This window comes from Chanodichthys erythropterus, chromosome 10, assembly GCF_024489055.1.
Source record: "Chanodichthys erythropterus isolate Z2021 chromosome 10, ASM2448905v1, whole genome shotgun sequence".
Taxonomy (NCBI): Eukaryota; Metazoa; Chordata; class Actinopteri; order Cypriniformes; family Xenocyprididae; genus Chanodichthys; species Chanodichthys erythropterus.
In genome coordinates this window covers 15,900,448-15,972,536 of record NC_090230.1, presented here as the reverse complement: position 1 = coordinate 15,972,536, position 72,089 = coordinate 15,900,448, and the positions used below count along the sequence as shown (strand labels likewise).

Below are 72,089 nucleotides of genomic sequence, written 5' to 3'. Positions count from 1 at the left end.
TATTTAGAGAGGGACCATATGTATTCTGAGCAGAGTTGATTTAACTCTGGGGATTTTTGCTGTGTACAAGTACGTATAAGTTGTTACTAAAGCAACCCATGCCGTTAGGTTGGTAATGTCTGGACACACACATCTTATTTGATTACTTGCAATTAATAGTGCAGACAGTCCGCCTGAAAAGATAAATCTGATTTGAGGGGAAAAAAACTGATCTGCCTACAGTCTGAACATACTCTAATTCTACTTTGGGTTGAGAAAAGCGAATTTAGTTTTTAGAGTCACAGGTCTAAACAGCTCTTAAATGATCACATGTCATAAATGTACCCCAAAATATGATGTAACAAACACAAAATGGCAACTATCTAATGCCCTAAGTTTACCTTCACTTTTAAAGATGAGACCAGAAAAGACAAAATAATATTTCTCAGTTTTCCTTAATTGGAGGAATCTATATTTTTGTGAAAAAGTAAAAATAAACACACATAATGACTTAAAATGAATGAGATCATGTGGAAGTTGATGAAGGACTGATAGAATCATCTCACCTAATAAAAGCAATAGAGGTTGTTTATTTTCTCTTTTCCTCTGCTCAGCAAGGATGCGGTCGATTTCCTTATTTTTGGCTATGCTGTCCATTTTGCTACAACCACAGTAGTAATAATCTCCCATTTCTCCAGCAGAAATACAATAACTACAAAAAAACAATAACATTAAGCATTTTTTAAGCATTGTATTGTATTAAAGTCCCCCTGTAGTCAATAATTTTATCCCTGAAAACTCATCTTTGATCACCAAAATGACATATGAAAAAAAAAAAAATGCCTTAAAGGGTTAGTTCATCCAAAAATAACATTTCTGTCATTAATTGCTCATCATGTCATCCCAAACCTGTAAGACATTCGTTCATCTTCGGAACACAAATTAAGAAATTTTTGATGAAATCCGAGAGCTGTCTGACTCCTCCATAGACAGCAATTTAATTACCACTTTCAAGGCCCAGAAATGTAGAAAAGACATTGTTAAAATAGTTGACGTGACTGCAGTGGTTTAACCTTAATTTTATGAAGCAACGAGAATACTTTTTGTGCACAAAAACAAAACAAAAATAACGACTTTATTCAACAAATTCATCTCTTCTGTGTTATTCTCCTATGCTGTTTATGTCCAGCGCTTCCAGGTTCTACGTCAGAACGCCGACTCATTATTAGGGACTTTAAGCAACAGCTGTTGATGGAACAGCAACGATGACCGGAAGTAAACTGTCAGCTGCCGTAGCTAAAGAATGCAAAAATCGCTAAGCAACAACAAAGAAGATGGCGTGGATCTTTTAATCTTTTGACATAGTAAGCAATACGTTACATGTAAATAAAAGCAAGAGAATGGTTGCTTTTGGCATTAAATGACATACATATACAACCAAAATACCACATAACCATAGAACATAACATTTACTTATCTAGTCTGTCACGTATTATTGACTACGGCAAATCGGCTACTCTCCCGTAGTAGACGGTTACAGTAGAACGTCAAGAAGTAGCAGTTAAATTTGCGCATGCGCAACAGAATGCCGTTGCTATTGTATCAGCAGCTGCTGCTTAAAGTCCCTATTGGCCGGCTCCTGCATCAGCATCACATGCAAGCATTGTGCTGCTCATGTGAACAGCGTTGGCCAAAACTGAGCTGGCGTTCTGACGTAGAACCATGCAGAGCAGTTTGAGCCAAGTGATTACAAAACACTTCGAGCAGGAGTTAAAATGTAGACCCGCTCCACTCATAGGCTTATCCACACCAGCATTTAGTCTAAGTGTTGCGAGGTGACATGCAAATCATCTGAAACTTTTTCGTTGTTGAAAAAAAAAATACTATCTGGACTTTTTTGTGTGGAAATTATTTTAATTACTTGTTTAAATGATTGATAATTAGACATTCTGTCTGCCAGAGCTGCACAATTATTCGTGTTTTAATTGTGATAGCGATTATGGCTTCTATCGATTAATTTAAATAATCCTTGCAATATTTGCCACACTGATTATTTGTCCTGAAAAAAAAAAAAAATCTTTTTTCTCATTTCCATTATCTTGCATTGGTAACAAGCCTCCACTATCTTTGCTGGTTGCCAGATGTCACAAAGATAAATCCCCCAAACGGGGCTTTTCTCGATGAGATAAAAAAAGTTTTTTGGCTTTTAGTATGAATATGTTAGTCTTACTGTTATTTATAAGCTATGTACTCCAAAACAATGACAACATTTGCATTTAGAAGGTATAAGCATTCAAAACTTGCAGTCTCTCACTTTTGCCAATATGCTGCACTTCAGCTTCTCATCAGATTTTCTGACCAATCAAATGCTTTCTAGAATCTACATTGTGAATATAGTGCAGTATATTGGGGATAGGGAATGATTCAGACAGTGTAAATATGCTTTCCATTGGGCCAAATGAAGTGTGGTTTCACAAAGAGTTGTCAAAAGTACCGACTTCAGTACCTATCGGTACTGAATTTTTAAAAAAAGTGATGCTTTGAGCAATGTTGAGTGGATTCGTAAACACCTCTGATTGGCTATTGTGTTGACACGCTCATCAGATATGTCTGTGATTGGCTACAGTGATCAACGCAATGATCAAATTGCGTAGATGAACAGAGACGGTCACGGGGCCTTGTTGTGTAGTGTGGGCTGACCCATAAAAGTGCTTCATAAAACGCATGTCCTTAGAAAGCTTGGGCCCTGCCGCATACAACACAACAAGACTCTCAGAGGAAAGACGGCAATAAGATACGTGGAGGAAGAGAGCCTTGCGTGACCAAAAAACACTGTTAACCTTCCACTTCTAGCTCGGTAGACTCTCCACTGCTCCGTCTGAAAGCTGACAGGAAGTTTTCATCTCTCAGGGTTTTGGGGGGTTTGAAAAACCATGTTCTCACAGATCAACACATTTTAGTTTTTACTAATATGCTCAGTGTTTATTCTAGTAAGTCAAGTCCTTTTTGAGGTTTCTAATATCATTTGTTTTCTTTGTGTTGTTCCACAGAAGTTCTCAAACACTGATTTCCTCCCCCAAGGTCTTTCCAAGAAAAACGTCAGTTTGGGATGTCTGGTTAAACCGGATTTTTAAAGTGTGGTTAAAAAGGCCTGATATGACTTATTTGAAGCCTTTGCTGTCGCTCTGAATATTTGATTAACTTGTTAGCGTGACAACCTTTCCTATCTTGATGTCGTTTCCTTCCAAAGCAGTGTGTCAGAAGAGTTTGCTGCATGTGATCTCAACGTTCATGTGAGATCTGATGTTTGTTCAAACACTAGTTGGAATACAAAAGATAAACGCCCTCTATTTGAACCAGTTTTTTTCTGATTACACTTTTTATTGTACTAGCAACCAATTCGTTAGATTACTTTTGTAATTTGTTTTGGTAAAATGTCCCTTTAAATTTGTCAATGTTTTCTCCTCCTTGCTCATTTTGTGGTAAAATATTTCGTTTTTTTCATTAACTTTATTTTGATGATTCGTTTGTTTTGTTTAGTAGTTTTGACAATTGTTTGACATTTAAAGCAGTCATGAAATGAAAACTCAACTGTTTTGTAAATGCTTGGTATTGATCTAATTGCGACCGATATATGTATCTAACTTTTTTTTTTTTACCTTGCAGGTTTTATTCAAAATGTCATAACTCAAACTTCTGGTAAACAGACTTCTCTCTGGTGATGTATGCAGGGCTTCTCCAATCATTTTGTCCACTCAAACTCCTCCCCTTTCTTACTATTGACTGCAAGCTGTGATTGGCTACAATGATCAACGCACGGCAGCGTTTGAAAGGACTGGTCCGCGATAGACGCCTGCTTTCAAACGCTCCCATGTGTAAGCGCTTTTTTACAGCGTTGATCATTGATCCGTGAACACAGTAGCCAATCAGAGGTGTTTACGAATCTGCTCAACAGCACTCAAAGAGTCACATTTTTAAAATTTCAGTACCGACTAGGTACCGTAGTCGGCACTTTTGACAGCTCTAGTTTCACGTTAATGAACTGCTGCAGCGTGCACACAGTCTGCTTCGGTCCAGAGACATGATAGCACAGAGTGGATTATATGAGCGAGTCGCATACCAGAAAGTGTATCGGACCCATTTTAATTCTGCACAGAATGATCATCTCACAGAGAGATTAGGAAGAAACTTTACCGAGCTCAATGGCTCTGGCCAAGATGTCATATAAACTAAATTTTTAGCAATTTTTAAAAAGGAGAGGAGCTGTTTGATATGTCCTGCCCTGTCTTCCTGTTTCAGTGGAAATTACGTCAACACATTGAATAATGCTGCGTGTTTCAAGGCACTTCAGTGGGCCTTTAAAAGGATACATTTTCTGCCCAGTGTTTTACTTAATCTTCTCAATCTGAAAAAAAAAAGCGCTGATGATTTGTGTTTCTTGAGGCCGCGTCTGCGGGTTTCTGCTACTAAATCTGTGAGAGAACCTTCTCTGTGACGAACTGTGATAAATCCAAACAATGCTTGATTATATTGTTTGCGATCATGGTTGGTGAATAAATGAAACCTCTACAATACAAAGTAAAAAGGTAACATAATTTGTTTTGTTTATTTTGGAATTAATATTAGCAATTTCACTTTTTCACGTTTTAGATTTTGAGAGAATCTTCTTAAAGGTGCCATCGAATGTTTTTTTACAAGATGTAATATAAGTCTAAGGTGTCCCCTGAATGTGTCTGTGAAGTTTCAGCTCAAAATACCCCATAGATTTTTTTTAATACATTTTTTTAACTGCCTATTTTGGGGCATAATTAGAAATGCACCGATTCAGGCTGCGGCTCCTTTAATTCCTCACGCTCCCTGCCCCCGGAGCTCACGCTTACCTTAAACAGCATAAACAAAGTTCACACAGCTAATATAACCCTCAAAATGGATCTTTACAAGATGTTCGTCATGCATGCTGCATGTATGCATCAGATCATGTAAGTATAGTATTTATTTATTTGGATGTTTACATTTGATTCTGAACGAGTTTGATAGTGCTCCGTGGCTAACGGCTAATGCTACACTGTTGGAGAGATTTATAAAGAATGAAGTTGTGTTTATGCATTATACAGACTGCAAGTGTTTAAAAATGAAAATAATGACGGCTCTTGTCTCCGTGAATACAGTAAGTAACGATGGTAACTTTAACCACATTTAACAGTACATTAGCAACATGTTAACGAAACATTTAGAAAGACAATTCACAAATATCACTAAAAATATCATGTAATCATGGATCATTCATGTCAGTTATTATCGCTCCATCAGCCATTTTTCGCTATTGTTCTTGCTGGCTTACCTAGTCTGATGATTCAGCTGTGCACAGATCCAGACGTTAATACTGGCTGCCCTTGTCTAATGCCTTGAACATGAGCTGGCATATAGGGCTGTCGCGATAACCGCAATTTCGTAATACCGCGCTTTTTCCGAGCCAACCGCAGAACACTGCAAAAACCGCAGCAACCGCGATATTTGCATGTTTTCTATTTTTTGAAAGGCTATGTCCTTCTCGTTTTACACTTCATACACGTGTACTAAATATTAAATAAGATAATAATGATAGCATAATGTGTACCATGGTGATTTGTACAGAGGCTCCGTAGATTTGCACTAAACAAACCTAAACAGACAGTGAATGTGAGAGAGATCGACTGAGCGCGTGCGATTACCTGCGTCTGTCCTTCAGGCCGAGATATATTCGTGAAAAAAAGTTGTCGTGTCCAAGGATAGCGAAATCTCTGCCTTAGCATCGAAGCATTACTGGTCAGCTGAGCCTTATGAAGTGGCGCTCAACGTTAAAATGATTTCAACAGCTTGTTTCATTTCATCTCTCTTGGAATGAATCTGCGTTTTTGAACGTGCAGTTGAATGAACGGTTTAAAGACTCAAAAACAGTCCCTTGCCGCCACCTTGTGTCACAACAATGTAACTGCACTGACTGACAGCCCGTCTAGAACGCGCAGAGATGAGTAACGTTAGTTCTGCTTATACTCGTGAAATATCAGCAGAAAGTCTTGTTTAGTCAGATTCGATGATCGATGAACTATTATACATACAACAGTTCTACCATCTTATTGTCAGGTTTATGTTCTGTTTTTTAGACCCTTATTTTGACATTCTCTTTACTTCAATGCTCTTTTTAGTTTCGTTATTGAATATGATCTCTCTCTCTCATATATATATATATATATATATATATATATATATATATATATATATATATATATATATGGCGGTAATACCGCATATCGCGCTATTGAGCCACTCAAAAATACCGCAAGGGAAATTCCTTAACCGCGACAGCCCTACTGGCATATGCAAATATTGGGGGCGTACATATTAATGATCCCGACTGTTATGTATGTGTTATGTTGAGATTCGCCTGTTCCTCTGAGGTCTTTTAAACAAATGAGATTTATATAAGAAGGAGAAAACAGTGGTGTTTGAGACTCAGTGTATGCCATTTCCATGTACTGAACTCTTGTTATTCAACTATGCCAAGGTAAATTCAATTTTCCATTCAATGGCACCTTTAAGGTTTTACCAGGTTTTATAACATAGAGCAGATGAAAACTACATGGCTAAAAGAAAAAAAAAAGATGAGTATCGTTCTTTGAGGTCTGTCTGTAGGAATTTGCATTTGTTGAGCGATATGGATCATTTTGTATTAAAGGTGCAATATGTAAGATTTCTGTCCGCCAGATGTCACTAGAGGCCTATCAAAACAAAGGTGTAGCTTGATGACGCCAAGTTTGAGTGCAGAATCTTGGGACATGTGGTCTTCACATCACATCGCCGCTGGAGCGATTGTGCAACATACACTGCGAGCAGCGGAACTTTTATTATGCCGCAGTCGCCGGCATCGCTTCTGATTTTTCCGGTCATGAGTAAGAGGTAATGTTCATCATATTAGACACATTTGAGAGTGTTGAAAATGATGTTATAACGGTACTCTGTGCGTTCGCTCGGCGGATGCTGTGAGACACTTGTTGCACACTGCAGTAAGATAGATCGATTTAAGAATATCAAATTAAATGCTGGATCACTTGTGTTGATAAATGGCATTCAATTAATTTTATGTTTGATGTATTGTATGATGGATAAAATGCTGTATTACTGTTACTGAAAATAAAGCTGCATCTGATTATGATATGTTAGCTACTTGACAAAATAGTGTTTTTCTCTGAGGCATGGTAAAGACTAAACGTGTTGAGCTATATAACAATTAGTTTTCTGTCTATAAACGTAAGCAAACAGTTGTTCCCTTGTCTATGGTGTTACTTGGTTAAAATTTTCTCAAGATTTACAAATATTTGGAAACATATGGGATACTGTAAGTACTCAAGTGAACAAAATATATAACACTGGCCTAATGGTTTTTGGATACTTTACTGCAAAAATCTTACATATTGCACCTTTAATTCCCCGTGAGATGAAGCTATCATAGAAAAGACATACATCACCGTATTAAACAACAATTAAAACGGAGAAAACGGAGAAAACACAGATAATCACCCACCTTCATTGATAAAACCGACGGCGTAAATGGGAAACAAAATCCATCTTCCTTGAAACAAACAGTTGTTGTGGCACCTTGAATGAACTTGCACGTTCGTTCCCTACAGATGACAGTTGTACTTCCCGATTTGCCAGGTACGTTGCAGAGCAGAAGAGTAACCAATGGCAAGTCAGTGGACATTATCCCTCCCAGTTTAATAACTATTTAAAGTGAATTACACGTCTTTTTAACAAAAAGTAGCTAACTGTGTTTATTTTATGTTTACTTGCTAGGGGAGAATGGGGCTAGTTGTCACACAGGGAACTGTGGTTTATCACGTTTGTTTTTTCACAGTCTATTATTAATTAGGTTTTGTGTTGACCAAACAATGGTTTACTCTGTTAAATATTTATGTTCGTTTTATTGTACTGTATAATGTAGCAGAAAGTCTATTATAAGTTGTGTTGTGGCAGGTTCCCATTGGCCCTATTTCCTGCGTTTTCGGTGATCCGATAACAAGTGGTCGCTATTTCAAAACTATTGGGGCATGTTGTCACAAAAGGTCGTCAAAATTGTGTTCACTTTCCCTATTCTCTAGAGTAACAACTTGTCTAATTAATTTTACTAGTAACAATTCAATTAAAAGCAAATATTTGATAAATACATTCGTTTCCAACACAGAATAGATCAAGTATTTATATAGTAGGCTACATGCAACTGGATCAGTAGCAGCTTTTTCTAACTATAATAAATATCATTTTAATATTTATATACATATAGCCTATTAAAATTGGAAGTGAGAACAAACTGTCTGGACCCTGTTCATTAAAGTGATAGGCCTACATTTCTTAAGTGTTTAATTAAAAATGCCACAAAATGGGCAATTTTATCAATATGCCCCTATTATATAATTTCTGACTCTTTTTCTTCATGCACTTTCCACATGGTGTCGATAAAGAGCTTGGAATCAACTGCAAATCTGCACGTTAAGTCTCTCATAGTTTGACGATAACAACGTAGGCTATCTCAAGTCACGTCAACAAACGGAAGCACCACGTGTATAGTCTGTGAGTGGTTTGAGTAATAATACGCAATTGTATATATGCTTATATATATATAAGTTATATGAAACTATTAGAGGTTTTATTATTAAAATACACAGAGGATAGGACTTCACCAGATATGTTTGACTAGGAATGGGCGTTGTCCATTCAGTCGAATAGCAGGGTTTGTGGCGAGACACGCCCCACGAGCTCCACAGTCGTTCCTCCACCAACCTTGCCTTATTCCAGGCCCCGCCCCCTCGCGCGTTTCCACCTCTGATTGGCTCCGCGCCCTGTCACTCACGCTCCATTTTCCAGCTGTCGCAGCTCCAGGTTTGTCTGCGACTCACACCGGACTGGACGGTGCGATCATCTGGAAATTTTTTCACTCCGTCGATTTTTTTTAGGAGCCCACACCTGTGTCATTTTTTCGTCCATTTCTCGTCTTTAAATATTCATTAACCCCAATCGGATGCAAAGAAATGAGCGGTGAAATCAGCGCGTGGAGTGTAAATAAAGATTCCGGCTAGCTAGCAGGTTAGCCCACCCAATTAAGCTAGTTAGTGCGCTTAGCTAATTAACTTATCGGGTTTTGTATGCTCAAAATCAAATGTTTGGACTGTAGTCAGTGTTGTATGTGCACACGGCGTCTTTAAAAGCGCATATGGCTGTCTTCTGCCACCTGTCGCCGCCGTGTGTTAGCTAGAGATCCGGATAGCTGATGGACAGTGTTGCGGTGATTCTGGGCACTGGGGCGGTTAGCTTAGCGAGACAGCAAAGGACAGCACGGATGTCGTGGCAGGCTAGTTTGTCCCTCCGGGACTCTAGTTGGTAGTCATCACAGATTATTAAAAACGGGGCTTGGGTTGGTCTGATAGTGGGGAGATCTTTAGATTCACATCTGGCCTCCAATCTCCAGTCTTTGGCCTTGTTTGATAGACCCGTTTGTATGAGCAGGCTGAGGTTGTGGTGCTCTATTTTGCTTCATCGATTTACGTGTACCATCATAAGGCATCCAGGATTGCATGCTGCATTTTTAAACAACATTCCCCCAAATCCATCCTGTTCCTCTTTCGACACGGTTGCAAAGGGAAGCGGACCGTAGAAGTGTGTCAAATCAGGGTTGGGATCTCCAAACGCTGTGGTGATGACTCTGGAGTCCATGATGGCCTGTTGCATGAGTGAAGAGGCGAAGGAGTCCAAAAGAATCAACGCCGAGATCGACAAGCAGCTCCGGAGAGACAAACGAGATGCCAGGCGGGAGCTCAAACTCCTTTTACTGGGTAAGTGCATCGCTGACAGCTGCAGTGCCCGTCGATTATGGCAAAGAGATGCATGAGGAGGTTTGACATAAACGCGTATTGCTTTGTGGATCTAATGCATAGGGATGCTGACATGCGGTTTAAGTTGAAATATAAGGCCAAATGTGTTACTATCACTGCTTATATGTCATCACGTACATACGATTTCACTTTATATAATTCATGCACGTGTCGCATTGTGCTTTTAGGATTGTTGGATATTCCACGAAATGTAGCTTGTAAAAAATCCTGAATAGAATGCTGATGGAATATTTGGATCCATGGAAATATCAGGGAATTCTGTTTGTAAATGTTTTTACATTTTTGCTTGGTTACATGGGGAAAATATTTTAAAATATATTTCAATTACTTTTGTTATTCATGTGATTTTTACTTTATATAGTTCATGTATTATAGGCATTGTGTTTTTGGGATGTTCCACAACACATACTTGTCAAATCCTAAAAAGAACCCAGTTCTAATGGTTTCCAAGGATCAAACCTGCTTGATTAGGTAGAGAAAATGTATATATTTGGAAATTGGGGGAAAAAAATAAGATATATATATATATATAGATATATATATAGATATATATATATATATATATATATATATATATATATATATATATATATATATATATAATTATAGGGATTTATTTTTTTACATGGGGAAAATACCATAAGGATCAAACATGAATCCTCTAAGAATCAGAAAAGTTCCTATTTGATAGCTCAAGTCCTATTTCAGTTGTTCCCAAATTTTATAGTAGAAATTTCATGTGTGAAAGTACCCCAACAACCCGTTAAACGGTTACTGAAAGTCTAGATCGTTAATTTATTAGCAATGAACATTAGTAAGTGTTTTAGAGTCTTTGAGTTTCACGAGTGTCAGTTTACATTCATCTTGTGATCTGACCATTGGGCTGCTCTTTGCTTTCGTTTTGGTGTCAGAGCCATTAGGTCATTTGTGGATGTAAGCAAAGCTAAATAGTCAGCAATTTAAGCCTGAGAGATTGTATCTGAATATTTAGAGCGTTTCATAACACGCGTCCTTACATTGTTCTCAGAATGGGAGAGATGCAGTAACTATGAAAATAATTAGATCAGAGGCTTAATTTGAAACTCGGGTTGCAAAATCTATTTAGGACAGTGTTTGCATCCCAGTTTATTGCTGCTAAAGTCAAATAGAGTCCAGATTTTATCTTTTCTGATTGCGTCTCTTTAACCGATCCTTTGAGCTCGGATGAGAATACGCAGCGCCAACGTGGAAAACGAAACCTATTCTGACCAGATTGTGGTTCTACAAGCCTATCCTGTTCCCAAAAATGGCAAAAACTGTTAATCTGGCAGCCACGCGGCAGGTTGCTGTTAAAAACTGCAGGTCCGGTCAGAAAGGGATCCTCAAATTGCGTAGATGAACAGACACGGTCACGGGGCCTTGTTGTGTAGTGTGGGCTGACCCATAAAAGAGCTTCATAAAACGCATGTCCTTAGAAAGCTTGGGCTCTGCCGTGTGCAACACAACCAGCCTTTGTGCCCAGACTCTCAGAGGAAAGACAGCAATAAGATACGCCTCGGTGGAGGAAGAGAGCCTTGCGTGACCAACAAACACTGTTAACCTTCCGCTTCTAGCTCGGTAGACTCTCCACTGCTCCGTCTGAAAGCTGACAGGAAGTTGTCATCTCTCAGGGTTTTGGGGGGTTTGAAAAACCATGTTCTCACAGATCAACACATTTTAGTTTTTACTAATATGCTCAGTGTTTATTCTAGTAAACAAGTAGTCAAGTCCTTTTTGAGGTTTCTAATATCATTTGTTTTCTTTGTGTTGTTCCACAGAAGTTCTCAAACACTGATTTCCTCCCCCAAGGTCTTTCCAAGAAAAACGTCAGTTTGGGATGTCTGGTTAAACCGGATTTTTAAAGTGTGGTTAAAAAGGCCTGATATGACTTATTTGAAGCCTTTGCTGTCGCTCTGAATATTTGATTAACTTGTTAGCGTGACAACCTTTCCTATCTTGATGTTGTTTCCTTCCAAAGCAGTGTGTCAGAAGAGTTTGCTGCATGTGATCTCAACGTTCATGTGAGATCTGATGTTTGTTCAAACACTAGTTGGAATAAAAAAGATAAACGCCCTCTATTTGAACCAGTTTTTTTCTGATTACACTTTTTATTGTACTAGCAACCAATTCGTTAGATTACTTTTGTAATTTGTTTTGGTAAAATGTCCCTTTAAATTTGTCAATGTTTTCTCCTCCTCATTTTGTGGTAAAATATTTCGTTTTTTTCATTAACTTTATTTTGATGATTCGTTTGTTTTGTTTAGTAGTTAATTGTTTGACATTTAAAGCAGTCAAGAAATGAAATTTCACCCAAACTATTTTGTAAATGCTTGGTATTAATCTAATTGCGGCAAATATATCCAAACCTTTTTTTACTATGTAATTTTTAATCAGAATTTCGTAACTCAAACTTCTGGTAAACAGACTTCTCTCTGGTGATGTATGCAGGGCTTCTCCAATCATTTTGTCTGCTCAAACTCCTCCCCTTTCTTACAATTGACTGCAGGCTCTCATTCAGATCTGCCTTCATCCAATCAACAGCCGTTGAGTAGAGCCCATTTCTAAACTTTTTTATTTTTTTCTCCGATAACCTGTTATGCTTGGTTATATGTCATAATACGGAAGAACAGATCTGTCGATACTTCAGTTTCATCTGCAATTTAACTTTCTTTTTACATTGACATCGGATGAACTGATACTGAAATTTTAGTTTTAGGTGATATTCTAATTCTTTATTTTAAATGCGACTAGTTGAAATGTGCATTAGTATTATTAAATATCCAATATCTAGCAATTTAATTAAAAAAAAGTTTCCGTAGTGTGCGCTAAGTTGTATGGTACTACTGATATATCGTTCATGCACAGACCCAACTAAACAATTTTAATATTGATATATAGATAAGGATGAAAATATTGAAATTTTGGCTGGTAATTATATTAATGTTTTGACGATATACTTTTTTTTTTTATTGCTAGAAATGAATTTTGGCATCGCGACATTGTAATGTACAGTATGAAAATGGATATTCATTTTGAGATTTGCTAAAGATTAAGTTTAATTGAGTGATTAAGTGTAAAAATATTTGAAATGTTTATAATATCCAATATTTACTGATAAATTAAATAAAAAATCTTTAACATTGACTAAGTAATTGATATAATACCAGTAATGTTGTGCATCCCTAGATATAAATGTTCCAAAATGTAAGCCCAGACCCAATTAATCAGTTTTAGCATTGGTCGTCAGCTATTTTCATTCATCAATTTGTGTGGTTTTGACAGGTTAGTTGTTGCAGCCCAGTGCGTATGAGCTGCGTTTTGTTCTCTGCTGCAGGAACTGAAGATACAGGCTGATTGAGGTAGAGAGAAGCCTGTGTGTGTTGGCGTTCTCTGCTGGAGGGACTTGAGCCGAGGGCAGCCACTCTTCATTTTCAGCCCACACTTCTGCTGCACACATGAATGCACGCTGTTGCTGTGTCACATGATCCGGATGCAGAGATCCAGAGAGAAAGAAAGCAAGGAAAAGGATCTCATCCGTCACTCACTCGAATACCTTATTCACGAAAACGTGCTACTTAGCAACTTGTTTCTGCTGCGGGCACGTCTGAATGACAACCCGGACTTCCAGGTTTCTTGTTACGCCACACGGTCGGTTCTAGCCAATATTTACCTAGCCGAGTCGAAAGCGCGCCGGAGTATAGAGTCTATAACACCTGAGTGTTGCGGAGGAGCTTGATGACTCAGAATAAAGATTGTACAGAATGTTTGTTTTTTTGGACACACCTAGCACAAAGCTGACATTGTTCTCATGCAACCAACATATGGCCTGTTTTTGTTTCGCTTTATTGCTATTAAAGTCCATGTTGCCTTTGTGTCGTTCAGTTTCTCTATAGGCTACAAACCGCTTGGAATCCGAATTTTAAGTATTACTCAACCCACTCGCGATGAATTGCTCTCGAAAAAAACTGATTTGTTTTAAACTCTGCTCCTCACTCAAGCGAAGCAATCTGACCACTGTGGTGGTGGTGTTTATGAAACGCTGGGTTAGCATTTGCAACCACATAACGATAAGGATTCAGTATTTGCATGCAAGTTTAAAACCATGCAAATACCCCGCTAATACACACCTCATGATTTCCATGTTCAAACCAGTGAGCTGGAGTTGCAGGGACTGTAGAATGTGTTTGTGTTTGTTCAATAACGCTTTGGTTTCGGGTTCAATCTTGTGAAATGGGAGGGACCGGCAAAGTAGAATTAGCTGGTTTATTGTTTTTTTTTTATTTTATGTATTGTTATATATATATATAATATAATATAATATAATATAATATAATATAATATAATATAATATAATATATAATTTTGTTTTATTGCTATTTAATTGTATTTTTTTTTTATTTAATTCTGTGAAATGTAAGTACCTCAGTGCTTTGTCTTTTTTTAACATTGCTTTTTTATAATTGTATTTTTGTTTCTTTATATATATATATAAGGAGGGACTGGCAAGGTTTTTTTTTTTTTTAATTCAAAAATAGTTTTTATTTATTATTGTCTTTAATAAATTTAATTATCTATTTATTTTATTGAAAGTTCAGGACTGTAGGCATTTACTTTTTCTTTTGTTGAACTGTGACCGTGACGTTCTGTAGTAAATATGCTATAGAAACATTTGCAGAGTCTGGTTTCACTGCAAGATTCAAATGTTACATCTGTTGATAGGGAAGCTTTGTCTTACCCTCGCTTCCAGTTCTCCAGTATGTGTATTTGGCAAGCACCCACACACACTTGTTTCTCGACATGGGTGTATTAGCTGATGTGAGCTGATTTTCCGTGGGTATCCGCCATTTTACACTAGCAGGGGAAACCGGTTATGTAGAGCTGGAACTTTTGATTGAACTGATATAAATTTTGGAGTGTAATCAGATAGCTCTGTAAGTTATAGAATAGAGGCTGAAATGGAAAAATGATTTTAATTTCTTACAAAATGTGCCTCAGTTAAATTGCTGCCATAAAGCTGCTGCCTCAGACCACTTGCTGATAATGTTGACTGTTGTTATCTAATGAGTTTTGCCAATATAATGCCAATATATTTGACAAAACAAAATTAAAAGTTGAAATCAAAATACATGTTCCTGGTCTTATTGTGCACTACTCATAGGTGTGCGTCGTTCTTAAGTTAAAAACATTGTTGACTTTCATCAAAATTTGCTAATTTGCACCTAGGGTTGTCAAAAGTACCAGTACTTTGGTACCAAGTTGGTACTGAAATTTGAAAATGTGACAACACCAGTATTTCTGCAGTACTGTTGCTATCAAGTACCGGTTATATTCGGCGGCTGCTTTGTCACTCCCATGTGTATATAAGTGCTCTGTGAAGACAGTCAAAGGTTTCTATTTACGTGTCTTTGAAGTTTTGATCGTTGTAGCCAGTCGCAGACCTATCTGAGTCAATCAGAGGCGTTTAAGTTAGACACCAGCATTTTCCCTTAGCATCGCACTGTTGGCTACTATGTTCGACGCTTCAAAAACGTGCTGTAAATAGACATCTTTGATGAGCGGTTGCACAGATACACACGGGAGCATTTTGAAAGCAGGCGTATATAAGCAGATCTCTAATGTATGACGTTTTTGAAGCATTGATCATTGTAGCCAATCTGTTGAGCACGTGAACGGTTGCCAATCTGAAGTGTTTAAGAATCCGCTCAACAGTGCTCAAACTGCTAGGGGAAAATGCTTATATCATATTGTTTTTAAATTTCAGTACCGACTTGGTACCAAAATCGTTACTTTTGACAACCCTAATTTGTATTATTTTTACATTTTTGGTTATTTTTAATCTTGTTTCAATTGAACTGATCAGTATAACTGATATTTGTCAGTGAGTTGAGCATAGGAACATCACCTCATTTCCTTTTGTCCAAGTAGTGTTTCATAATACAAAACTTGCTTTGCTGTGCTTTCAAAGCCATTTTATCAGCTTTATATATTCTATTGTTACTATAGCAAGCAGCATCATAGAATGGCTGAAATGTTGAAATGATCTTTTACAGATTGTTACAAATTTGCTAATTCCTGTTTGCCATTTTGTTTGTTTTCCGTTTGAGGATTGACATATTTGGTGAAAGAAGAGCAGGGCTTGCTAATGTATGGCTCCTCTTTGAATCATTGCTGTGTGTTAAACGCTTTAAAAATGTTGCCATGGCAACTTGCTTTGCTGCACTGTGAGCTCACAGACTTGAATATAGGATGGATCCAGTCTCACTATTGTTGATCGCTATGTCCTTCCCGAATAAAGAGACACTGGGCCTCACTGCCTTGATGTTTGACCTGTCATATGTAGGAGTGCATGTGTAGTAGTTGGGAAATTTTGATTTCATGAAATCAAAATTGACACCGTTCACATTAATACGTTATTTGTTTTAATACACAGTTGTTGTTTTTTTTCCCCATAATGTTTTATCATAGTCATACTTTTTGCCACTTATTTTTCTGCTTTGGAACTAATTAATAAAGCATAAAAGATTACACTGTTTTGTAAACGTGTACTGTTTAAAAGTTGGATTTATTCGATCAAAAATATAGGAAAAAAAAGTGATCTTCAGTGTCACATGATGCTTCAGAAATCATTCTAATATGCTGATTTGATGCTCAAGAAACATTCCTTATTATCAATGTTGAAAACAGTTGTGCTGCTTAATATTTTTATGGAAACCATGATCACATGGCTAAAAGTTTGAATAATTGCCTGTTTGACCAATAAACAGCTTTTTAGCCATTGTTTTGTTAAAATTCTCAATCGGTCAGTCTCCATTTTGGTATATAACAATATATAAATTTTTTTTTTTTTTTTTTTTTCCACTATCCAATCAATTCCCAAAGGATAAAATGTAGGATGTAAATGTACCCCCTCCCCCGATCGTATTTTGTTTAAATGCATCCAATTACGGAAATAAGATTTGGTTGCAAACAGCAATTTGCGATGATCAATACCTGTCTATTATTTCTTTACTTGGAAGAATTCAACCCACTATTTGTTTTGCACATTCATTAGTTTCACTACCAGGTCTCCAGTTTCTTTTTATGGTCTTTGCATTGTCATTCAACCAAACTTTTGTGTGTTTGTTTCCCACAAAATGACCTAATATGGAGGAAAACCTGATATCAAGGTGCTCCAGTAATGTTCAAACAGTTGTGGTGCTATTTCTATGGAGCAACTGTTTTAAAGCTGCAGGGAGGTGCAGCTATTTGGCAAGCTGAGGGAGCCAGGAGTGCAACGGTTATGCAACCAAGCTGTTTATTGGGTTTCCCCTGTCAGCAAACCACTGGCATTACAAAGAGAGACAGACGGAGATGAAGACAGGGAGCAGATAGTCAGCAGGGAGGCTGGAGCTTGACAGTCCAGCTGTTGGAGTTAAAACTACCCATGACTCGGCTCAGGGAGAGATGGGACAGGAAATTGATGGGAAATCGAACCTGCATCACCCATTACGGGTTTAGCATCTTGAGTGTGTAAACAAACCAATCGGCCTTGGCTTCTAGAAAGGATTTCTAAAGCCTGGTTGAGACTAATGTAATTTTAAAAAGCTTGTGTTTGTGACTTGTGCAATTTGAATCCAAGAACACTATGGTGAATTTAATTACAAATTCACAAAGTCTGATTCCGCTGAAATGCACATTTAAAGTTGAAAAATGACATCACATGCAACTTCTCCTGGCAAAAAAATCGCTTGTTTCCTTACCTGAGAAGTGGGTTTTTATGTAGCCATTCAAGATTAATAGACCTACACTCATGGTTTTCAATTTGGCCTCTTTTGTTTATTTAAAGAAATGGCAGTTGTCAAGGATGTCAATCGTATGTATGCCAAGATAAAACTTGTGGAACTGGTTATCATACCAATCGAAGCATGACTTTCCCAACTGTTGACACTGTATTGTCAAGAACGTAATACATTTCGAAAACTGGAACAGTTACTTGACTTGTTTTTCCCCCTGCTGGTCCAAGACCTCCCAAGTTTCCAGGGAAGTCATATTGTTGAACTTTGGGGATGGCTTAAACATTTTTACTGGCTTGAGTCATCAGGACCAAAGAAATTCACAGGGTTATATTTCTTTTTATAGGATTTCTGTTTTAAAGTGCTGCTGTATTTATTTACTCTACATAATGTTAATATTGTTAATCGCAAGATTAGATCCTGAACTTGAATGAATGAAAAGTTTTTATCTCCTCCTCAGAGTTGATTTTGTGGCAAAATACCCCCCACATACTATTTATTGATTTTATTTATTTAATTATTTAATTCCAATATAGGAGTGTCATATATTGGTATAACCCAAATTACTTGTTTCTCCTGTACAATAGTGATTTGGCAGTTCAGGCAGTATGACGTTAAGGGTGCGTTCACACTTGTAGTTCGGTTTGTTTGGTTCATTTGGTCTGGACCAAAGAAGAAAAAAAAACATTTAGTCCTGATCCGATTAGCGTTCAGATTGGCAATTTTATCACCGAACCAAAATATACCGAACCTTCAGGCTTGGGGATACATTCACAACGTGATTGGTCGGATTTTATGACGTATTGCCTATTTTGAGACTGAACTTACCGAACATCCGAAACAATGCTGTTTGCTGAGGAAAATGCGGTGCGTAGCCTGCATATAATGGCATTTTGTCCAGCTGGGAACTCGTGAAGAGCTTATAAAATGTGCAAAGTAGTCAAAACAGCGGCGGGAATCCATCTGTCGCACACACACAAATGATCTGCTGCATGGAGACGCGCGTCTGATGCCTGTGATGGGCAAACTCGCGTCTATGACGAGAAAAATCAACATGCGTGAGGATTCTGTCCTTTTTAGGGTCTCGTCTTCCTATTTTTGGTTTGTTTACATGTCTTTGGTCCGTGTTGCGTTCATATATCATTCGAACCGCACCTGAGTTCGTTTGGAAGCGGATCGAGACCCATCTTTTCAGCTGTCTCGGTCCGCTTGTTTGGTGCGCACCAGGGTTCGGATGGCAGCGTTCACATATGTTTTAATGAACCGCACTAACCAAGCAATTGCACCAGGGTTCGTTTTAATCTATTCTAATTTTTACAAACCAATATTGATTCTTAAATCCCAAGAATCGATTAGTCTAGTCTGTTTTCAGTTGATGAATGAACAGAACATGTAGCATGCCTCCCATCCAATAAATTGCAAGAATCTTTGTGCTTGGTCACTTTTGATATGAAGCAAAGTCTCAGATTTCAAATGACATCCATATTATTATTATTATTATTATTATTATTATTATTATTATTATTATTATGAGATTCCAAAAATAAATACCGTTTTGGCGATCTTCAATGTGTGACAGATCGCTGTAGTGCCTCAGTTAAAGAGAAGCGGCAGCACGAGCGCATGTGAACATCCTAACACATTACCAAATTTAAATCCAATGTATACATTTTTTTTTTCTTTTTTTTTTTCGTCTTTTATAATTTTAAGTTTATTAAATGTCTGAAGTAGGCTTGTCAATAGTTAGTGTTACCGGTGTTCAGTCACAACACTGGTTTCATCACTTACACTGGAATTGCTCACTGCTCTTGACTATAGAACTTAAACATTCTGTTCCTTATTTGGTTCCACAGTTTCCATGTTTTTTTTTTTTTTTTTTTTTTTTTTTTTTTTTTATATAAACGTTGTGTAAGTTAGCCTATTTGTTATTTTATATTAGGCCTAGCATGGTGTATTCTTATTGTTTTGTTAATAAACATTCAATGTTTAATGTAAGCAAGTTTGTTGTTGTACTTGTGTTTTTCAGTAAGAGCAATAACCCAGCATTCAAGCAATTGCCGCTAATTTGAAGTAAAATGCACACGGTGATTCATATTGATATTGAACGTGATATTGCATGGCTTATCAGTGAACTTCGGCTCTGTCTATTAAATGCCGCTCCATTTGAAAGCAGGTGATGGCGATTTAGCGGTAATCAGGGAACCGGCTTTACTGACGAAATGCGCGTGACAAAAGCATTCGATATATCGCCCAGCCCTAACTGGCCCTTTAATTCTCCTGCTCTACGCCCATAGAGCTCGCACTTGCCTTGAACAGTGTATAAACAAAGTTTACACCGCTAAAATAACCCTCAAATGGATATTTACAAAGTGTTCGTCATGCATGTAGCATGCATGCGGCGGATTATGTGAATATTGTATACTGTTATATTGTTTACATTTGATTCTGAATGAATATGAGGCTGTGCTCCGTGGTTAACGGCTAATGCTACACTGTTGGAGAAATTTATAAAGAAAGAAGTTGTTTATGAATTATACAGACTGCAAGTGTTTAAAAATGAAAAGACTGCTCTCTTGTCTCTGTGAATACAGTAAGAAACGATGGTAACTTTAACCACATTTAACAGTACATTAGCAACATGCTAACAAAACATTTAGAAAGACAATTTACAAATATCACTAAAAATATCATGTTATCATGGATCATGTCAGTTATTATTGCTCCATCTGCCATTTTTCGCTATTGTCCTTGCTTGCTTACCTAGTCTGATGATTCAGCTGTGCACAGATCCAGACGTTACTGGCTGCCCTTGTCTACTGCCTTGAACATGAGCTGGCATATGCAAATATTGGGGTCATACATATTAATGATCCCGACTGTTACATAACAGTCAGTGTTATGTTGAGATTCGCCTGTTTTTCTGAGGTCTTTTAAACAAATGAGATTTATATAAGAAGGAGGAAACAATGGTGTTTGAGACTCACTGTATGTCATTTCCATGTACTGAACTCTTGTTATTCAACTATGCCAAGATAAATTCAATTTTTCATTCGAGGGCACCTTTTTGATGCCAATAATTGTCTAGTGATCTTAGTTCAGTTTAACACATTACTATATATTAAAATCAAATGTGTAATAATAATAATAATAATAATAATAATAATTAATAATAATAATAATAATAGTAATAAATGTGCTGTTGTAATATGTATTGTAGTTTATTTGTTTGTGGTACTGTCTTTTATACATTTGGAAGGCTGTTATTAAATGTGTATGTGTAATTAAGTGTAGAAATTTCTTACAAAACAATTTATAAATCAATATTTGCCAATATGCCTTATTAAATTTTGTAGTAGTAAGAAGTGTCTAGTGTTCTTAGTTCTGTCTATAAGGCCGTGTCCACCAAGGCATAATTTCCTGAGGCTAGTATATTTATCCCTTCTCCCACCTTTTTTTTTTTCTCTCTCTCTCTTTAGGCACAGGAGAGAGCGGCAAGAGTACGTTCATCAAACAGATGCGCATCATTCACGGGACAGGCTACACCGACGAGGACAAGCGCGGCTTCACCAAACTCGTCTACCAGAACATCTTCACCTCCATGCAGGCCATGATCCGTGCCACCGAGCACCTCAAGATCCCATTCAAATATGAAGAGAACAAGGTGACAATCCCTGGCCGTCACTGCGCTGTAATCATCTCTTTGATGCCCAGAGTGCACGTCGAGATGCAAATCAAACCCAGATAGGCCATAAACGTGGCTATAAAAAGCACTACAAGCCTCACTTGTAAATTTTATTGCTGTCACACCATGGTCATCTGTCTTTCTTCTGAGCAGGATTATGGGTTAATTATTCTCATGTTTTTGTTTTAAAGAATCAGTTAATATTTCCTAAAGATCTTTAAACTTTAACTCAACAACTTGTGACCTAGTTGGTTCTAAATCTCTCTGGAAGTCATTAGTATTACACAGCCATTGAGTCATAAACTGGGCTGTTTACTGTGTACTGTGTCTTTATCCACAGTCCAATGCTCTACTGGTGCGAGAGGTCGACGTGGAGAAGGTTTGCTCCTTCGACCAGCCCTTTATCAATGCAATAAAGATGCTCTGGACGGATCCAGGCATCCAGGAAGCCTACGACCGCAGGCGAGAGTACCAGCTCTCTGACTCCACTAAATAGTAAGTGTGTGTGCTGTCATTAGCCATTAGCTCCTTTTAAGTTCATTGCCTTAAATGAGTTTGTAAATGCTCTTTTTACTTGAGGTCAGTCAGAAGCATATTTGTTTTCTGACATGTAATAAGTCATATATGAAGTCATATATGTATAAATGCAGTATTAAGGCCCATTCACACCAAGAACTATACCAATAACTATATTAGAGTCCACATCAACAAGCAATTATGTTCAGTTTATTATAAGCGCCAGTGCAGTTATGTTGCCTGCCACTTTAAATGGTCAAGCTCTTTAAATTTATGTGGATTCTGATTGGCTGTCAATGTTTTATCGTTCATCAGCTTGAAAACATCATTGTAAAAGGGATTCGTTTTTTGTTATAGTTGTGGTGCGGACTTCTCTATTCTCATAGGCCCTGTTTCCATCTGGTATTAAAATGCATTTTGGTCGATCTGATCACAAGCGGACGAGGGAAACACATAACTTCTCTTTTGTCCATATTAAACAACTTCTGTTTTTTTTTTTTTTTTTGTTCCCAAGGGGAGGGACTATGGGCGGGTAAATGTATAGGCACTTTTAGATCTTTCGATCTAAAGCCCGGAACACAACAAGCGAATGGTAGACCGTCAGGCAGTTTTTGTTCGTCGGCTGACTAAGTTTTCTCAGCGTGTTCCGCACTGTCATCTGAAGTTGGTCCTCGTCTGCTTTATTCGGCCAATTCGACATGGTGAATCGTCTGAGCTCAACGGTCAGTCGGGCCATCTGATCATTCTGATTGGCTGTTCAGCTACTGCCACCTGCTGGTATGGAGAGACATTTTTTCTTACGCAGGCACAGAATGGACGTGCTACTTGGCCGTCGGGTGTCGAGCGTCGATTTGGTGTGTGAGCCAACCCTGCAGTCTCCTTTGTCGCCACTAGTGCGTCAGCTTAGTGTGTTCCTTGCTTAAAATAAGCTCTCGCAATTTACACATGAACGCGCCTGGAGATGACGGAAAAACATACGGAGAGCATCAGTTTTTGTTTCTGCTCTGCAAGAACACGTTGAATGCTGTGAAGAAATCAGGAATGGTGAGAGAACATTGTGCTTGGTACATTTTTCGACTTCAAACCAAACTTGGGTCTTCAGCTGACAAAGTTTAAATCCCGTCTGGCTAGCGTGCGCTTTCAATGTTTACGCATTAAGTCTGTAGGCGGTCTTTAGTGGCTGTTGAAACACATTCGACCACTTGAGCGTCTACACTACGAAAGCAATCAGGTCGAATGCGTTTTTGACTACCTTTAGAAGTGGTCAAGAGTGGACAAGCTCAAATTGTTTTCACCCCGTTTACACCTGAATTACCGTCGTCCACGTGTGATCCAGTCGACCAAAACTCGTCTTAATACCAGGTGGAAACAGGGCCATAGAATGAGACTGTTCATTATTTATTTATAACTATTATGTTTTGGTGTGAACGAGCCATTTAATGCAGTAATATAATTTGTTTTGGTCAAAAATTGCATAATTGGTTTGTTACACCCACATGGAATCTACACTCTTCCCAGGAACTTCTCAAATTAATATTTTTACCTTCATGTTCCAAACTTTATTTTCCCCCGTAAAACACACACATACTAAAAGAACATTTTGATGAATGTTTTACACTGCTCTTTTTTTTTAATAAAGTGAAAGCTTATAGTGAGGGTAGTCAAGCCCCAAGAATATGCCATAAAAGTAGCCCATGTGACTGTGAGCAATGTGTTCTGAATTCATACAATATATTTGCGAAAAGAACAAACTGAAATGTAGATCATAAGGTCCGGTCACACTGCGTTTTTTCATTCTTTTGGTTTCAGTCAATTTGCATGCGAATACAGGGGACAGGAATCTGCTCTTGTGAATTTGCTGCACTCCAAAGTTGAAGTTTGGTCAATTCGTGAATTTGGTGAATATCTTTATGCGTGATTCCAGCTCAAAATCATATATTTACTAGAAAGAAAACTGCAAGCCTGTGCCACACTTCTGTCCAATAAGAGGACGGTTAACTCACATGTGACTTGTATTAAAAAAAATTGTCAGTTAAAAATGTTGGCTTGTAAACAAAAAAGAAGAAAATGCAACATTATAACCATTTTAATCGGGAAAAAGCAAACTAACTACAGCTTTGAAAATCACTCATATCATAATCTGTTTGGCGTGCTGTTGACTCTTGCATGGCTCATGACCGAATGAGTTGCGGCAAGTTTGAATGAAAAAAAGAGCAGTGTAAAAATCTTTAAACCTTTTGTTTTATGAAAGAAAATCAGACAGGTTTGGAATTAGGGTGAGTTTTTCCAAAACTGCCTGGAATATATGAAAAGTTTGTAAATTCCATGTAGGTTTACATATGTAGTTCTGTATATGCACATGTACATGCCTGTGTTTCTTACCGGTTCATCCCACAGTTACCTTAGCGATTTAGAGCGTATATCAACTTCGGGATACGTGCCCAGCCAGCAAGATGTACTGAGGGTCCGAGTGCCCACTACAGGCATCATAGAGTATCCCTTTGATCTGGAGAATATAATCTTCAGGTATCGCCAATCCAAGGCACACCCTCACTGCCGCCGCTGTCTCCTGACCTTTAACCTGCTGCTGCAACTGCACTGCTGCCTTCCCTGATCGCGTTCTCACACCCACCCGGGGCTCAGCCTTTGCTGTTGTTGTTTCTTTGCTACTCTTAAAGAGTTTTGTTTTGGGGAACTCTGTAGAGATCTTCGCCGGAGTAAGCAGAAGGTTGTGCCGTCGCATCCCAGGATCCCGAGCGGCATTCTCTCACTGCTTTTCCAAAGCTCTCAGGCTCTTAAAGGGATCTGCTGCCATGCTTTATTTTGTTTTCTTCCTTCTCTCTCTCCGTCTCTCCTTGTCTCTAGCTATCTAAGTGATTTGGACCGTATCGCAGAGCCGTCGTATCTGCCGACTCAACAAGACGTGCTTAGGGTTCGCATCCCTACCACAGGGATTATTGAATATCCCTTCGACTTGCAAAGCATCATTTTCAGGTAGATCATAATGTCGGAGAGGACTCCTCCCCCAGTTTGAATGTCTTCATGTTTGTAACATTTTGCAAATCAGTGCGATGATCTGGTCCACTTCGGCCAGTTGAAAGAACGAGGTTCGACGAGTTCATCCACTTCTGTGGCGTTATTGGCTGTTAATGTCCTTCTTAGTCATTAACCTCCTTTGCATCATTAACTTCATTAACATTCATCTTTTTTTGTGTGTCTTTTTGTTTTTTTTGTGCGTACGAAATTGAGAAGAATGATTTGGGGTTTCTTTTTTTTGGGGGGGGTCAAACATTTTGCCTTTTTGTTTTAAATATTTAGCTAGTTATTTAGTTTTGTTTTGAATATAAAATATTTATTTAAATATATATTTAGCAGTATTTAACAATCAAATTCAAGAAATAGGTGTTTTTTGTTTTGTGCTTTATTTTATTTTCTATTTTACGTTTTGATACCAAAGCTTTTGTTTCGTCTTTCGCTTTTGTGTTTGTTTTGCCTTTTAGGTGATTTTGAAGTCTGATGAAACGCATTTTCTAAAGCTTTTTTTCCCCCATTTTATTTACCTTTTGTTTTGTTTTATTTTTTGTTTTGTTTTGTTTGACATTCTTGAATGCTCAATGTTTTTATTTTTTGTCTGTGAACTCAGAAAGCAGTTGGATGCAAATTTACCAAATCTACTTCTGCGAATAAACGCAAATCATCATTACTGATTGTTACAGTTCACTGGCTCTAACACTATATGATGTGTCAGATGACTAGTTGTCAAGTGTGGTTCTGTTCATTCAGTGCAGGTTTGTCGAGAATGTGGGTGTGAGTCCGTTTGTGTCTGTTTATAGAATGGGGTTTTCACACTCGTTAAAAACAAAATGCTGTACCAACCCAATCGTATTGTAAAGCGGCGCTGCTGTATTAGCCATTAGCATCTGCTCTAGATTTTCTTTTGTGTGAAACATCACAGGTAATTAGGGTTGAATAAAAACAATATGTAATCGACGCAATTGATTACGTCAACATGTCTTTCCATCTCTAGTAGTTTCATCAACCACAAAGTTAATGCTACAGAAACTGTATAAGTCCTAGCATGGTAGCAATGTTTTAAAGGATTAGTTCACTTTTAAATGAAAATTACCCCAAGCTTTACTCACCCTTAAGCCATCCTAGGTATATATGACTTTCTTCTTTCTGATGAACACAATCGAGTTATATTAATAAATATCCTGATGAGTTTAAGCTTTATAATGGTAGTGAATAGAACCAACGAGTATGAAGCTCAAGAAATAAAGGCCTTCTGAAGCTGTGTAAGAAACACATCCATATTTAACAAGGGTATAAAGAAAAATAGCTTCAGGCCAAATTGCGTATTCAACTTACGAAACTGATGCGACGTAGGGCATAACGTAAGCATTTTGAACTGCGAGAGGCGTTACACTTTCTTCATAAGTTGAGTATGGAAGGCAATTCTTTGAAAATCAGCTTGGGACACAATCTTACCTTTTACGCATTGCAACTAAATGTCTGAAAGCACACAAAAGAACATTACCGCTCAGTCCTGTGAAGGGGGAACATTTACGAACCACAGCTCAGCAGGTGATGTGGCAACGAGAAGCCCTCCACAACCCCCCTGTTTAGAGCCGAGATGAGAGAGAGAATTCCTCTGAAGAGAGGTGATCACAAAAGCCCGCAAATCGATTGGAAGCCAGCGTGTCAAACCCCTCCTACGCACGCTGGCGCCAGAAATAACTTCACTTACAACAAGGTTCCCTCTTGATTCGTGCTTGACACGTACAAATAACGCATTTGTGAATGTTTGTGTGTTAAAAAACCCCAAACGCTTCCAAACAAGTGAAGGTTGCTGGGTCACATTCCAGGTAAATGTCAAGGTAGAACTAGTACATTCAAGGCCACTTGTGGTTTTAGGTGTTGCATACTACTAAATGCAAATAACCTGTAGGCGATGTTATAAAATACAGGTGAAGTGTTTTGGTTAAGTAACCTACATGGTTGCACACTAAACTCCCCAACCCCAGCCATTTAAACATTCTGTAACAAGGTTGAGTTGTCTTCCTCTCCGGCTCCTCGTCCTCCAGAGTAAGAGAGCTTATCCTAGTAAGTAGGTCAGCTGTACCTCCTGCAGGAACGGAGGCTGGCTGAAGAGGCTTTATTTTAGGTTGTAGCTCCTGAAGGAGTCCATTTATCAAAGCTTTACGCCTGGCCGCTAGAGACTGAGCTAGCGAGACTGTGTTGCCTACATAAAATAAAACCCTTCTCTTATGTTTTCCCTTACCGAGGCCGAGTGCAGGTGTGATGGGGAAAAAAAAAATGGCACAGATGAGAATTGCTCTGATTATTCCCTTGTTTTAGCTGGAATCTCCAGTGAGTTGTCTCCGTACTTTTCCATTAATTTAGGAGCAGTGAGCGTTACCTGACTGCTGATCTGGGAATGGCCCATATTCTTGTAATGCGCTGTAATTTTAGGCAATGTGTTAAGGTCTGTTCACGCCACAAGTGACACAGAAAAGCAGTTTGGTTATTCGCCTGCTTTAATGTAAGATATAATCAGCGCTGGGAAGATTACTTGGAAATTGTATTCCGTTACTTATTACAAATTGCATGCAATTGGATTATTGTGTACCATATTGATATACAGTAGATTAAAAAAAATTTACATAAAAATGACAGACACAAAAAAAAAACTTTAAAAGCAAAATATAAAAGTAAAAACAAATTACAAATATTAATATGATGATTAATATAATGATACTGAAATAACACTGGCTGTAGGCACAGTGTAGGCATTATTATTTTTATTAATAAAAACATGAGTTTAATTGCTTGAAATAAAATGAACATGAACTTGAATTTAAAAGAAAATATATATATATTTTCATTCAGTTGACATGGTAACATTTTTTTCATTTTTATTTAAATTGATATACTAAAATAACTGAAATAAAATGCCAATAAAATATTGACAAACTTTGTACATACAAAAAAAAAACAACTTTAAAAGTAAAATCTAAAAAAAAAAAAATGTATTTAATTTTTATTTCTGGATTCGAGTTTTACCCTAGACCTTCACCTAAAATATAAAAATCTGCAGAGAAATTAGTTTTTTCATGTTTCAAACTATGTATGAGAGATAAATAAATAATGTTAATATTTGTGTAATGATTGACTACCAAATAAATAAATAAATAAATAATTTACAACTGTCCCACTTTAGCATGCACTTGCATCATGCTGAACATTTCTTTTGCCCTAATGATTTTCTTTCTTTTTTCTTTTTTTAGGGTACATTTTAGTTTACCAAACACTAAAAGTGTTCATAAAGAGCTTGCTTGAGATGAAACATGATGTATGAAGAAAACCGAAAAATATCAGTAAATATCTTTGTGTCATTTCTAATAAAGTTGTGATTGTCAAATGATAAAATGCTAAAATCTATTTTAATTGTGTGCATTTATAATACATAAAATGCTAGCTACCAAAAAGTTTCAGATGTATTTTCTACCACAGAATACTAAAAACATCATTTGAGATGTGGTGGAAATGACATTTTATATTCCCTATTGCACAAAATGTTACTGGACTAATTAAACTGGTGTGAAAAGTATTTTTAAAAGCTTATTTTTTTAAGTCCACAGGGCCAAAAGAGTTCACAGATGAAGAAACGTCCATGTAGCCAAAAGCTCACATCTTATTGGTCGATGAGGTTTAGCTTTGCCAAATGAAGAAAAATCTACCGTCGTCATATTACTTGTCCATGATATACCAAGACCTAGGAATATACATTTAGTTATCTTCAATATTCACCCTTGTTGTGAATAAGCTTTTAGCGTGTATTTTTTTTTTTTTTCTTTCTTTTTCATTCTTTTTCATTCTTTTTTTTTTTTTTTTTGGTTGGTCCTGGAACACCTTAGAAGTGCGTATCTGTTTTTTCCATCTGTCCCGGAGCTTTACTGATACAGTGCCAAAGTCTCTGAGCACTCTTTTTCCTCGCTCATTCACCCCCATCCGTCGTGTCCATTGTTCTCATTGTCTTTGCATGGATGTTACTAATCCCAGTGTGCATCTGAAACTCTACAGTTCTCCTTTTGTTTGTGGCCTATCTATAATGGTTTGTGTGTAAGTTTTGCTTCCTTTGTGAAATTCACAGCTTACAATGTCACTGTTCTTTCAGAACTGAAGACGGCCGGCTCCAAACTTGACCATAGATTCATTCTCCCGCCCTCAAACTCTCTAGTCGCATGATGAAATCATAATTGCGTGCTTGTTTTCCCGTTTCGATACTTTGTGTTAAATTGGGAATGTTTAACCTCTGCTGTCATGTTTTGAGCTGGTCTTGTTCGGTTCACGTTTTATCATTCAAACAGTTGATACCTGGAAACCGCACGACTTAATTTGTGCATGTTTGTGAGAATGAATTCCAGATGTAATATGATTAACCTCATGATTTTCCTGCCAAAATGTTAATATAATGATAACCGACATGTGATTTTTGAGGTGCATCTAATTTTGTATGACAAGTGGTTCCCATCCTTAAGTGCCCATTTATTTTGCTGGCGATGCAGGGCCACTAGATGTAATTTGATTTAATAAATGGGGAATATTGTTACTCTTGGAGAAATCTACTTGCCCATTTCCACTGAAAATGGTGCATGGGGAAGTGAAAACCTCTTTCAGAAATGGCCCGCTTTTTTCTCAACAACCATCATAACTTTTAAGGACTAGTTTAAAGTAATTTTAATTCAAGGTACTCATTGGTCACCATATGCAAGTGGAAAAGTGGCAAGTTTTACTAATTCTCTTTATGTCTACTCATACTTTGTTACCTCTGTCTCAGGATGGTGGATGTCGGAGGGCAGAGATCAGAGCGCAGGAAGTGGATCCACTGCTTTGAGAATGTCACATCTATCATGTTCCTGGTTGCCTTGAGCGAATATGACCAGGTCCTTGTTGAATCTGACAATGAGGTGATGATTATTTTTATTTATAGTTTATGTATTTATTTATAATGTTTATTTATGAGTATAAATGAGTATATTTTATTTTAGTTATTATTATTATTATTATTTATTATATTTATAGGTTTTTAATGTATTATCATTATTATTTTTAGTTTATATATATTTTTTAATAATGTATGAATTAATATATGTATATTAAAGTATTTTATTATTTTTAATTGTCATTGTATTTATAGGTTTTTAATGTTTATTTTTATTATTAGTATTATTGGTTATTTTATAACATAAAAATTATAATTAATATAAATTAAAGTGATATTTTAATATGCTTTGTTTAGATTTTAAATGTATTTATTAATATATTATTAGATATTATTTATTAATGTATACAAATATTAAATGTACATTTTATATAATATACATTTATAAATAAAAAAATATATATTATTTTTAGTTACACTTTTTATACTTTTTTTTTTTTCCCTTTTCTTTTAAATGCATTCTAATAAATCGTTCCACATGATGGGAATTCCCTTGACCATCAACATAAATATTTCTTCAATCTGTTCTTAAATTTGTCCCTGGATTATCTTGAGAATAACATGACATTTTTGAAGTAGTTCAGTATTATAATTTTTATTATTTTGTACGGTATAGTATGTTTGGAAATGAATCGATTTAATTTAATTGGTAATTGATGGTCAAAGCCAGGCTGCACTTTCATTGTGGTATTTTTTTTATTTTTGTTTGTAAAATCTGCAGAATCGCATGGAGGAAAGCAAAGCTCTGTTTCGCACAATCATCACCTACCCCTGGTTCCAGAACTCTTCAGTCATTCTGTTCCTGAACAAAAAGGACCTTCTGGAGGAGAAGATCATGTACTCTCACCTGGTGGACTACTTCCCTGAATTTGATGGTAACAGCCTCTTAAAATTCAGATTAAGCCTACACTGACACCATGTGGTAGACTTGTGAACTGCAACCACTTCCAAATAATTTTTTTTTTCACTTCCATAAGCCTGTTTTGTCTCCATAATCAGTGATTATCTCATCTACCGACTCGCAGGTCCACAGAGGGATGCCCAGGCGGGCCGCGAGTTCATCCTGAAGATGTTTGTGGACCTGAACCCGGACAGCGACAAGATCATCTACTCGCACTTCACCTGCGCCACAGACACCGAAAACATCCGCTTCGTCTTTGCAGCGGTCAAGGACACCATCCTTCAGCACAACCTCAAAGAGTACAACCTAGTGTGAGAGAGAGAGAGAGAGAGAGAGACCAAAAGAGAGCGAGACACCTGCAGCCCACATACGGCCGAAAGCACTACACACCTCACACACCTCACACACACGCACGGGAACTGCGCGGACACACCTTCACTCCCATTAGGCACTGGATCTTCATGTAGTCCTTTTCTTTGCCTGTTTTTTCCTCTCTTCCTGAGTGTCGACCCCCTCCAGTTGATAGCTTTATCATCCACTCTTCCTCAAACACGAGGGCTGGGCCGCTAAACCGGTGCCTAATGACAAAGAGCATTCGTTTGCTCTGTAGATGGGCTGTAGGTGGGCTCTACCTGAATGAAACTGAGGTACGAACTTAACGGAAACACTCGATGGAGGCGCACGTGACCGTGATGAAGAGCGGGCGACGTTCTTAAAAGACTTCACCTCGCATCACTGAATTAACCAGGTGTTAGTTGTGCAATTACGTGCTATAACACTAGCTAGAGGTGGAGGTGATTGGATGATTTGATTTAATACTATTTTAGGAGTGATGTATAGAGATTTCCCATCACTACTTGAGTACTTGGAGAAGACCATGTGACTTTTTCCGAAATACGAGGAAGATAAAATGAGTAACTAGAGCCACCGCAGATTTTAAGTGTGATTTCAATGGAATTGTGTTCAACTGTCCTGAAATTTTCCAACAAATACCCAGTTCGCATCTGTATCCGCTGAATTTATCATTTAGGCGCCAAACTGTTTCCTCCAGTCCAATAGTTGGCAGTATTGGTTGTTTAATCAGTATAATTAAATGGATCCAGCTAGTATTCAAAGATATTTACCTAAAGATTGTGATTTGTTTACATGCTTCGACACAAATCAGTTTTGAATTTATGGTTTGACTGAAGGAATCAAATAAACGCCTTTCCCAGCTGATTCATATACGTTTTTACTCGGTATAACATTGAAATATGAATATCCAGTGATTGAAATGTTCGTAAACACTCAACGCAGTACAACACAAAAGTGCTATATAGGGTGAAATCGATTAGATTTTTTTTTTTGTTTTTTTTTTATTTATGTAATTTATGGACCAGATATGTAATCGGACTCACTTTTCCGCATTAGCGCACTACAACGAAAGCGGGGATTGAGTCTCAACTGCTGTAAAAAATCCATTGGCAAGTGATCTTTTCTTTTTGGTATTTGGTAAATTGATTGTCACAGTTCTGTTCTTTTTGTTTTTTCCCGAATATTTGAAATGCTTGAAAATGGGAAGTTGAATTTCCATTTCATCAACGTCGCTTTATGCAAATAGGAAAATGAGAATTTTATCAGTGGTTGAATTCTTAACTGGTCTCTGCTTGCGTTGTTTTTTTTTTTGTTTTTTTTTTAGAGTTTGCTCTTGGTTTCGTAGTATCATATCTTAGTTCTCACTTGATTAGCTTTTTGGATTCCATAGCTAGCTGGCTTTTTTGGGATCTTTACAATGTAATTCAGGTGAGTTTTCATACTTTTCATTACAAGGGCTAATTGTGGGCGGAGAATGAACCGACTCTATGAAGACTATAGAGCAATAGGTACGCCGAAGTGGGTATCTGAATCAGGGACAGCGCGGGTGACGCCACAGGAGTTGCAATTTTCCGTAGGTTCAACTTGCAGTGCATCCAGGGAGCACCTTTTGTGAGGCCCTTGTGATACGCGGAAAAAGTACGCTATTTCTTGCCTAAGTTAAGCGACTTTGGATGGGCTGTTTTGATTCTGTAAGTTGATGGATGAAGTATTAACTGTTTTACTCGGTGCCGGTGGTGTCGCACTATTCTATTTGCCATGTTTGGTTTTGGGGGCCATGACGGTATCGCTTTTGAGTCCCGTTTACTCATTTATCGCACACCTTTTTCAGCCAATTGGCTATGAATTTATCGCACATTAGCACTCGTACAGTCTTATTGGCTTTGTATTATTGAAAGAAAATAGCTTGAGAGAACCTGATTCGTTGGGATTTGCAAAAATAGCAAAATCTCACGTTATGATTTAGTGAAATATTTGAATCACAACTGTCACTTGTTGGCGCTTTTTTTTTTGTTTTGTTTTAAACCTGTAATTGAATGTATTTTAGGAGGTTTCTCTATTTGTGACGAGTTCTATAGTTTGGAAGCGTTGGTCAGTGCACAAGGCTTTTGAAGATGTTGTTTATACGCATTTTCCCCCAACCGCAGCTGTATATTTGCTGTTTTGTCGCATTTAATCCTACAAGCCTTCTTTACATATACATTTGGACCTTTTGGTGCGTTTTACAAATTGTTTGCCAAATTACGAGAACTTTTTTTTTTTTTTGCTCAACTAAACCATTCTCCCGTGCCAGGCCAGTTAAGCTTTTTTTTTTTTTTTCTCGTCTCTCTCCCCAAACATCCAGATTTTGCATACCTTCATGCTTCTGGGCGGGGCTTCTTGCTTCATTCATTTTAAACTGTATGTTTACTTGGGTGGGATGGTACTGTCAGTCGTCATATGCCAATTTCAAACGGTTTCGTTGTACAAATAGTGGACCTGATGGCATTTTTGAACGTTTGAAGCTTGTACATACAGCTTTCATTTGAAAGGGCTAGGCCTAATCTGAGAAACACCTTTCTTTCTTTATCCAACTCAAACACTACAGCCAGTCATTTCGTACCCATTAAGTACAAAAGTACCAAAACATCATACGTTGTGCAGATGGTAAAAATAGCCTTGATATGGTATTCAACTGGTGTGTAAGGGGTTTTTTGGTCATTCTCAACAATTTGCAATGAAGTTTGTTTTTCCTCCCTGGGTTAATGCACTGAACCAACTCTGCAGTAATGAAACTAACTCCACTCATGTGATGTATCTGTTCCTCCAAACTAGTTCCTGGTACTCTGAGAAATGCAGACACTAATGAATAGAAATGACGCTTTTGCTTGAGGTCCACACTGATGTGATGGATGCGTACAATATGAAGCTATCTTTACTTTATTTTTATTTTATTTTTTTCTGATGTCGATGCATTACCTGAACACTTCTATGTAGGACACTTTAATATAATACATTTGTTTTTGATAAAACCGGTAAAAATAAACTTTTGTGTAGTGGTGTATAAAATCAAAGTATTGTATTACTTTGTAATGTATTTCTTGTTCAGTTGGTTGCTCTTTTTTTTTTTTTTCTTTTTTTTTTTAAAGCATACCAAATGTAAATGATGTACTATATTGAGTGTGCCAATCCCTTTGATTTGTAGAGCCAGACTCTTTACAAGTGCCAATGTTGTGGAAATCATTTAAAAAGGACTTGTGTATTTTATGGTCCGGTTTTTAAAAACAAATAAACATTAAGTATGTGATTATGGTAAATGCGCAACAGGAAAAAGACAATTTTATTCTGTATTTAAGACTAAAGATGACAAACTGCTGTTTTTAAAAAGAAATGACATTTTAATTGCATGTGTTTGTTTTTGGTGGAGAGGGTCGGGTAAAGGAGAAACCGTATTAACGCAAAACCCTGCTGACAAGGGGCTTAATTATTGTTCATTTACAGTATTTTAGACATATTTCTCTTTTTGTATGTTTCATTTCAACCACTGTTGCCTGAACCTCATTCATACATGAAAATGACTTTCATAGCCTTCTCCTTTAAAGATAAAAATATCCATTTTAAATTGGAATAAAATTTGTTCCTATACATCTGGGTCTGTGTTGAGCTTTTGTTTGTCATTCATTACATGAAAGATGAATAAGTTAGATGGACCTCCTGGTAAAACACGAACTACATTAAGAGTCCTTGTAGTTATAATGATAATCTTAGTTTCCACCAAAATGCCCTGTTTGAACTTGGTAGTACCCTCCATTCTCATGAAGAATTAAATGAATGACAAAATGATTTATACACTGTTCAGCAGAGATCGCATATTATATTATAACTTCAGCTGCAGAGATGTCATCAAGTCTCATTTTAGCATATTTATTGGATGTCTGTTATATGCGCTTATTTAATTTTGTGTTTTTATTTGAACATAGGAAAACTGAAGTAAATATTTAAAAAAATAATAATTTTCATCATAACATTGAGTACAATGATCCGATCAGACCAGTCATTTGCATTGATGCAGATTTTTTTTTCTGTGTGTATATATATATATATATAATATAATAATAAATATATATACACACACACATTATGTATAGGTGTATATATATTTTATATACATATATATACACTTTAAAATCAGCATCAATGCAAATGACTATGAAATCTTATCAGATCATTGTACTCAATGTTATATACACATTTGCAATTTTTATGTAAATAAAAAGTATGAAATGTAAATAATATACATGTACAGTACAGTCCAAGATCAGCATATTAAAATGATTTCTGAAGGATCATGTGGCACTGAAGACTGGAGTAATGATGCTGAAAATTCAGCTTTGCATCACTGGAATAAATTACTTTGTCAAATATATTTAAATAGTACACAGTTATTTTAAATTGTAATAATATTTCACAATATTACTGTTTTTACTGTATTTTAATTAAATAAATGTAGCCTTGGTGAGCAGACGAAACTTCTTTTAAAAACATTAAAAATCTTAGTGGTTCCAAACTTTTGGACTGTACTGTATATAGATATAGATATTGTTATATATTATATAATTGTAGACAAAATTCAAATATAAAAATGTTTTTCTACAAATATTTGAGCTATGTGGTGGTTCTAATATTGTCACATATTAAAAGGTTTTATATAAATTATGTAAATAAAAATATATCAAATAAGACTAAAAAATACATAGAATTATTTTATATGTTTACACAAGCTGTTTGCTGGAGCTTATTCATACAGTATATATGTGCTCACATTGCCCGGCAGTGAAAAAAAAAATAGTTGCTGTTTAAATTTGGATAGGCAAATGCGTAAGAGTCTGTGACTTGATCATCATTGCAGTAATTATTGTTTCTAGCATGTTATATGAGTCTGTAGCTTTTCAATTCTACAAAAACAGCCATATAGGAAGACAATGTTAAGATTTTTTGCACCAAAAACTGATGCACCTCTTAATGGAAATAACATCACAACATTTATTTCTGACAAAAGGTGCATCAATTTTGGTCAAGATCTTGTATTGACAATGCAAGAGTCAAGCACTCTGTAAAGTCTACTCCAGCACATCCCAAAGACTTTAGATGAATTTAATGTTTGGATTCATGTGTGAAAATGATTCTTCATGCTCTTTGAACCATTCATTGAGTTCAATTTGAGCCTGATGAATCTTGACATTGTCATCCTGGGGCCCTTTTAATAAGGAGGTTCAAACAACTCTGAGTTAAAACTTGAACTCTGAGTTGACTTACCCTAAAATGGGAAATTCTGAGTTTTCAGTTTCAGAACAGTCGAATTGAGTTAGTTCAATCGACTGAGTAGGTTGACTCTCAGTGAAGCATGTGCACTATGACTATGAAAGCCATCATCAGTGGAGCTCCGATATTACGTTTCACCATGGCAACAGCACGTGACAAAAGGACGTCCGCATACTTCTGAGTCAATGCAAGTTTAATTCTTACCACTGTTATAATATCAAATGTGAAAACTGGTAGAATGGTAAGTTATTGAATTAATATTCATTTTCATGGTATCCCATGCAAAAAAAAGAAGAAAAAATGATTTAACAGGATGCAATAATAAGAGTGTAAATGATTTTATCATTATCAAAGACTCGTTAGGCAATTTGCTTCCACTTTTAGAACATTTTCTTCATTTTTATTGAAAATAAATGCCTTTCTGATGTGATATGTGACAATAGCGAGCTCGGCAGAAGGCGGATTCGAACCCAGCAGTCAATTGCATCACAAGTTAATTCTCTGCACCCAACACACTACTGCCTACATCAGTGTTTCTCAACCAGGGGTCTATGGACCCCTAGTGGTCCTTGACATAATGCCAGGGGGTCCTTATAAAATATCTGACTATGAATTTTTGTATATTTTGTCATTTGACGTTCCCATAAAAGAAGACAATAATATATATATAATATAACTGATGAAATGCCTAAATATAGAACAAGTCAACTAACTAAATATACTTGATTGCATTTGGTCGTCACAAAGGCATTAATGATACCAATGAGCCAATTTAATCTGGGGTCCTAGAGGATGGTTCCAAATAACACAGGGGTCCATTACTCAAAAAAGGTTGAGATTCACTGGCCTACATCACTGCAGCCACAAGAACGTGCGTTTATGCTTTTAACCTGGTCTGACATTGGTGGGCGGAGCTACTGTAAATTTGCACGTAGTAATAGACACTCCGAATAATCTTGTTTTCCGTTAAGATTATTTTTATTACCACACTGGTAGATATTGATAATTTTACTTAAGTAAAATGCACTTAATTTAGATCCCCCCAGGAAACAAGACTAAATATGACTAATATCATTTTCGTATATGCAAAATCCATCTTGATTTAAGACATTTTTGATATTTGTACTTGAAATAGGATAAAAAATACTCATTACAAAAAGTATTTTTGCAGTGTGAATGAATGAGTGAACTATTTAAAGGTACAATATGTAAGATTTTTGCAGTAAAATATCCAAAAACCACCAGGCTAGTGTTATATATTTTGTCCAGCTGATTACTAACAATATCTCTAATGTTTTCAACTACTTGTAAATCATGAGAAAATTCCCATTCTAAACAGTGACACGGGGCAATGCAGTCGCCTGTCAATGACGTCAGTTACCGCCTTTGTTACCGCCTTTGTTACCGCCTTTACTGACGTAGAAACCACATGACAACAGTGCCGTGGACAAATGCGGAAGTAGTGTCTAGCGTACAGCAAACCACTAGCTTGCTTCAAGCAGTTCCTTATTTACTTCTTGCACGTTTTATGGTGGATTGTGTTACTTATTTATGGAACATAATTACTGCTTACCATCTGCCGCTGGTTCTGTCGACAAGGACAGCTCCCGTAAACTCATGACCGGAAAAGCGGAAGCGGCGCCGGCGACTGTGTCATAATAAAAGTCCCGCTGCTCGTGAGGCGTGTGTTGATCAATCGCTCCAGCTCCTCGTTCAGCTCCCACAACACTCGGTCCTGCTCTGCTTCATACTACAGTAACGTTAATAATCGCATCCACGAACATGAGTTCTTCCAGACTCCAATCCCTATTCTTTTGCACCGTCCGTTGAGATGGAGACCACATGTCCCAAGTTTTTCCGCTCTAAAACTTGGCGTCATCAAACTACGCCTTTGTTTTGAATAGGCTTCTAGCGACCTCTAGCGGAAAAAAATATCACAAATTGTACCTTTAAACATCACTAGCACTTTAAAAAGTAGGAGGAGCCCGAGGGAAACTCTGGGTTTACCGAAGAAAACTTGCTCCTGACCAGCGGTGCGTTTCCAAAAGCATCGTTAGCCAACAATGGTCGCAAGTTCCATTGAATTCTATTGGTAACGACGGAACTTGCGATGATGGTTGGCTTTGGGAAACGCACCTCAGGTTAGGTTCACAGAGTAAGTTAATGGTAACTGACTCTGAGTATAAGTTACCTCTCTTTCAGAAACAGGCTTGACTTAACCTGCTTTCTTGGGTTTGACATACCTCCCATTCTGAAACGGAAAACATAGAGTTTCTGTCATTTTGGGGTTAACATACTCAGAGTTTTCACTTAACCTCCTTTCTGAAACAGGCCCCTGGAATATGGCCATGATGTGTCCTCCTACATGTTTGTTTAAGAAATGAAAAGCTACACACTCCATCAGTTAGGGTTAGAAGAACTGTTGCCAAACATATAACATGTTAGAAACATGATAATCACAGCAATAATCATCCAGTCATAGACTCTTGAGCATTTGCCTAATCCAAACAGTGTGTATTATAAAAAAATAAATATTATAAAAATGTATTATATATATATATATAATACATTTTTATAATTTTTTTTATAATAACTTGATATTGTTGTTATTTGGTTGTTCCGTTTTGATATTGTTACAAAATTAAAAAAAACAAAAAAAAAAACAGCAGCAGCCATCAGCTCCCAAACTCCACTTCATCTCTTGCACAGCCACTCGATTTCCTCCAACCAGGGAGGAGAGAGACACCAGCCCTTGTCTGAGCTCATTCTCAACGTGGAAAGGGAAAGGAGAGATACCATACCAATCCAGCAGATTCCAGCAAATCATCTAGAGATAATTTTTCCATGCCGAATGCGTGTTAAAGAGCGTGCTCAGTGCGGCACACATCAGGCTGCTTTATTGCCATAGCAGCAGCGCGAGCTGCCTGTAGCTGGCACAGGAGCTAGCGACGGAACAAAGAAAACACACACAAATATATACGTCTACTGAGCAAACTGCTTCCATATTCTTTAAGGAGGAGAAGGCAAGACCCCGAAGACCAAAACTGACATGATGTTTCCACAATCCAGGCACTCGGTGAGTGTAAATCGAGCCGTTTACTGGCGCTGTGTTGATGTTGTTAGCTGGCTTGAGCTTAGCATTGGCAAGAGAGGCATCCGTGCAAGTGCGTGTATGCTGAAACTTATCGCAAAGATGAAATATTTAACGTACATTTTATAATATCGTCTTGTAACGTTTTATATTTCCAAACCACACATTTTTGCCTTAAAATCCACTAATTCGTGATCTGGCAGTGCATAACTGTTTGCAAATGGGAACAATGTAGATGTTGTGCGCTTGGAGTGCCTGTGACATTTAACAGTTGGTGAATTGTGTATTAATATATGCAACTTCAGTCTCAAAACATGTGGTGCATTATTTTAGTAACCCTTTATATGTGTTTATTAGTCTGTACTTTGCAATAATGCTTGAAATTAGGAGATTCCAAATGTTTATGTTTACATCTTTCAGGTTGTATTAGTCCTTTCTGATGAACTCTCATCATTTTGCCAGTGGCTGAAATGGAGTAGTGCCAAAATCCATGTATTAACTAACACTACAATCACAGAACACTTTTTTTTTTTTTTTTTTGTAAGAACAAAAAACGAAGGTGTAATCTGTAATGACATGCATTTGCATTGTGCAAGATGTGTTCCTTACAGCACATCCGAGGTGTGTTGCGCACCACCTCTTGATCTTTTGCCAAAGTAGAGTCTCTAACACTGCTTATGAGCTCCTTTATGGATTGAGTTACACATAACGAATCGCTTCCTAATCAGCCTAACTAACCCAGGTAAGTGATTTAAAAGTGGGTTTAGACTGTTTGCAAAATGCATTTTATACATACAATGACTTGAATACATCTCTTTTGTGATGATCATGTTTCATTTTTCATTTATTTGTTTTAGCACTGTCACAAGGAGAATTTCATAATGAAAGTCTTTTATCTTACGTAATATCACATAAAAATCATGTTTTCCCCTTTAAATGGCAAGGTTAATTTAGTTTGTAAAATGTCATGTGGTGCGACTTCCCAAAAAACAACGATTTTTATGAATTTTTACATTTGTAAAATATACTTTTGTCCTTGAAAAATAGAATAAAAATAAACTGTTTTGACATTTTTCTTGATGGTTAAACCACATGACATTTTTAGTCATTAAATTATCCTTGAAAATAGAAGTTTTTCAAAATCATATAAAGAGTACACAAACTTTGCACTTGTTTTAAACTAGTTTTTTTTAAAATCGTGGATACTCTTGTATGACATTGACCAGTTAAGAAAGTAAATGGGATCAGTTTTAAAGTCACGTTGACTAACATCAGGACCTCTTTGCATTGGGCTAATTGTTGGATGAATAGGTCATCCAGCTGATATATACCATTTTTTCAGGTGTTTGAGATGAGATAGTAGGGCTCCTTTAGTAGGGCTCCTTTACAGCCTGATAATGAAGGGCCGACAGGGAGCATGTGAAAATGTGGGCCCAGTTGTAGTCGGCACTACTTTGTTGCCACGGCGCTGTGACTCCATAGCAACGACTTCTCACCAGACTTGACACAGAAGGTGTTTACTCTGACCAGCCTGAACAGTTCATGACTTCAATTGTTCACCCCGTTGTAGTCGTACACGCAGCCCTTTTAATCTTGCAAGCCCACTGCGACCGTTTTTTCCGAGTTCATCTAATGAGGTTTGTGTCCTTGTGATGAAATTTTCAAACCCTTACGTTTCTTAATTGGAGTATTAAGACCCAACACACCAAGTTAAAAGCAGGGATTACAGATTTAACCCCACAGATTGGAACCGCATCCCGCTGTGCGTGCTTTAAAATACTGAAAATGTTTAGTTAGCGTTGTACGAACGTTACTGTAGTAAGTACCTGGAACCATATCTCCTTTTTTGTATGTCTGATGACACTTAATAGCATTTTGTCCTCCATTTTGTTCATTGAATCGAGATCCAGACAAGTGATGTCATAATGGTGGGGATTTGTGAATTGGAGTGCGCCATTGATTGTGGCTTTTCAAGGAGTCATTTCGGAAAGCCATTGTTGCAGTAATGGCTTGAAAGAGAAGCGAGAGTTGGCACAGAAACGTACATGCACCAGTGTGTGTGTGTGTGTGTGTGTGTGTGTGTGTGTGTTTGTTTCTGTGCTGCCCCCCAACCTGATGCTTTGGGTGGGGCTTGCAGGGCAGATTTATTAAGTCTGCTTGAGTGAGCAGGACAGACCTCCGTCTTTCCCTCCCCAGATCCCTCAACGCCATGGATAATCCCTGTTGTCCCACATCTTGCTCATTAAATAAACTTAGACACACACGCACACACATACTTGCCATTTATTCCCTGCATGCTTATGTATGTGACGAAAAATTTGTTGCGTACTGCAGCTACTTTTCTTGCCATGCTAAAAATGTTTTATTTGCTTGTATAGTGGTGAAAGTTTAATTCTGGCTCATGTTACTTGCCAGTTTAGTCTGTTTTTCCATTTCCTGTCCTGTTATAAAAAGGAAAAGCAATTTAAAAATAATATTGAAGTTACAAATATGAATAATAAAAAAATAAATAATTAATGACAAAAATGTGCTTCAAATATGTTAATATACTGTGGCTTTCCCCTCACAATGTTGCATTATTTTTATCATTTTTTTCATTCATGTTATTTCTCAGTTCAATTAACGGAAAAGGTGGTTGTCTAAATTACTAAAATCTGAAATTAACATTTAGACGTGCTGCTCGACAAAAATTAAATGAATGTTGCAAGAGTTACAGTTTCAGATGTCACTCAGTAATATCGTAAATACATGTACCATATGTATTGCAATCTGTATAGTATTGAGAGGTAGTTGGTAGGGCTGCCCCCTAATAGTCGATTAACTGTTAGTTGACTAGAAAAGGCTTGGTCAACCAAAATTTTATTAGTCATTTAGTCGCAGAAAAAAAAAACTCCCCAGGAAGTGGTGAAATCACACAGGCTGTGACAGACATATCGTTAATGGCAGGAAATCCAAACATTGGGCTTGTTCAATATGCAATGGCACTGTGCTGACCAATCAGTGTATGATATCAAAGTACAGCGAGAGCGATCTAATACATAAGGAGTCGTATGCTCTCCAAATGCTCTCGCAGTACTTTGATGTCATACGCCGATCGGTCTGCACAGCGTTCATTGACCTCAAATATGACATCACTTGAAACATGTAAGTAGTAGCAACTTTTCAAGTCCACTCGCTCTAATGTTAGCCTAGATAAATGTGCATTATTATTAGGTGCGTTTCCATGTGTTTGTGTGGGGAGCGCGCTTACTGCATGACATATAGGCGCCGGTGCGATCACTTGCATTTAACTTAAAATACTTAATCATTTTTGGTCATACAGATTAGAGTAATGCAAACTGTAAAAAGTCTACTTTTATTTCTGAAAACTCACAATAACAAGAAAATGTGCTTTTGTAAAATAATGAAAACAATCAGGATGCATTTTCTGCCATCTGAGTGAACTTCAGCATGTCACATAAATGAACCGAAACTTGCCTTACAGACATGATAATTATATCTATAGAAAGCTTGAAATGTCTATTTTTACATGGACCAATTCAAATAAAAAATATAAATATTTTATGTAATCCATATGAAACTTGCATATAGGCGCATCCACTACTGCGGAGATGACGAGTTGGCAACGTCGACCACAGCAGAAAACACTGAAAACATTATCAATATATTATTAAAATGTTTGGACAGTCTCCTTCTGTGTTTTTTTTTTTTTTTTTTTTTTTTTTAAATGACACTCATAATCATTACGTTTGCCGGTGCGCTGTGGCAAGCATTAAGCATACGTTTGAGGGCTGATTAAGCTATTACATATTATTATGATTTATGGCTTATTAATATATACGCACAATTAGTTGACTAATAGCTTAAATGAACGTCTAGAAAAATCTTTAGTCAATGTCAACCCTAGTAGTTGGTGATACTACTTTATTCACATTTCATGTATAGCACAAACCTTTGTATTTTATATTATAATATACATCATAAGTGTTTATATATGTATGTGTTTGTGTGTGCATGTATATATTTATATAATATGTCATAAGTATATAAATTAATTTAATAAAAGTATAGAAATGTTTAGTAATAATAATGCTTGCCTTAACAAGCATTGCTAATGTATAAAAACAAAATTGAGCTGCATGATTCTGGATATATAGAGAATGATTCTTTTTCTGAAATTTACTAGAAGATCTGAAAAAATGTAAATTGCGGCAGTCTACTTAAAATGTTTCATTTTAATCTATATTTATTATTTTTAAAAAAACGTATATTTAGTGAGTCATTGAATCATTCATTTCACTTGTTTCATTACTGGATGAATCAGCATTTTTGAACGAATATCTTGAACGATTCAATGAAAAATACATATTGAACAGTGTTTTTTTTTTTTTTTTTTATAAACGGGCACAGGCGAATCGTTGTCATTTATTTAGGAATGAGATTGCATGGGTGTTTGAATCGAGATTGTGATCTTTTAACGATTAATCGTGCAGCTCTCTACTATAAAATATAATTTTTAATAAAGAAAATATTAATAAACATGTAGCCATTATAATTCGTGCCTTAGCAAGCATGACTAATAATCTTTGATCAATTTAGTCCCATATAGCAGGTAAATAAGGAGCAACAAATTCAGTGTTTATTTGTGGAGGTTGAAATTGTAACGCACACACTCCCGAGCAGATGTCTTGGTCGTTGATGGCAAATCTGCTCATTAGCATCGCAAATAGGTCTTTGAACACCTGAAAAAGTGTATGTGGAGAGGACAAGGAAAAAGAGTGCACATAGGTGTCACTGATTCCTTTTTATTTCCCTGATTTTTAGCATTAAATGAGAAATTCAGGCCGTTTCAAAAGAGCCAGTGACAATACTGCATCCGCTGTGAATAGACTCGGCCTGTACTGTGGTGAAAGGACGAGGCACGGATGGCTTAATTAGCTTGTCTAACTGTTTGTGTTCCTCTTGGCCTTTGGTGTGAAGGACGCGTGCTGGGATAATTGCGTCGCAGGATTATTTTTACTAGCGCAGGTTTTTTGCCAGTTGCTCGTGGCTTAGAGGCTTTGTATGTTGCACGCATGTTTCTGGATGTGTGTGTGTGTGCACCGAGACAGACGGGCTGCATCAGTATTCTCTGGCAGTGATGGACTTGCGCTGTGGGAAAGCTGCGCCCCAGAGTAAAGCAGCGGTCTGGAACAAAGCAGCCTGGTGGGGGACTGTTTAATGTGGCAGCACCTCGCATAGACCTGCCTGTCGACAGACACACCGGGCTAAAGAACCCTTCCTAAAGCACTTCCGCCTCCACAGCCAAAGATCACGAGCAGCTCTCTTCTTACGCTTCTTGTAGTTCATGCAGAATTATCATAGGCTCACCGTGTCTTTATGTACTGATCACTGTTTTACTATCATTGGGACACTAATATTATTAATGTTTGTATAGACTGTATTGTTTTTCTTTCAGTTTTAGTTATTTTAGTACATCAAGAAATTAAAATGAGATGTATCCTTGGCAACTGAAATAAAATAAAATATAAAAAAAGTAAACCTATTTTATTTCAGGGCCGTTTGCACAACGCAGTTTTCAACAAAAAATGGAAAACTTTTTATGCGTTTTGGCCGTTTATTGACACGAACATTTTCGGGGCCTGAAAACTAAAAAAAAAACAAAAAAAAAAAACAATACAGTTATCTCTGTGTAAACTACAAAAATATGTATTTGTGAAAACGGTGACATCATGCGCATGCGTATTATGTATTCAGTCTATTGGCGAGGAGTATTTCTTTCAAAGTGACATCGCCAACTACTTGCCTGGCATGAATAATACAGTGTTTATAGTCGTTCTTGCAGATCCATATGAACAGAGATCATTTTGACAACATTGTTGTCTGTACGCTAAAATTTTCAGAAATGCAAGGGAAAACTTTTCCATTTTTAGTACATCATTGTAGGGCTGTAGATGATTAAGGCCTAAAATCAAAACCTCGATTAATTGAACATTTTACCTCAAATACGATTAATGAACGATTATTTTGTTTCCTGTTTTTTGTTTTGTTTTTTTGCCCTCATAGTTCACTGACAAGGTTTGTACTGTAAATATGATTGACTATTAAAGGTGGGATATTTTTTTCTATTGAAAGTGTGATCTGACATAACAGCTCACTTTGATCCAGTTATCTGGATCGTAACATTTCATAAATCAGATAAAGATAAATTAGTACAGTACCAGTACGAGTCATTGCGTGTGTGAATTAGTCGTGAAGCTGTGGGTTGTAAATAGTTCCTTCAAATGTAGAAAAATATGTGCCTAATTTTTGAGTTTGTAAGCAACTTTAGTGATAAATCACAGCACAACGCTGACAACTAGTTTCTGCGATCTTCGCGTTTTGCGCAGCTACTGTTTGTATGAGTGTTCTAGGGTTGGGCGATGTCCCCTAAATTGGCAGTTGACAATGTTTACAGTAAAACATCGTGATGGACGATGATATCCTCGGGGGTGGGGGGGGTGTATTTAAATTTTCATTATTATATAATTAAATAATTTATTATTTATTATTTTACTTTATTTATTTATCCCTTTGACGCGTACAATCACACCGGTGTGATTAGAACGTTCAGTGCAGTGCATCACGTGATCAATTATCAAATTCAAATGTGCGCGTCCATATCTAAACCAGAGATGGACGCGCGCAGCACTTTTCATATATCACAAATATGCAGTGTTTTCAACCACATAATGTTTATTTTAGGTTTCGGATGTTTAAATACATATAAGATGTTGTGAATCCAACAGAACCTGCGGCAAAAACTAACATGGCGATGCCTATAAAGTGTATAGCTCAACTAACGCAATCATTATAAAGTTGTTTAAACAGCAAAACACATCCACTTTCACATATTTGACAATCGGAATATCAGATATTTCATGTTATAGTTAACAAATTAGTGAATATTTTGAATAAAAAAGGAAAACTGAAATAAAAGCAGATCATCAGTCATACAGCGCTGCGGTGTGTAACATGACAAGCAATGATGCGTCACCATGGAAACCATAAAGCGATACGTTCTAAATAACGGTCGCCTTGAAAAACTCACGCTGGGGGGTCAGCCAGAATATTTTAAACTTACGTGCGAAAGGGTTATTTTATTTCCCAACTAATGACTCATCCGGGCTTTCCAATAGGTTGCACGGGAGGGGAATAAAAGGGGCGGAGCGGGGCGGGTGGCGTCGGTCAGCCATCACGTACAACATCATCGATACAACCCTAGAGTGTTCGTGCCACAATGCAGCTGCGTGAGCACGGTAGCTCGAAATATTATACATCCAATCGTCTAAAATCGCTTGAATGTCCAAACAGGCAAACCTTAAAACAAATACAACTGACAAAGTCAGTTGTATTTGACCGCAACGGTTAGAGTTAAAAATCATCATTTGCATTCTACTAAAGAAACAAAGTCACCTACATCTTGGATTCCCTAGGGGTAAGCAGATAAACATTGAATTTTCATTTTTGGGTGAACTATCCCTTTAAGGTAAACGCACTTTCCGTTGTCTGGTATTTGTCAGAATGTGGACAGATGCTGTCAATGGATTCTAAGTTGTATTTAACTTGCATCAGTGTTATTGTTGTTAACTAAAGCTAAAATTATTAAAAATCTGAAATAAAGTAGACAAAAATAAAAAGTTATAATTAAAAAAAACCGTTGCCTTTTCAACAAACTGAAATAAAATAAGTTTCAGTTGGAGTACTAATATCACTAAATCTAAAATAGAAATAAATTGAAGCTAAAGCTAAATAGAAGTATAAAAAAAGCACACAAACTGACCAGAACTTAAACTGACATTAAAATGAAAACTAAAAATAAAAGCTAATTCAAAATACCCTAATAGTAAATCGTGATCAAATAAATAGGCTTGCAGTAGAATGTTAATAACCCAATCTGGCCTTAATTGGGTTTAACTACAAAACGTGAAGTCCATAAGTCTGCAGGGTTCTTTCCAAGGGGTCATTATTTGTGGGCAGTTGCTCGCCTCCCATGGCTGTGCCATTTGTTACTGAGTCAGGAGTAATCGTCTGTCTTCCGGAGTCTCTGACCCATGCCGAGCTCTTTACCAACATGGCATCAATCACGATCGCTACTGTTCTGTCTGTAATCTCCCAATCACCTTGACCCTCCTGCTTTTAATTTTCAGTCGTGAGCCGCTGTGCTGTTTGCGCTCTCTTTTTGACAGACATTCCCATCCCTCGCTCTCTTGATCCTCTTCTCTTTCACTACCCCCTACCCACTGTGTTGTGTATCCTTTATGCTGTGTGACAGCTATTTGTCTGTAATTTGACTGCCACCGTCGGCCTTTCCAATGAGAGGAAGCTTGTGTTTGGGAGCATGTGGCGCCTGAAGTGATAAAAGTTGAATAATTCCCTTTCAAATGAATCAATGAGGACGGATTGGAGCGGGAAATGGGATAACCCCATTTCTCATAAAAAGCGAAAGAGGTTTAGGGTTAGCAGTGACCGAGGATTGGTGAAGAGATAATCATCAAAATCAACTTCCTGCCCCAAACATGATTAGCCACCACCATTATCTTTGCAGTGTGGCTTCCGGTTCACCAGCCCCCATGATGCTTCTGCTTCTTTGAAGAAACACTTTACACCATGTCTACACCAGACTGACCGGTGTCGCATCGCGCCGCATCGCAACGGCTAAAAGCTGAACACTGAACACAACAAACTGACTGTTGCAAAGCACTTGGACTACATCAGAAATAGAACGGGGAATCTGTTTACTGTTGGGAATTTGTTGAGTCGCACCAAATCCAGTGTAGACAATATCACTGATTTTACTGGGTTCTATTGGCATTTGACACGTCGCATTGTGCCGCTCGTGTCCAGTGTAGACATGGTGTAAGTCTAATGTGGATACAGGTTTTAATTACCAAGTAAGAAGTTTGTTCTTGTTAAATCGTCAAGTTTTTACATTGCATAGTTGCATTTTAGAACTCTTTCTTGTTGATGCCACAAAATGTTTTGTTGCCCTATTTTTTTTTTTTTTTTTTTGGTCATGTGCTGTCATTTTCTCTGGAACCAGTACAACCAGAATCAATACAAACCCCTGTCAGAACCTCAAATGACTCGATGCTTAAGCGAGTCAAACTTTACATAAACCTAAGAGCCCTAACCTTTTAAACTGTTTTTTGTTGTTGTTGCTTTTTGTTTTAGTTTTTGTTCTTTTTGTGTTTTTGATTTAATTTGTGTTCATGGTATACATTTATTTCTTGGGAATACAAATACCATAGTTTGTTTTATAGAAATCATATGTACATCCCACTATGGTAATTGCGATTTATGCATGTTTTTTTACCCATGGTTACCATTAAGTTTTTTAAAAATGAATAATAAATAATATGCAAGAATTTAAAACCTGTTCCTCTATGAATCGGACCAAATTTTCAATAAAAAGTGATAAATAAGTGAATGCTTTACTATTTAGTGTATGTTTATGGGTCAAATCATGCTTAATCATTGGTAAATTGACTTTTTGGTGCAATAAATATGCTAATATCACTATAATAATCATTAATTTAAAGGCCTTACTCCATCTGTACGACTCTGATACTAGTCTGGAGTCTTTGACCCTTTGTTGGTCAAATAATTTATATCAAGAATTGGAACTTCAAGTTGATTGCATTGGATTGTGGGATGCAGTATTCCACACAGCATGTTGTATACCTCACATTTTGACTAATGTAGTAGTCCACTAAGTGTTCTATGTATACTGTTGGTGGTACACATACTGTATACTGCAGAAATAGTGCTATGCTATTAGTAGTTTGCTATTCCAAACATAGCATCAGATAGAGGAAGACTATGGGTGAGGATTGGGCTATAGTGGTCCTAGTGCCTCTTGGTTTGCTGGCATTTCACTGAACCACATTCACTGTAATTCAAGTATAAAAAGACTCTCTTCTCCTCTTCAGATAACTACATCTGGGCCTTTGTATGTAATCCCTTGGGATGGGGAAAAAACTGCCAACATTAGAGTTGAAAGAATTTTCTAGAACATTTCTTTTTCTGTTAAACGGTGGGGTGGGAGGCACAACTGTAAATTACGGGAATGATGAATCCCATTTAGCCACAGAAGACTCACAATTTGCCCACCAGCGTATAAAGCCTTTTAATGGTTTAATTGCATCTCAAAGGAGAAGCGCACAGAGGCAGAGTCAAATTAGGGATTGTCCCATATTTTGGCTCTTGTGCTGCATGAGTGCGTCTGTGCGTGGTTTTCTTTTTTTTTTTAAGTGAATATGGGATTTGCTCTAAAGCTTAAAATCATTAGACTAAGCTTTGCAACCTTGAAGGTTTCCATCACTTCATTAATGCTGGTGTTGCTTAGTGGTTAAAGATTTGTCCTGCTAACCAAAGGGTTGCAGGTTTGAAGCCCATAAGGTGCGATTCACAAACCAAATCTGTATCGGATGTACCAGCAGCAGCTGTTTACCCCATTGCTTGGTAACGACCGTGCAGGAGAAGGTGGCAAAATGCATAGCGTTGCTCACCTCACTTTTTATATTTTTGTTTTTGAACCATTGGTTTTGTTTCCAAAGCTTCAGTACGTGACGACACTTGTCTGTCTGCTGCTGCGAATGTACTGCAAATGCTCTAAAGAATGCTGAAGGCGAGCAGAAATGAAATATACAGCTCTCTGCTTGCAGTTCGCCAGTCATGCTCGTCAGGAAAGTGAGTAACACACACATTTTTATCAAATCATATGTCATTAATAGTGGTTCACTTCCACAATTTAATACGATTGCATTCACATGAGCAGCGAGCCGTACTGGAGTTCACATGAACCGTACTCCATTTTTAAGTGTTTTATATGGTTCATGGGTGTGCACCCGAATTCGAAAGACAGCTTTCACAACATCATCCAAACAAACCGAACTCTGATGTCAATCGAACTGGAGTGTGCACCAAAAGTGCTAGTGTGAAAGCACCCTAAAAGAAAGTCTGATCACTCAGTAGCTATTTTTGCAATTTTTCCGAGAACCTATTTCCAGTTATTCAACTACAGATCTTATCTACTTTAATGGGAATAGACAGGAATCTCCTGTGTGAAATGTTTTGTTTGTATAACATATTTCAAATTAGCACTAAAATCTGACAATTGGTATCATAAATTGATTCTTTTGCTCAATTCACATGTAAAAAGTGAATTTTTACTTGAATAATGCTAATTATAATCCTATTGTTTTAAATGCTACAAATGAATGTAGGCATCACTATTAACATAATACTAATTTTGCTAATTAATTACTAAAGCTTACATTTAAGAGTTTTATTAAACTTAGTAACTTAAAATGTAATATTTAAAAACACTTAAGTATGTGTAAATTTGAATCACCATTGCACACTTGGGCCAGGCATTTAACCCTAGGTTACTCTATAAAAGGATTGACTTTGTAAGTGTACTTGAATTTGCTTTGAATAAACACGTCACTTAAATGTCAAAGTAGCAAAGTTCACAATCATTATAAAAAAGAACCATAATTCTGCTCACTGTTCATTTCTTTAGGACTCTTAAGCACTTTTTCATTTACACAGCATGTGTGAATCTGTTTCAACATGCTTGTATTAATGTATTAATGACCGTTTTAAAGCCCTCTCTCTGCTTCGCACACAGCTAACTGTTCGGCGCCTGCTTAAACCATCTAGATGACGTTATGGTGTGGCAAGCAGGTCAGCGTGGCCTCCGTTGAAAGCGAGTATTGTGCATACGTAACACCCGTGATCTCCCCAACACTCCACCAGGGGCTATCGACTCAAAAACTTTCCCAATCGGCCCCAGCATTCCCCAAGGAAACCGTATCTCCCGTGGTCATGCACAAATGTGAGGACTACTGTTAGCGGCGTCTGAAAAAGTTTGACTGTTTGGGCACTAAGTGCTCGCTGTTGACACAAGCCTCTCTTTCATATGCAGTGGAGCACAGAGCGCTCGGGCTAAGTACACAGTTTGTGTTAAAGGTTGGTCTGCTAGTACCGTGGGTTTTGAGAATTTCATCCGCTGAGATCTCACCCGCAGAGTGGCATAGGATTTTTGAAATGGGAAAAACCAAACACTCGAAAGGAGTCAAGAATGGGTTGGCGATTTGGAAAATAACATGATGAATTAGCTTTTGGATTGTTCAGAAGAGATCAGAGTGCCGAATAAAACACAACCAAGTCCAGCATGTTGATGGATGACTAGTGTTTGAATTTGGTTCTCTTTTGTTAACTTTGCACCTTTTTACTTGTATAAGATCAAACATGAAAACATAATAATTACTATTATTAGGGTAAGGTGCCGGAACTCCATTGTGTTTTTACTTATTTTCTTCTTCATTTTTCTGCCCTAAAAGTGTATGGGTGTCAGAGACTGTAAATTGTAGAGACCCCAAAATTGGCAGAATTGTTCTGATCTTACACAGCTACTCAGGTGCACAGACACACACCTGTCCGACACTAGGTGGCGCTATAATAAGGTGAAACCTAAGGGCTAGAAATTTTTACCCCTTTTTTCCCCTAAACCTAACTCTGTGTATCTGTGTATCTTATCTATAAAAAATTCGGCCATTTTGAATTTTCTGAAAAAAATACTTTTTCTAACTCTTAGGCCATTGGCCCAATCTTTACCAAATAGGCACACACCAGCTAGGGATGGTGTTGGCAAAAAGTTATCAAAAAAAATTAATTATTGGTAAATTAAATGGCCTGGGGTCCATTTGACCTGTTTTAATGAAACTTTATACACCTTGACCACAGAACATTTTGTCTTTAATTCAAGTTTTGCAAAAATTTGCTTTGTTTAGACTCTGAAAGTAATGATTTGTGGTTCAGTAAGTGAGTCATTCACCAAAGATTCAAATTCGACTCATTGACTTCATTTTCGGTAGCCAGAATCTGAAACATTGGTAATAGCAGAGCTCATCTTGGGTTTTTATTTTTTATTTTTTCCAGCATTGCTAGAATTACATTGAAAGCTAGAAGGCCTGCATTCATCAAAATTCGCGTATGGCAGTTGCTTATTGGGAAAACCGCCAACATATCTCCAAGTCTAGGAAAAATCTACCCTGAAAAGTGCAAAACGGTTCCAATAACATCTGCATTTTCCCTGCAGGTGTGGCCCCCACACAAGGGAAATAAGCTCACCTGCAAGCCGAATACATGTAATTCAAAAACCTTGGGTGATGTCGAGCTCCAGACATGACTGACGCCTTCTAAATTATGAGTTGTGAATGTCGCAGTAAGCCCTGTGAGATTTTATTTGCTGCTTTTTATACAGTACACTTGAATTCACTCTTGATTGCAAAATTTCCTGTTTAGAAAGCTGCATCTGTTTTGGCTGGAATTTTCTGTTCTTGGCATTGAAACCGCTGCGGTGGTCCATCCCCTGGATGCCCAGATGATGCTGCGACTCACGCTTTCTGAATAATGTGATTGACCGCCATAAATTGCTTTCGTTTCAGGCTTCATCGCAGCAGCTGAAGTTCACAACGTCAGACTCGTGCGACCGCATCAAGGACGAGTTCCAGTTCCTTCAAGCACAATACCACAGGTATCCACCCACATTTTCGACACCTTAGAGGAATGGCTCACTTAAAAAATTAAAATAATCATCGTTTACTCACGTGTCTTTCCAAACTTATGTGATGTTCTTTCTTCTGTGGCAGTGTTAATTTATTACTATTTTATTAATTTCTTGAATTAGCTTATATTTTTAGGTTTTCAGCTTTCAATTTAGTTTTAGTTTAAGTTTTAGTAATTTTATTATGTGCTTTTGTGATTTTAGTTTATTTTTTATTTTTAGCTTTAGTAATTGAGAAAATTATTATTGAATTTATGACCTTAAGATATTTCATCAAAGATATTTTTGATGAAATACGATGGCTCAGTGAGGCCTCTCCAGCAATGTCACTGAACCTCTCAAGATCCAGACAGGTACTAATGTTATATTTGAAACGGTTTATGTCCTTATTACTATAAAGCAACGAAAATACTTTTTGTGCACCAAAAAATAAAATAAGGACTTTTCAGCAATATCTAGTGACGGACGATTTCTTTAGATGTCTTTAGTACCTATCTGGATTTTGAGAGGTTCAGTGACATTGCTGGCAATAGAGCCCTCATTGAGCCATCGGATTTCATCAAAAATATCTTAATTTGTGTTCTGAAGATGACCGAAAGTCTTACGGGTGTAGAACAATGTGAGGGTGAGTAATAAATGACATAATTTTCATTTTTGAGTGAACGAACTCTTTAATGTTCAAGCTGTATGGACCTTTAAAGTATCATAAAACCGGTGCTTTTGCGTCCTTTTTGAAGCTTTCGATGCAATTGCAAATACAATGACTCGTGATTCGGTGAGTGAATCAGATGTTAATTCAGTAACTGTTCTGACTGATTCTGGGAGTTCATTCTGTGAAGGAATCAGCAGATGGATTCAGACCCATAGCACATGAGTCATCTTGTGCAGTTCATTAAAAGAATTTGTTTATAAAAGTCATTTGTTGTTGAATCAGACTACAGTAGATGAGTCAGAAAGTAGTCAGATGTAGTCAACTGCTCTGATTGAATCATTGAGTTCATTCTGTGAGGTGAACGCCTGATTGATTCAAACCCAAAGTTGTTCTATTCATTAAAAGAACCGTTCATAGGAGTCATTTGTTCTTGAATCCGACTATAGTAGAAAAGAGCAACCAGCACATGGAAAGTTGAAAAGTAATGACTTGTGATTCAGTGAGTCAGATATCAACAGGCCTTTATCACATTCTGTGTGTCGTCACATCCGGCTCTGATTTAGTAGTGTAATCAGATTTCCGCCTTCATTATTGTCAATGGACGATCGCCAGTTTTGGCAAGACAACTACAATACACTTAGTGGTAGATGTTTCAATTTCATAGCATTACCATGATACCCTACCATTTGTGTAATCTTCCATTTTAATGTGTAGCATTATCTGAGCGAGGCAATTGTCAGTGCTGCGGGTGTTGCAGTAGTCATGAGATAAATGAGGAGCTGCATACTGCTTGAGTTACAGTTAGAGGAATAATCGGAATACACTGATTTTAATTTTTTTTTTTTTTTAATATTGTTGTTTTTATTGTTGCAGCATGTTTATTATGAATATTCTCCAATTTTTGGCTACAATATAATGTAGCCAAAATCATTACACTCAAACCTGGAGGCAGTGTAGTTACATGATCCATTAAATTATACATTTAAGGTAATATAATCGGACTACTTTTTGATTACTTTTGATCTCATTCATCACATGATTTGAATATGATAGTCTTGTCATCAACAAGATTGTGCATTAAATACTACATTATGTCAGGGTTTCTCAGACTGGGTTTTGTGAATTTAATGAAAAGCCATTAAGTAATTAAATCATAAACATCATTAAAAAAAACAAACAATCAAAATAAACTCTTACTAAAATGATTTAAAAATGTATTTGTTAACCTGCATGTACAGAAGAGGATTAGGGCCAAGCAATAATAAAAAAATAAAATAATCTCGAGAATAAAGTTGTTAAATTTCGAGAAAAAACTTGTTAAATTTAGAGAAAAAAGTCGAAATAAAATGAGAATAAACTCATTAAATTACGAGAAAAAACATGTTAAATTTCAAGAACAAATTTACTAATTTGTTCTCATAATTTAATGACTTTTTTCTCATAATTTAATAACTTTATTCTCAACATTTTATCCCAACTTATTTTCTCAAAATTTAACGGCTTTTTTTCTCATAATTTAATGAATTTGTTCTCATAATCTAACGACTTTTTTTTCGTAATTTAATGACTTTATTCTCAACATTTTATCTAGACTTTTTTCTTGAAATGTAATGACTTTTTTCTCATAATTTAACGAGTTTATTCTCGATTTAACAACTTTAATCTCGAGATGGTTTTATTTTTTTATTATGGTTTGGCCCTAATCCTCTTCCGTATGCATGTCATGTGACCATTAACCAACATCAGAGAACCGTGAACTTAATTTTATTAGTGACCCAACTTATTAACGTAAAATCTCAAGGGGAACTTCAAGTAAATATATTTGGTCAAAGAGATTCAGTTGACAAAAACGGAAGGAATCCTTGCATTGCATGTAAATGTGAAATGACGTGTGAATTTGTACATTTTAATCTGTTTGAAAAACAAAAGTCTTAAATGACTCACTGAGTGATAAACACAATTATTATTTTATTTTTTCAGGAGCTGATTAGATATGCAATGATAAGAAAACATTTCTTAAAAGTGAAGTGATTTCTGTAAATCCAGTGGTCAAATGATGTGCGTCTTTGTTTTCAGTGATAGTCACATGACTAGTGGCTGGTCTCTGTGTGCAATTCCACAAACCTGGAAGACCTTCTGAATATATAAAAGCAGTTGGCGTTTTTTTTTTTTAGAAAGGAAAATTTTAAAGATAAAAAAGTAGTAGGGAAAATCAATGAATTACTGCTGTTGTGAGAATAACATGTAATCAATAAAAAAAAGTAACTGTAGTCTGTTTACAAGTGTTTTAAAATGTAATATAATCTAATTATAAGTACTTAACATGGAATCAGTAGATATTTTTTCCATTCTGTGGATGAGAGTATGAGGACTGATGGGACATTATCCTGCTCCACTTCACAGACGATAAGTGAAAAGAGAATTTCAGAAGGACAGGACACTCATTTATGACACTTTATTCGAAGATAAGAACAGCTTGTTACGCTGTTTCTAGCATCTGCATACATAAGACACCATGTTTTTTGTTTCATCGTAACAGATTAATGATTGAAACTGAGGTTGGTGTATTTAGGCCTTGTTTACACCTGGTTTTAAGACGTGTTTTGGTCAACTGGATCACAAGTAGATGAGGGAAACGCATACCTGTTTACACCTGTTTTTTTTTTTTTTAATTTGCCTCATTTGTGTACTTTCAACCACTTCTGTCCTTATTTCTTTCAGGTTTATTGGCGGGTAAATATGTTTTTTTCAGGTCTTTCAATCTAATGTATGAAATAAGCTCACGCATTTAATTTCTGCTCTGACAGACGCAAGATGATGCTGAATGCAGTGAGTGCGTGTTAGATATCAGGAATGGTGAGAGAACATTGTGCTTAGTATGTTTCTCATCCAATCCCGTTTGGCTTGCACGCTTCCCATAATGTTCAGTGGGTGGTCTTTTGTGGCTGTTCGAACACATTCAATCACATGAGTGTCTACACACTACGAAACAATCTGGTCGAATGTGTTTTCGACTACCTCTGGAAGTGGTTGAATGTGGACAAGCTCAATATGATCCCTTTTACACCTGTATTTACAGTCATCCACTTGTGATCCAGTCACCCAAAAACAGGGCCATAGATGAAGTTTCTGTGCTGAACTGTATCAATAAATCATAAAAATCCTGTGCTATGGGCTTCATTGATACAGGCTACTGTGTAAATTATTTTACGCTACTCTTTGAAGCTTCCGCTTTTCGAATGCAGAAGTCTAATAAAGGCCTATTCAATAACTGCTTTGATTGATTCAGTGAGTTCATTCTGTGAGGGAGTCGCAAGATTGATCCAAACCCATAACTTTTAAGTCAGTCTATTTGTTAAAAGAATAGGAGTCATTTGTTCTTGAATCCACCTATAGCAGAATAGAGCAACTGAGTCAAAAAGTAATGACTTGTGTGTGAATGAGTCAGATGTTAATTCGGTTGATTCAGTGAGTTTATTCTGTGAAGGAATCACCTGTTCCTTAAAAGAACCAGTTCATAAGAGTTGTTTGTTCTTGAATCAGACTACACTAGAAAATAACTACCAGAACATTATCAAAATTTCTCATTTTGTGTTCCACAGCAGAAAGAAAGCCATACGGGTTTGAAACAACTTCTTTTTTTTCTTCTTTTTTTTTTTAACCATTTCTTTAACACTAGCACTACCGGAATTCCATAACTACTAGAACTGCCAATAGCGGTCATTTTGACTGTTCATACCAGACAGCAGTGAATGTCATTTTTTTCATGTTATATTTACTTCAAAGCTTCTATGGTCATGTTTAATGAAAAATGTGGGGTAATTTAAGCATACATAATATAATATGTTCGTGATATTATTGTGTAAGAGCTACTAGACCTCCCACAAAAGTGCATGCCGCAATTTGCTTTCCGCAATTTGCATCCGGCAAGCTGGAGATCAAAGTTTTTCACCGCAGTTAAAATGTTGTTTTTGAAAGTCAAAATGTCAACAAATATAAAATGAAGCAGAATATTTCGTTAGATAAAAACATATTGTGAATTTTGGAAATGATTACATCTGTCTTTATTCAATACATTTTGACTTTTGGAGTTTACAATGCTTTAGCATTATCGGAAATGTTTGGACCACACGAATCGGAAACAATTTTATGCAGCCTCTAATGAAATCTAGAATGAATAAATAGTTCTGTTATATTAGGACTCAGAACCTCAGAATCAGTGTCAGACGAACTGTCAAGAGACCAAGAGACATCGCTCTCTGCTCCTCCATCAGACTCTGCATCATCAATGTTCTCAAGCAAGGATAAAACCTCAGTGACAGTCATTTTCTTTCTTGTTGCCATTTTGACGGTAAAGCTAAGTTTTAGCTTATGAAAAGCATACAAAACTGCCAGAGAAAGGTTGCTAGGCAACAGCTACGCACATCTTTAACCGCGGGAAAAAGCGCTGAGGAGATACGCCTGCAATATGTGCGGTCAAATTGACCGCTATGGCCATTCAAGGTAGAAATACTCAGAACTCTTTTGTGTTTTGAAATTTTAATAAAATAACAATGTTAAAATAAAATTTACATTAATTTAAGAAAAGTCATGGAACTGTAGTTATATGGGTTTTATTTCAACAAAGTTATTACATTGCAAATCTTTAAAACGGTCAAAATGACTGCCTTGGTAGTTCTAGTGTTAAGGCGGTCCTTTACAAAGCGGTGTGACTAAATTCACTATTAGCAGGCATATTTTTTTATCACTTCTAACAAGCTTCCCCTAGTGCCTCATTCCCCTGACGATTAACACGGAGTAACTACTGTGATCCGATCCGTCTGATGCTTTGACTTCTGTAAATGGAGACAGAAGACTCTTTAAAGACACAAAGATGTGGCTACTGTCCCATCTTTAAGGCAACATGTCTTTCCCTCCCTATTCCCATGACAACGAGCAAACCCTCATTTAACCCTGGTTCACAGAAGAATAGGCCCTACGTTTTTGTATGTGTATTCAGAGCATGGATTCGCCGCCATTGACTTCAATTGAGATTCAAAAGACAAGGGCTTTTTTGGAGCTGCGTTCAGCCTTTTAAAGGAAATGTTCTGCAGGCGGTCCCTAGAGCCTCGCCGAGCTGTCGCTCCCTTCTACAAATGCATAAATAGATCAGGGAATACATAAATCAAAATAAGGATGACAGCAGGAGCGATTTGGAGGCGGAAAGAAACGGCAATAAAACTCCATCAATGTGTCGTTTTTTGGCGTCTTTTTTTTTCTCCGAGAGCATCTTTGGAACCTTCAGGAGGTCTCGGCCAATCAGTGGCTGGCATGGCCAATCACAGGTAGCCTGGCAGCAGGGAGGATGGTCACCATGACAACCCCCAATATATGTTACACAGTCATAACAGCCCAGTTTTTTTCCCCCTTTTTTGGGATAAGTGGAAGCAGCAGACTGGAGAGGTATGAGGAGACAGAATGCTTGTCATACACCAACGAAACAAAAACCTCTAGTATGTCGTGTCAGTTTATAAAAGATCGGATGCTTTCTCTTGGCTTGCTTTTGCCGGATACTTTTCCATTTCCACTTTTTTCCATATGGAATTACTAATTTAATTGGTTTTCTTTGGGAATAAATTAAATAATGTGTCTTGAAAGGGGTCTCATCATGGCCTTGTGGTTTGCTCACATGCTGACAACACATCGAGCCATGGTGATTGTGGGAAATACTGGTTCGATTCCAGTTTGCATGGTGTGAAGAAGCCAGTTCTTGCCATTTTCTCCTCAATAGTGCAACAACTAAATGATAAAAATATATTAAAATCAGTTATAAAAATGCATCAAGTATTTTTTGAACAAAATGTGCATTTTGCATCCAATAAATCAATTTAATACATAAATAATTGACATTAAATTAGGCGATTTTTACTTTTTTTTTTTTTTTTTTTTTTTTTTTTGGATCATGGACATTGAAAATGTCTCTACGATCTGCTTTTGAAGAAATATTGTAGTATTGTGCTATAGTGCACATTCTGTCGGTTGCAGTTTTGGCGGCTCTTACCCAACATACGGTACATTCACTTACATTTACATCACATGTTTAGCAACACAGCTGTAGGGTTACACTCACATGATATTGCAGGCAATCATTAGTTTATTTTTTGCATGCGTTTTAAAGCCTTGCCAGTTAAACATTTTATTCACAAGCTGTTCTGACATACGCTTTTCTGAGAGCACAAGAAAATTTGATGTGTCTGCTTATTAGATCCGTGCTTGAGGTCTTAAAGTGACAGCAGCCTAATGTACCTGCTGCCATTTGTCATTAATTTTAATCATCGAAAAAACAAACAAAAAAAAGGGGGAAAGAGAAAATCACTTACTGTTCTTCACTGATTAACTTCAGTAACTTTAATAAGAATCAATGAATTAATTTTTACAGTGAAGTCTATGTAGTTTTCACATTTTTACATTCATTCATTTTCTTGAATGCTAATGTTAAATACTATAGCTTTATCTCATTTGCATATTGTATTTATCCTATTATTTGTTTAATAAAATCAATATGAAAAAGAATTGTGATAAAATGGTGAATCGTGATCTTGCTGAAAAAAAAATCAGGATATAATATTTCCCATATCGCCCATCACTACATTTAAATGTTCTGTAAGTGATTTCAGCCATTTTGCTAACTTCCACCATTTTGTTCAAATAAACCACAGGCCATCTTTTCAAACTCTGCCATCCAAAATCATCAATCTAAAAACCTGAACATACAAAATGATTGACTGACAGAGTCTTTCTGATTATTTATTTATTTATTTATTTATTTATTTATTTCCTCCAATTTAGCAGTTCTTATATGTGGCTGGTTTGGGACCCTAGGCACAAGACATAAAAAAAAAAAAAAAAGAAAGAAATTTAGATTGTATGATATGAGATACTTTACATTACTTCACATTTTACTTTTTTGGGAAATTTGCACACATGCGGTAATAAAATTGATTTATCACACTTATTGACAGATTTCTAGGACTGCATGAGTAATTGAAATAAAACTAAAATTGCGATTATGGCCTTGTGCAATTATCACATCCCAAAGACTGCAATTTAATGAAATAAACAAGTGCTTTGTATTTCATAGTGAAATGTGGCACTTTTTTCTTTTACTATAAAGCAGCTCATCGTTTTATAGAAAAATTGATAATCACATTTTTTTTTTTTTTTTTTTTCAAATTTTGCAACCCTACAGACACGTACAGAAAATGGGTAGCTTTTTATTAAAATCACATTCGCAACATGTCCAAAAACCTGAACATGCAAAACGATTGACAGACAGAGAGCTTTTCTGATCGGCTAGTTTCCTGATTGGTTGACACAGAAATAGTTGTGATATCTCACGATATCTATTAGATAATCGAGACATTTCATGTGTGGTTTTCCTAAAGTGAATTGCTGCCTTAGAGCGTTTTTGGATGATTATTAGCACCAAATTCCTCTCCCCATCTACCGACTATGCCAAAAGAATGTGAAAAAGCCCATGTCTTGATGTCTCTGAAGCAGTCTGAACTCTTCAACTGAACTGTTGCATAATATATGTCTAGTGTCTGTTTTTTTTTTCTTTATTGACCGGTCATTTTTTTCCCTCTCTCCAGTCTGAAGCTCGAATGTGACAAGCTGGCCAGTGAGAAGTCAGAAATGCAACGTCATTATATCATGGTAAGTCTGCACAGAACGCACTCTTCTCCAGAGGCTAGATGTGCCGGAACATATTCACATCTGCAAGAAACTCACCTAGCCCTTACCTGTCCGATTTCATTGTGTCTTATTCTCTGTCTTCATCTACACTGTCTTTTCTGCTACTCCATTAACATTCTGTTCCTCCTGTCCGCCCAGAGGCGTCATGCACCATAGACTGTTATTTTATGTTATGTTTATGTTATGTTAGCTTGATGATTCTTATATCATTATATTATATTATGTTATATTATACATTTCTTTTTTTTTTGTTATTTACAATCAACTTCAAGTTTTTATATATTACATTATTTTTTTTTAACTTGGTGTTTTTTTATATGTGGTGATTCATTTATATTATACGTTTTAAATTTTTTCAGCTTGGTTCTTATATTATGCTCATTCTCGATTTAGGAGAGGTATGAAAAAAAAAAAAAAAAATCAAGAGTCTTTTTGTACCTGCATCAGCAAATTATTTGCAGAAATTAAGCAAACAAGTTTAAGTTTGCTTGTTAATTTGCATACTTGTTTATTTACTCAATTATTTAATAATTTGCTTAATTTTATTATCAATGACGTGCACAAAATGTGAATCATTGTCCATTATTTTGTGAGCAATTGGTGATAAAGAAACATGCCACGTTGCAATGTTGCAAATATTCCATTTCCATCTCGAACGCCAGTCAATTATTCACTACAGAAACTGCAAGTAAAAACTGACAGAGCTTTTGGCATCTGATGCTGCATATTCTCTTAGAGATGATGAGAGATGAATCTATACTATGAAATTGTTGTGGGGAAAATGAATTATAATATTAATTTGACAATAAAAGTAGCCTAATAATTTAAAATGCCATGCGTGCCCATCCGCTATGTCACTGTTAAGGGCTAAACAGCGTCCATCAGGTACGGCATCAAAGCGATTAACTCTTTCATCCAAATTCACATGAATGGCCCGTTCACCGTTCAGTAGCCTATATACTGCAATGTCCAAGAGTCTCTCTTGTCTCATGGTGTTTCCTATGTATGTTTTCAGTTGGTGCAAGCAAGAAAGATTTCATTCACATGATGCGATGTTCATCGGCACAAATAACTTAAAGAGGTTGTCAGTGTTTACTAGACTGTCGACTAGCTTTGACTCTCTGAACAGTGAGTTTTTCCTTCTTGTGCCCTGAAAAAGTGATGGTTGCTTTCGAAACACTGCTTCATGAAGCTTTGAAACATTTACGAATCTTTTGTTTTGAATCAGTGGTTGCTTGTATCAAACTACCAAAGTCATGTGATTTCAGTAAACGAGGCTACGTTACGTCAAAGCCTGTTACGTCTCGAAACGTTTCAAAATTTCAGTGGTTCTTTGCTGGGCAGTGATCTCTGTGAACTTGCTTAAGGATGTTTTAATAAGACATTGGTATAATTAAAAATAATAATATTAGTTAATAGCCTCTTGTTTAGCCTGTTTAGCTGAGCCATCCATGGAATAAACAAAATTGATAATAAAAAAACACATACACACATTATACAGACACTTGATATTTAATCTATCATCTTAGTAAAATGTATCAAATGCAATTTATCATCTTTCAATAAAACATTTACAATGGGTTTGTAAAAGGTGTTTTTATGCATGTTTGGCCTGAGTTTTTATTTACACTGTTCTGACCAGCAGGGGTCACCAGCATGTGGCGTTTCGATCTCTTCGAAACAGTGAATGATTTTGCGGAGCAATGGTTCAATTATCACTACCCAGAACGGGCCATTCATGTGGATGTGGATGTGGATTTGGATCTCGCTCAGGACTTGCACTGTCTGTGGAGGCCTGACTCAAGCCCAAAGTATACTTTGGCCGTTCCGCGACGGTCCACAGACTGTAATTTTCCAATTTTTGTGACCACGCTGATGGTGCGCATGCAACAGCACATGTGCAAGTGACTAGACAGTCCACTAGATAGTGTGCATGCGACGAACGCGTCTTTCCATGTTATGGCCTAATGGTTAGAGTCAGGGGGGACTTATACCCACAAACCTCCCGAATGTCGCATGTTCCTAACCCCCAATCGCTCCCCAGGTGCCACAGCAAGAATGGCTGCCCACTGCTCTGGGTGTGTGTTCACAGTGTGTATGTGTGTTCAATACTCACTGCTGTGTGTGCACAATAGACTGTAAAAAAAAAAAAATGGACGACGCACCTTCACTCTCTTCTGTTGTAGTAACTGAAGCCAGTAGTGTGCCAATATGGCGCTGACATTTTGAGTCTCGAGTCTGCGCAGTAGTGAGCGCAAAGTGGAGCCGGGACATCAACGTTCCGCCTACACTGAGAACAACTCATTATGTCTGTATGAAATAAACAGTTATGAAAATGTAGGAATTAAAGTTAAAGCTCCAATCCCCTAGCAAAGATCCAGAAAAAAGTCAGTTGGTGCCTCAGCTGAAATTGACAGCTTCTCTGAGTGAAGTAGTCACTGTCAATCATGAGATCACACCATGACATCACACAACTAAAACCAAGCTTCTTTAAAGAACGAACACTTGAACTAACACCAGCGTGATAAAAGCTGCCTAAAATTATAGAAATTGTCTTTGGAAAAAACAATTTTAAGTGTAATTTAATTTAGTTTGTCTCACGACCCATTAGAATACATGGAGAGGGCGGGGTTTATGGCCTATACTGCTTCCAGCCACCTGGGGGCGATCAAGACACTTTGGCTTCATTTTTCAGGACTCGTGTGGCACTCTTGGTGTGCACTTGGATGGGTGAAATGCAGAACACAAATTCCGAGTATGGGACACCATAATTGGCTACACGTAATGTCACTTTCACTTTTTCACTTTCCACGCTCAAGGCCAAAGGAGTATATTTTAAAAGGCTTGCGCGCTCAACTGTGCACAAGACGGAGCAGAACGTGGAAAATGTAGTATACCCAGGCAGTAACCACTCTAAATTGTATTGGAGCTGATGGCACACATCAAGGAAACTCCATGACTACAATAAATATGCCCCGCTTGCCACCAAACATATAAGGAAACTCCATATATATATATGTGTTTTTTTTTTTATTTACAAACAGCTTAATGGTTATTTTATATTACATTATATTATTTTGTATTTATTCATTTACTTTCAATAATTCTTCAATTTATGTTTCAATAAATATTTTTCTTTCAGTAACTGTAACTTAATTTTTTAAGAAATTGAAAATCTTTCTCAATCTCAAATCTTTCAGGTTTGGCCCTAATGTTTCAGGCTCCAACATGTATGCTTTGTCTTCCTCTCTTTTCTAGTCTCCATCCCCCCATCCCCTCTTTTTTACCTTGTCTGCCATTCCTTCTTTTGTCCATACTCTGCTCTTTTTTTTTTTTTTTTTTCCTCCATCCCCTGATGATATTCCCTCCCTCCCCTCCACTCTAACCTCGTTGTCTCCGGTCCGGGCCTTGTGTTGCCGTCTGATATTCCGCCTCTAATTGATCCGTCGAGCGGCTTAATCTCATTTAATCTGTGCGGCGTTGCTCTCACACTCATCAGCCAGAGCGCCCTCCCTTCCTCTAATAGCCTATCGGGTTCCCCTGCTCTGTCCGCACCCGCTGGAAGAAGGGGAGGGTGGGCGTCCGCTTTGCGTGGGTGGTAATTGCTTTAGGGACCTACTGCTGCTTGGCAAAGCCGACCCTGATCCAACTCTGGCTCCATCACTGATGCTCCCCAGTCTTGTTTAGCAGCCGAGGTTGTGTTACACTGCTCGTTGATGTGTGGAAGATGAGCGAGGCTAACACTTTAGCACGTAATATGTGTTACGCTGTGGTCCTAGATGTTCAATGATATAATACGATGTGTTCATGTCTGACTTGGTTTATTTTTTTGCAGTACTATGAGATGTCCTATGGGCTGAACATCGAAATGCACAAGCAGGTGAGTTTGTTCCCTCTGTTTAATCTGACAAATTACACCCATCCCTCAGAGGAGGTTTAAATGTTCAGATGTTCATCTTCATCACTTTTACTCAACTTTATTAAATGCTGATGCTTTTAGTTTGAGACTGTCTAAACACAGAAGTGCCAGATCATGCTTTAAAGGGTTAGTTCACCCAAAAATGAAAAAAATGTCACCATTTACTCACCTCATGTTGTTCCAAACCCATAAGACTTTCATTCATCTTCGAAACAAAACATGCTGCATAACATGAGAATGAATCACATTGTTTCTTGAGGAAGTTCAAACGTGCTGCAAACGCACAAGAATGAACTGATTGGTTCTTCCAGAAGCTCAAACATGCTGCGTAACACGTGAGAATGGGCCTCGAACGTGCTGCGTAACACGTGAGAATGGGCCTCGAACGTGCTGCGTAACACGTGAGAATGAACCTTATTGGTTCTTGCAGAAGCTCAAAGGTGCTGTGTGACACAATTAACCTCATTGGTTCTCGCACATAAAGCAAGCATGATTGAGCGTCCATTTACCATATCTGATGTTGTGCGCTGAGGATTGTTTATATGTGAATAAAAGCCTAAATTCAGTGTTAATTTTATAAAGAGATCATGTCTCTTCAGAAAACTCAGACTAAATCGATCTCTTTATGAATATTTTGAAGCGTCAAAGTGGTAGTTGTGTGGACTGTCAATGTCTTCGTTTGTGTTTCGAAGATGAACAAGTCTTATGGGTTTGGAACGACGTGAGGAAATTATGACAGATTTTTAATTGTTAAAGGGTTAGTTCACCCAAAAAATAGACAATTATTTGATAATTATTTATACTATTTGACTAAACTTTATAGGCTGTGATAGCTGGTAGATTTTGAATGAATATGGGACACATCTGATGGCCAGCAGGTCCAAAAAACACTGAAATATGAGTCTATAAGAATTAACCTTTTTTTTTTTTTTTTTTGGATTGTTTTTCTAAGACTTTCATGGCTCCATCACAAAGAAGTAATAAAAAATAATTCTGAAGGATCATTTGACTGAAGACTGGAGTAATGATGCTGAAAATTCAGCTTTGCATCACAGATATACAAGTATATAAATGAGTATATTTGAATCATGCAGAGCCAAACCACAACAAAATGAGAAATGCTCCAATAAGTGTTGATCTATAGAAGCTTCTAATGTCTATAGTGTCACCTGTATGTGCCAGACAGTTAGTGGTTAGATGGACGTCGAAATCTAAGCATGTGCCTCTGCCACTGCTGCAGTCAGTCTCAAGAACACAATTAATCAGTCCCTGCCCCTTTATGTGACACAGGTGAAATATGTTTTAAAAAAGTCAGTCATCCATGGAAGAGTGTGTGCGAGAGAGAAATACAGGGCATGAATGCAAAGAATAAGGCATGCCAGTGTTTGGTATGCAGTCATCTCACTTTTTCTCTCTCTCCCCTGCATGCTGTATGAAGTGTCAGCATGGCAGGCTATTGAAACAGGGTTATTGTTGCCTCTCTCTTTGTCCCACTGCATGTTTTTTTTTTTTGTTGTTTTTTTTGTTTTTTTCTCAAGCTTTCGCAGGCTTTTTCAGTACTCAGAAAAATCACGTTCCCTGACATGAGCTTTCTCCATCTATACATTAATCTCTTTTAAGTAGTTTTATTAACTAATACGTGTGTATATTATATTATATTATATTATATTATATTATATTATATTATATTATATTATATTATATTATATTATATTATATTATATTATATTATATTATATTATATTATATTATATTTATATTATATTATTGGAGCTGAATAACTGAGGGATTTGTGACAACTTTAAAAGGGAAGAATTTGCTGAGCAGTTGTGTGTGTGTGTGCGTGTGCGTGCGTGTGTGTGTGCGTGCGTGTGTGTGTGTGTGTGTGTGTGTGTGTGTGTGTGTGTGTGTGTGCATGTGTGCGTGTGTGTTTCTCTCTCCCTGCAGGCAGAGATCGTGAAGAGATTAAATGGGATCTGTGCTCAAGTCTTGCCTTACCTGTCTCAAGAGGTACAGAGAGATAGCAGCATTACCTCAGCTTTTAGTTTATAGCATTACATGTCGTCTTAAATGCTCTGTTAGTCTGATTTGATTTTAATGAATTTAATGTGAATGTGGGATCTTAAGGAGCATATAGTATGAGATGTGATTGTGATTGTTTTTTGTTTTTTTTTCTTCAGCACCAGCAGCAGGTTCTGGGGGCAATAGAGAGAGCCAAACAGGTCACCCCACCAGAGATGAACTCCATCATACGGGTACGGGCTCATGTGGGCGACACACAGGTTTATACAGATAGCAGATGTTTATGGAAATGCATCTGAATGAGTTTATGGTCTAATTATTTATAAAGAAATTCATTATTAATTATTGTTGTGCATTGTTGCTGTGCATTTATATGGCTCTCTGAATATGTTAACTCAAAAAAAAAAAAAAAAAAAAAAAAGTATAGGAATTTTCACTGAGAAATTGCTAAGTAAATAGTAAAGAATAGTAAATTTCACAAATTTATTACAAAGAAATGGTAAGTAAAACATTGAATTAAACTAAATTTTGAAGTAGAAAGACTAAATAGTATTATCTTGTTAAATTTACACAAATAACCTTTGTTTTATTTACAACTTCAAAAAATATTTTGCAGTGCATGACGATAACTACTTTAATATTGCAAAAGCGTTTACAGCTTTTGCTTTGTACAGTGATAATATGCACAAGCAATATTATAAATAACATGACCAATAAAATAAAGCCATGAGAGGCTATGCAGTGTAACTTTTGAGATGAAACTATGTTATAGTAATGTTGTAAGTGCAAAGTACACTAAAGCTGGGTGCACACTGTGCGATTTATAATAGTCCTTTACGCTTGTTGCTTGTCAGACTGTACGAACGTGATCCTCTTGTCACACTGTTGGATCTCAGCTGTCATTAATGTCAGACTGTACGACAGTCAAGATGCATTAAAAACTGACGCACGCTTGAAAACTTGTCCGAAGTTTTACATCATCAACCCATACACGCTCGGTGGCTGTGAGCTGCATTACACATGGGACTGAAATGGTGGCTAACAAAGAAATCTTTAGCATTTTGATCACGGCTTGTCTTAAAAAACCAAGACAGTTTGACATTCGTCGTGAACATGTCAAACTAGCAATCAAAAACTGCAGATTTTAGCCTGGGATTGTAGAAATCTTTTAGGATTCTCAAAATTTGTCTCAGATGAACAAATCATGACCAAAATCGCACGGCGTGCACCCGCCTTAAGAGAGTGTAACAAAATGTAAGAAAATACAGAAGTAACAAGACTATGTGTGTGTTGTGTAGCAGCAGCTCCAGGCTCACCAGCTCTCTCAGCTGCAGGGGCTGGCGCTGCCCATGACCCCTCTCCCTCTTGGTCTCAGCCAACCGGCCGGCCTCCCCGCAGTCACCTCCAGCTCCGGCCTCTTCTCCCTCTCCAGCATCCTGGCCTCTCAGGCCCAGCTGGCCAAGGAGGACAAGAGCACACGCGAGACATCCGACAGCCACCGCGAGGAAGACGGAGACAAGTCCGACTAGTCGCCCGCCAAACCCGTTCCTTCATCCAGTCATCATCGAGCAGAGGCACTTGTTCCCCTTTTTCTTTTCCTTCATTTTCCACTCTTTTTCCATCTTTCTATCTTCCCTCTAAATTGCTACTGTGTTCACATACCTAACGTCATTCGTTCTGGATCATTCCACCAGCTTTCTATATGTATCTATACCAATCCACCTTTTTATTGTGTTACGGATGCTTGATTTTATTTTATTTACACCATTTCTTGCCTGCGTGTATGTATATATCTATCTAAAATATATATATATATATATATATATATATATATATATATATATTATATATATATATATATATATATATATATATATATATATATATATATATATATATATATATATATATATATATATATATATATATATATATATATATATATAATATAATATTGTATATTTCTTATGCTCTTTGTGGAAATGGTCTACAAAATGGTGCGACCGTTAATGGACCATCGACCCTTCAGTAATAATTCCTCTTTGTTGTTTTTTTTTTTTCCCCCACTCACTTTCTTCCTCTTAAAATCTTTCACCTTTTAAAGCTACAATCTACAATAACTGAGTCAAAAGCACTTTGGCCCTAGGCAGTAACTCTGAGACTAAAAGCAACTTTGCATCTAAAAACTTAGCCGCAGCATAATCCATTTAGCGTTTAAAGGATCGGTGTTATTGTTTGAAGGCACGGCTGTTGCATCCATCCTACCTTAAAGGGATAGTTCAAGTAAAAATTAGGTTTCATTTTTATGTTGTTCCAAATTTATTTTAACTACATTCTTCCGTGGAACACAAAAGGAGATGTTTTGAAGAATGTTCACACTGGTGAATGGAAACACTTTTGTCACAAGTGACTAAAAAAAATCCTAGACTTGTGTACTACATTTTAAATGTTCTGAAGACATTGGTTTCATTCATTGGAAATTTAGCTTGATAGCGTCACAATTTTTCATTCTTTCTTTTATTTTTTGTATGGAAAAGGCCAGCTCCGACATTCCTCAAAAAACATCTTTTGCACTTCATAAAAGAAAGTCTTACAGATTGACATGAGAGTGAGTAAAGGTGATCAAATATTCATGCCGTTTCAAACCTGTTTGACTTTTCTTCCGTGGAAGACAAAAGGTGATGTTTTGAGGAATGTCCAAGCTGCTCCTTTCTATACAATGAAAGTGAATGGGGACCAAAAAATAAACTATTTAAGCATCACAGAACTAGTCCCCATGACTGCTGTATTACATTCCAAGTGATCTGAAGCCATTCACTACAATTATTCACTGGAAATTTTGCTTGATAGCTGTGGTCACCATTCACTTTCATTGTATGGGAAAGAGCAGCTTGGATATTGCTCTAAACATCTCCTTTTGTCTTCCACTTAAGAAAGTCATACGGATTTGGAATGACGTGAGGGTGAGTAAATGATCTTCCTTTTGTTTCAAACCTGTTTGACTTGCTTTTGTTCTGTGAAACACAAAAGGTGTTTTAAGGAATGTCCAAGCTGTTCCTTTGCATACAATGAAAGTGAATGGGGACCAAAGCTGTCAAGCTTCAAAACCTTGCTTGAACATGGCTCAAAACATCTCCTTTTGTGTTTCACATAAAATATAATGTCATACAGGTTTGGAGCAATATGAGGGTGAGTAAATGATGACAGAATTTCCAATTTTGGGTGAACTGTCCTTTCAAACTGCTTGATGAAACGTGATGAATAATGTTGAAATGAAGAAAGAGCATTTCTACAAGGCCATTCGACGTACTGTATATCTATCTACCTGCTTGCCTGATTTCTAATGTGTTTGGAAGCTGTGTTGTGCTGTCTTAGACAGAGAATATTAGATGAATCCTCTGAGAAGCTAGCTAACCTGCTCACCAAGTGAAAAGGGATGCTGTTTAAAAAGATATTTTTCTTTTTTTTAATAGTAATGTTGAATGTCTACATGGTGAAAGTCATGTTGTTTTGTTTATAAGGTAAGTTGTAAGAGAAAGGTATTTGAAAAATTAGAAGCACCTTCTTTTAAAAAAAAAAAAAAGTCATTGTTTTGATCGCACTACAGACAAAGGAAGTATGTGAAATCATATGCATGAAGTATAACAAGCCCTCCCAACAAAGAGAAAAGAAATTCATAACACACTGCCTCAAGTTGTCTTAAGGTAAAAGCTAGGATGCAAACATGTGCGTTTTTCATAAACGGTCTCCCAGTGTGATGTTGTTGTATGTAGTATGAGATTCTACCAAGAGGGGGCAGTAAGTCCATAGCAAGTCCACACTAACACCCTCAGGGTCATGTTAGTTTAGAGTTGTGCTATTTTAAGTGTCCTATGTATGTTTCTGCAGACATATGATATAAAATATGCTTGTTTTGACATGCCCACAAAATAAACTGTTCTAACATCTATTCGGTTAGAAGTTTGAATCAAGAAAAAGCTTTTTTTGTGTGTGTCATATTGAAACTCTAACTTGCAGCTATAGCAGTAGATTGTCGTGTTTTCAAGGCAGTCACATTTTCGTCTGTTTTCTCATTTTGATCTATTCTGGAAATTAAAACCAGATATATCACGGCTTTTTTTCTTCTTCTAGGTCTACGCTTTTTGACTGTCATTGTCTGGATGCTTTAGATTTGGTTTGTCCAAAATCGTAGACGCATTTAAACTAGTGCTGTCAAATCGATTAATCGCGATTAATCACATCTAACACAAAAGTTTCTAAATATACAGTATGTGTATATATACATATATATATGCATCTAACATATATAGAGTATGTATATATTATATATATATTTACAAACTTTTATGTTGGATGCGATTAATCGCGATTAATTGTGAATAATCGATTTGACAGCACTAGTTTAAACCATATTGGATTAAGGAGTGAAGCTGCTTCCTAAACTTGTGTTAATGCGACGGTGCACTGTTTTTCAGTTAAAAGCCAGAATTATGGCAGTGCCAACATTAGAAAACATAAATTAAAGGCCACTTAATAATATTGTAGTGCTTTCAAAACAAATGTGCTCACATTTTTTATTGGTACAATGTTTTCTGTTTGATT

At 36.9% G+C, this 72,089-nt stretch overlaps 3 protein-coding genes across 6 annotated transcripts in view; 2 read left to right on the top strand and 1 right to left on the bottom strand.

Annotated features, from left to right (window-relative positions):
* LOC137029168 (guanine nucleotide-binding protein subunit alpha-15-like) overlaps positions 1 to 568 on the bottom strand; it is a gene marked incomplete at its 5' end in the record, with an annotated part of 9,307 nt that extends 8,739 nt beyond the window's left edge. The window contains 2 exons of the mRNA XM_067398704.1: positions 381 to 448; positions 546 to 568. Coding sequence (XP_067254805.1) covers positions 381 to 448; positions 546 to 568 — 91 coding nt within the window. The remainder of the gene's footprint in view (positions 1 to 380; positions 449 to 545) is intronic.
* Positions 569 to 8,901: 8,333 nt separating this feature from the next.
* gna11a (guanine nucleotide binding protein (G protein), alpha 11a (Gq class)) lies at positions 8,902 to 34,766 on the top strand. 3 transcript variants are annotated; one of them, XM_067396209.1, is made up of 8 exons: positions 8,902 to 9,845; positions 21,172 to 21,356; positions 21,718 to 21,872; positions 24,291 to 24,419; positions 24,759 to 24,887; positions 29,734 to 29,863; positions 30,620 to 30,773; positions 30,924 to 34,766. In XM_067396209.1, exons 1-8 carry the CDS (start codon positions 9,710 to 9,712, stop codon positions 31,112 to 31,114), a joined length of 1,209 nt encoding a protein of 402 aa, XP_067252310.1. In that variant the 5' UTR covers positions 8,902 to 9,709; the 3' UTR covers positions 31,115 to 34,766. The 3 variants fall into 3 exon arrangements, with proteins under 3 accessions (XP_067252310.1, XP_067252311.1, XP_067252312.1); XM_067396210.1 differs by lacking the exon at positions 24,291 to 24,419; XM_067396211.1 differs by lacking the exon at positions 24,759 to 24,887.
* Positions 34,767 to 39,158: 4,392 nt separating this feature from the next.
* tle5 (TLE family member 5, transcriptional modulator) lies at positions 39,159 to 69,297 on the top strand. 2 transcript variants are annotated; one of them, XM_067398703.1, is made up of 7 exons: positions 39,159 to 39,530; positions 53,042 to 53,130; positions 61,444 to 61,507; positions 65,382 to 65,426; positions 67,413 to 67,475; positions 67,646 to 67,720; positions 68,789 to 69,297. In XM_067398703.1, exons 1-7 carry the CDS (start codon positions 39,504 to 39,506, stop codon positions 69,014 to 69,016), a joined length of 591 nt encoding a protein of 196 aa, XP_067254804.1. In that variant the 5' UTR covers positions 39,159 to 39,503; the 3' UTR covers positions 69,017 to 69,297. The 2 variants fall into 2 exon arrangements, with proteins under 2 accessions (XP_067254804.1, XP_067254802.1); XM_067398701.1 differs by having other exon boundaries at positions 68,786 to 69,296.
* The last annotated feature ends 2,792 nt before the right edge of the window (positions 69,298 to 72,089 follow it).

Coding starts and splice junctions, on each gene's coding strand:
- gna11a (XM_067396209.1), top strand. CDS start 9,710: ATGACTCTGGAGTCCATGATGGCCTGTTGCATGAGTGAAGAGGCGAAG. Junction 21,357..21,717: donor TCAAATATGAAGAGAACAAG/GTGACAATCCCT, acceptor CTTTATCCACAG/TCCAATGCTCTACTGGTGCG. Junction 24,420..24,758: donor CTGGAGAATATAATCTTCAG/GTATCGCCAATC, acceptor CCTTGTCTCTAG/CTATCTAAGTGATTTGGACC.
- tle5 (XM_067398701.1), top strand. CDS start 39,504: ATGATGTTTCCACAATCCAGGCACTCG. Junction 61,508..65,381: donor TGCAACGTCATTATATCATG/GTAAGTCTGCAC, acceptor ATTTTTTTGCAG/TACTATGAGATGTCCTATGG. Junction 65,427..67,412: donor ACATCGAAATGCACAAGCAG/GTGAGTTTGTTC, acceptor CTCTCCCTGCAG/GCAGAGATCGTGAAGAGATT.